This window comes from Pelobates fuscus, chromosome 3 (assembly GCF_036172605.1).
Source record: "Pelobates fuscus isolate aPelFus1 chromosome 3, aPelFus1.pri, whole genome shotgun sequence".
NCBI classification, from domain to species: domain Eukaryota; kingdom Metazoa; phylum Chordata; class Amphibia; order Anura; family Pelobatidae; genus Pelobates; species Pelobates fuscus.
The window spans coordinates 380,413,714-380,485,802 of NC_086319.1; the positions used below are offsets into that span (position 1 = coordinate 380,413,714).

The window sequence follows — 72,089 nt, forward strand, 5'->3', positions numbered from 1 at the left end:
TACAGTAACCCGGCTCCTGAGTGCCTTATTACCCTGTAACATCTTATTACAGTAACCCGGCTCCTGAGTGCCTTATTACAGTAACCCAGCTCCTGAGTGCCTTATTACCCCGTAACATCTTATTACAGTAACCCGGCTCCTGAGTGCCTTATTACCCTGTAACATCTTATTACAGTAACCCGGCTCCTGAGTGCCTTATTACCCTGTAACATCTTATTACAGTAACCCGGCTCCTGAGTGCCTTATTACCCTGTAACATCTTATTACAGTAACCCGGCTCCTGAGTGCCTTATTACCTCTGTAACATCTTATTACAGTAACCCGGCTCCTGAGTGCCTTATTACCTCTGTAACATCTTATTACAGTAACCCGGCTCCTGAGTGCCTTATTACGCTGTAACATCTTATTACAGTAACCCGGCTCCTGAGTGCCTTATTGCCCTGTAACATCTTATTACTGTAACCCGGTTCCTGAATGTCTTATTACCCTGTAACATCTTATTACAGTAACCCGGCTCCCGAGTGCCTTATTACCCTTTAACATTTTATTACAGTAACCCGGCTCCTGAGTGCCTTATTACCCTGTAACATCTTATTACAGTAACCCGGCTCCTGAGTGCCTTATTACCCTGTAACATCTAATGACAGTAACCCGGCTCCTGAGTGACTTATTAACCTGTAACATCTTATTACAGTAACCCAGCTCCTGAGTGCCTTATTACCCTGTAACAACTTATGACAGTAACCCAGCTCCTGAGTGCCTTATTACCCCTGTAACATCTTATTACAGTAACCCGGCTCCTGAGTGCCTTATTACCCTGTAACATCTTATTAGAGTAACACGGCTCCTGAGTGCCTTATTACCCTGTAACATCTTATTACAGTAACCCGGCTCCTGAGTGCCTTATTGCCCTGTAACATCTTATTACTGTAACCCGGTTCCTGAATGTCTTATTACCCTGTAACATCTTATTACAGTAACCCGGCTCCCGAGTGCCTTATTACCCTTTAACATTTTATTACAGTAACCCGGCTCCTGAGTGCCTTATTACCCTGTAACATCTTATTACAGTAACCTGGCTTCTACGTGCCTTATTACCCTGTAACATCTTATTACAGTAACCCGGCTCCTGAGTGCCTTATTACCCTGTAACATCCTATTACAGTAACCCGGCTCCTGAGTGCCTTATTACCCCGTAACATCTTATTACAGTAACCCGGCCCCTGAGTGCCTTATTACGCTGTAACATCTTATTACAGTAACCTGGCTCCTGAGTGCCTTATTACACTATAACATCTTATTACAGTAACCCAGCTCCTGAGTGCCTTATTACCCTATAACATCTTATTACAGTAACCCGGCCCCTGAGTGCATTATTACCCAGTAACATCTTATTACAGTAACCCAGCTCCTGAGTGCCTTATTACCCTGTAACATCTTATTACAGTAACCCGGCTCCTGAGTGCCTTATTACCCTGTAACATCTTATTACAGTAACCCGGCTCCTGAGCGCCTTATTACCCTGTAACATCTTATTACAGTATCCCGGTCCCTGAGTGCCTTATTACACCGTAACATCTTATTACAGTAACCCGGCGCCTGAGTGCCTTATTACCCCGTAACATCTTATTACAGTAACCCGGCTCCTGAGTGCCTTATTACCCTATAACATCTTATTACAGTAACCAATCCCTGCTTGTGTTATTGATTCAGTTTATGTGACATTGAAAAACAGCAAACACTGTCTTTGTTTTGTGTTTCTGGGAAAGCATAGAAGGGTCAGAGGAAGTGACTGTCCTCCACACACCACCCTCTCCTGAGTCTGCAGAATAGTAGTTCAGGGAGGGCAGGATATGAAGGAAGGATTCCTGGTGCAGTGAGAGGAATAATAAAAGTCCGGGAGAAGCAGATTTTGGAGGTATGATACAGTGTATTTATTATAATCCCATCCACCTCCACCCCCCCTATCTTATCTCCAGGTTAATTGCTGATGGTGAGGTAAACTGGGATATATTTTTACACTGATGTTTATTAATTATACCCTATAAGACTAGTAATGGCAGACCCCCTTATAATGCAGAGATTGACTTAGAAATATCAAAAGAGCAAAGTTAGGAGAGAAATTTAGGAACGCACATTGTGCCCGCAGATGGGGCCCCTGGCATATATATCTTGCCCGTTATGAAACATCAGACTGATTTTACATAATTTGTCTGTGGGTTAGATTTATAAACATCCCTGACACTCTACAAATTCCTTTACTTGGTTAGCAATTACTGCTTCCACTGGAAGGCTATGTCAGGTATCAACTACTCTTGTGGTAAGGCAATATTACATTACGTTACCCCGCCATCTTATAAGAATTTGGGCTCATTCTGCTTGTTGTGAAATCAGTCCTTCAAACATTCTGCGCTCATTGTTCGTAGATAAAAGAGATGGAAAATTGTAGGCAAAAGAACGAAACATTTATTTTAAAAAAAATTTAAGTCAATGTTTTATTGAGGCAAGATAGCGGTAAACAGCAGTCAAAAAGGGGTCTGAGCAAGTACTCACATGAGCAGTAATGCAGTACAAATACAACAATACAAATTTGAGCTTGACAGTATTTGAATACATGTGAAGAAACTCCTAACATCTTCTGCCTCTTTTTTATTTTAAGTAAAAGGTTAGAGAGTATTAATATGCAACACAGGCTTTTCTGCCATCTCAAAGCTAAAAACATATACAATATTTGCTAACAGGGTAAGGTAGCGCATGGTGGCTGACACTAAATAGAAATGTTGCCTATTAGGCTAGATTTACATGAGAAGGTGGCCAGTGAAGCTGGACTTTCTAGCAAACAACTACACTGCACAGGTATAAGGTGTAGTTAAAGAAAATGTAAGTCCCTGTATTAATAAAGAAATGGAGCTAGAGATGAGGGTATGAGATAGAGTGACAAATCAGCAGGTATCAAGGGAACATGCAAGGATAGCGAGTAGCTCCATGCGCGACAGCAAGTATCACCCGATGCCCCAGCTTGGGAGTGTATGGGGATAGCCGGTAGGAACAGGTCGGCAGTCGTGAAGAATAGTGACCCTCCAGCCCCAGGCCGTCACGAAGGCATGCATCACAGAACCACAGACTTGGGTTCTCATAAACAAGGCCAAGTCTCTCCCTATTGGGATCCAGCCATTGCCAAAGCTCCTATTGGACTGTCGCCGTCAGCGGTGGTGGACCTTTAGCCTCCATGGTCGACACGCCAGGGTTGTCGCCCTGCTGGCCTTCAGCCAAGGCAGGCTTAAGGTAGAAGACACGGATGCTTGTAAGGAGGTAGTGCCCGAAGGGGACCCACTCTTCTCCAGCCTCTCTACTCCGCCGTCCCTCCTGGTCTTGATTGGTTGCTACTATTATGCATGCAGCCAATTTTGCCCAGAAGTCTTCAAAATGCTCATCCAAGCGCTTTAACAGTTGCCCAATAGTGCTGTGTTGGACCTCCTCACGCTGTGTCAGATTATGTGCAGGGTTGGAAAGTGCATCTGCCATCTTAAATCTGCAGTGAACGGTACCTGTGCAGTATCAATCGCCTGAGTTCGTCAGAAGTATGAGGAGTCAGCCCGTGGGGACCGGGATAACACCCTCCTGTCTAAAGGGTGGCAAGGAGGGCAGCTTTATTTAGTTGCTGTGTCCAGCTGCTTTGTCCAGCATGAGAAAACTGACCGCATTTCCCCAGCTCTGTTGCTTGAAGGCCGTCGCAATTTGCTGCCGCGGTTCCCGGTGGCTACAAGCCTCAATTCTAGTATCACTCGATTTGTTACGGTGTCACCAGTCTGGGGAGCACCTCAGATTAATGTTTTCAGCTCTGCAACCCGGGATATCTCCGCCAAACTGCTCAGTTTTGCAGGAGCTACCCCATTGTACAGCGCTGCAGAATTTGTTGGTGCCTCAAAAATAATAACAATATTCAGTGAGATTTTTTTTTTTTCTGTTTGGTTTTATTGCTGTATATGTGTTAACAAACTACAACAAACTGCTTATTGAACAAACCTGGAGTCTTCAGATGATACCTCAGCCTCAGGATAAATGGGCAAATTGTGAGGATAAATAGTCAGGTATGTGATAGAACAGGTTGTATATACATCAGGATGAGATATTTCTAATCACGAATTACTAGAATGACAGGACAAATAGTTATTCCCATCTGTGCTGCTTGGACTATTGAGGAAGCATTAGCCTGAGCAGCAATTGGCAGCTGTGATTGGCTGAGAGTGTCAGCTGACTGCATTCAGCCTGTCACAGTGTTTCTGCAGGTATGAATGGGTACGGATACAAGGAAGTGTGTTTCTCTGCCTTAGATAGACCCAAGACAGGGGTGTCCTGATGTGGTAATTAAAGGGACAGTATAGGCTCCCAGACTACGTCAGCTCATTGAAGTGGCTTGGGTGTAGTGTCTCAGGTCCGTTAACCCTGCAATTGTAATTATTGCAGTGTTTAATAAACTACAATAATTGCCTTGGAGGGTTAACTCCACCTCTAGATGCTTTCTACCAGGCAGCCACTACAGGGACTTCCGGGTTAAGTTACTTTAGTCACCTAACTGATGCTGGACGTCCTGGCGCTGTGTATGAGGACATCCAGCGTCATGCCGTGCATGCGCATTATGTCACCCCCCGCTGGTTGGCGTCGGCAGTGGAGGAACAGAGGCGAAGCCTGAACCAGCACAAGCAGACATCGGCTCTGGAATCAGGTGACAGTATATTTTTTTAACCTCTTCTGCACCACGTTGGGGAGGCGGAACAAAGGAGGGGGACACTATAGGGAGCTATAGTGCCAGGAAAACAACTTTGTTTTCCTGACACTATGGTTTCCCTTTAAACGTAATAAATGTTTGAACGCTAAGGTTAAGGTTTTCATTGAGCTGTTGGATTTAAACCTTTTGGCCTCCACAGTTGCTGAGTCACTAAACAAACTGTTTGTGATGATCCATGAAAGGATTAATGGAGAGTCTCAGGGTCAGCTCATTGAGAAAGTTCCTCATTACTGGTATTATTAATATACAGTTATGCAACCCTTTGTATGTATATATATATATATATGTGTGTGTGTGTGTGTAGATATTGCATTGCGTGTTATATTATACATACAGTGTAATCAGTGTGTGATGTATTGTTATGAAATAATATCTCCTCAGATATTTACAATGTTTGGGGATCCTGAGCTACGGGCCAATTTTTCCTTAGAACTGGATATGAGCTGGGGCATTGTACTAAGAGCATATCGCAGCCTGACACCTGAAGGAAAAGAGGATAATGGGAACAAGGTCAGTAACTTTCATCTACGCCCCGAGTGCCTTATTACCATGTAACATCTTATTACAGTAACCCTGAGTGCCTTATTACCCTGTAACATCTTATTACAGTAACCCGGCTCCTGAGTACCTTATTACACTGTAACATCTTATTACAGTAACCCAGCTCCTGAGCGCCTTATTACCCCGTAACATCTTATTACAGTAACCCGGCTCCTGAGCGCCTTATTATCCTGTAACATCTTATTACAGTAACCCAGCTCCTGAGTACCTTATTACCCTGTAACATCTTATTACAGTAACCCGGCTCCTGAGTGCCTTATTACTCTGTAACATCTTATTACAGTAACCTGGCTCCTGAGTATCTTATTACCCCGTGTAACATCTTATTATAGTAACCCGGCTTCTGAGTGCCTTATAACCCTGTAACATCTTATTACAGTAACCCAGTTCCTGAGTGCCTTATTACCCTGTAACATCTTATTACAGTAACCCGGGTCCTGAGTGCCTTATTACCCTGTAACATCTTATTACAGTAACCCGGCTCCTGAGTGCCTTATTACCCTGTAACATCTTATTACAGTAACCCGTCTCCTGAGTGCCTTATTACCCTGTAACATCTTATTACAGTAACCCGGCTCCTGAGCGCCTTATTACCCTGTAACACAAGCAAGTCAAACTCGCGGGCGAGCCGCGAGCACATGCCTAATGTTCCAAGCAGAGTAGGCACTTGCTTTCCCCACATTGCAAGTGCCTACTCTGTTATCCTTTACCCGACCGGGGAGGAAGGGACGGTGGAAGCAGCGAGGGAACTCAGTGTTCCTGCTCCTCACTGCTCCCTCGCGTGCCCCGACTGAAGTGAAGCTGGGTGCCGGAATATGACGTCATATTCCGGCACCCGGCATCACTAAACTGCGCGCGGGAGCAGTGAGGAGCAGGAAGGACCCCAGGGAGATGCTCTAAAAAGGTAAGGAGCAATAAAGAAAAGTATGTGTGTGTAAGTGTGTGAGTGTGTGTCTGTCAGCAAGTATGTGTGTGCGTCTGTCAGCAAGTATGTGTGTGTCTGTCAGTGAGTATGTGTGTGTGTCTGTCAGTGAGTATGTGTGTGAGTCTGTCAGTCAGTCAGTGAGTGTGTGTGTGTCTGTCTGTCATTCAGTGAGTGTGTGTGTGTGTGTGTCTGTCAGCAAGTATGTGTGTGTCTGTCAGTGAGTATGTGTGTGTGTGTGTGTGTCTGTCAGTGAGTATGTGTGTGTCTGTCTGTGAGTATGTGTGTGTGTCTGTATGTCTGTGTGTGTCTGTGAGTATGTGTGTGTCTCTCTGTGAGTATGTGTGTGTGTGTGTGTCAGTGTCTGTATGTGTGTGTGTGTCTGTCAGTGAGTATGTGTGTGTGTGTGTCTGTCTGTCTGTCAGTATGTGTGTGAGTGTGTCTGTCAGTGTGTGCGTGTGTGTGTCTGTCAGTGAGTATGTGTGTGTCTTTCAGTGTGTCTGTCTGTATGTCTGTGTGTGTCTGTGAGTATGTGTGTGTCTCTCTGTGAGTATGTGTGTGTGTCAGTGTCTGTATGTGTGTGTGTGTGTGTCTGTCAGCAAATATGTGTGTCTGTCAGTGAGTATGTGTGTGTGTGTGTCTGTCTGTCAGTATGTGTGTGTGTGTATGTGTGTGTGTCAGTGTCTGTATGTGTGTGTGTGTCTGTCAGCAAATATGTGTGTCTGTCAGTGAGTATGTGTGTGTGTGTGTGTGTCAGTGTCTGTCAGCAAGCATGTGTGTGCCTGTCAGCAAGTATGTGTGTGTCTGTCAGTGAGTATGTGTGTGTATCTGTCAGTGTGTCTGTCTGTGAGTATGTGTGTGTGTCTGTCAGCAAGTATGTGTGTGTCTGTCAGGGAGTATGTGTGTCTGTCTGTCAGTGAGTATGTGTGTCTGTCTGTCAGTGTGTCTGTATGTGTGTCTGTCAGTGTGTGTGTCTGTGAGTATGTGTGTGTGTCTGTGTGTCTGTCAGTGAGTGAGTGTGTGTGTCTGTCAGTGAGTATGTGTGTCTTTCAGTGTGTCTGTCTGTATGTCTGTGTGTGTCTGTGAGTATGTGTGTGTCTCTCTGTGAGTATGTGTGTGTGTGTGTGTGTGTCAGTGTCTGTATGTGTGTGTGTGTCTGTCAGCAAATATGTGTGTCTGTCAGTGAGTATGTGTGTGTGTGTCTGTCTGTCAGTATGTGTGTGTGTGTATGTGTGTGTGTGTCAGTGTCTGTATGTGTGTGTGTGTCTGTCAGCAAATATGTGTGTCTGTCAGTGAGTGTGTGTGTGTGTGTGTCTGTCTGTCTGTGAGTATGTGTGTGTGTCTGTCTGTGAGTATGTGTGTGTGTGTCAGTGTCTGTCAGCAAGCATGTGTGTGTCTGTCAGCAAGTATGTGTGTGTCTGTCAGTGAGTATGTGTGTGTATCTGTCAGTGTGTCTGTCTGTGAGTATGTGTGTGTGTCTGTCAGCAAGTATGTGTGTGTCTGTCAGGGAGTATGTGTGTCTGTCTGTCAGTGAGTATGTGTGTCTGTCTGTCAGTGTGTCTGTATGTGTGTCTGTCAGTGTGTGTGTCTGTGAGTATGTGTGTGTGTCTGTGAGTATGTGTGTGTGTGTCTGTCAGTGAGTGAGTGTGTGTGTGTGTGTGTGTGCGGCCCACATAAACTTAAACCTTGTTTATGTGGCCCGTGACACACTTTGAGTTTGACATGCTTGCTGTAACATCTTATTACAGTAACCCGTCTCCTGAGTGCTCTATTACCCTGTGATATAATGTATAGATATAGTCCTCCTTATGTGAGCCTTATTATCATTAAAGATATGTCGCTATGTAGTTCCTGGAGGGGATCGTTACATCCATAGTGAGACTCAGACGCTCTTTCATATTTCTCTCTGTTTTGGAAACAAACCCCTCTGGTTTTTGTGTATTGTGAAAATAACAAAGTCAGCACAGAGCCTGACTCCCGGCACAGTTTGTTCCTATTACAGTGAGCTTCTCTGTAGATGTAATTATTCTCAGATTGAGAGACTGCTCATTTCTTCTGGGTAATCCTTAATATCAATAGAAGGGTCTTCCTTCCACTTGACTCTCGTCTAGACTCTATAAATCAGGGTTGTCTTCTGACTCTCTCCCGATTTCTCTTCCACCCTCTGGCCTTGCGTTCATTATAGGTTGGCCATTTCCCACCAGAACCAGCTAACCTTACAATGACCTTTCTTATACCAGCTAATTTCTCTCCTCCTTCCACTTCCATTATACATTCTCTCTATCAATCTTTTGAAGTTCACGTCACGCCTATCTCCCCGTGGAAATAATGCACACACCCTTCATGCCACTTCCCCGATCTTCTTTCGCTCCTCTTTCTTTGTTTTCCTAAGTTTTTTTACTAAAAGTTTTTTTTTTCTATGGTGGTTTACCATTTCCCTCCTCCCTACTTCCCAGGGCTCACCACCCCTCCCCTCCTCCCTCTTCCACAATCCTCCTCTCCCTCTCTGTGCTGGGTTGGTATTTAATCCCTTGATGATATCAGGCAAGGCTGAGGATTTCAAAAGAAAAGTTTCCACAACAGCTTAACAGAGAGGAAAGGGGACGTCAAGGACAACTCTTAGAAAAGGACAATAAAAGGGTCTGGTGGGAACAGCCACCGAGGGTAGTAGATGCATGTTTGCAGGGAAGTCATGACAGAGAAGATGTGATAGTGCTTTAGGTAATGAACGGAGAAAGTATCTGAGATTGAAGAAGACAATGAGTGAAACAGAGAGAAAAACTGAGATTGTGCAAGAGGGAAGCAAGAGGCAGGCTTTTTCGCAGAAGACTGGAGTTTGCAAAGAACAAGAAGGAGGCGGGAGCTGATAAGAGAGGTGTAGAATAGTTTTAGAAGATCACAGTATGCTGTAAAGTAGACTATCAATAAATGTAGCTATCAGTAACATCATCGAGAAAGTATCATAGAGAGGACGCCTGTGACCTGGGACAGGTGGAGGGAATGTCTACCTGTAAATGACTGACACCGGGACCAATGTCACCATAGAGACCAAGGATTCGTCCAAGGTTGTTAGAATGTAACTCAATTTAATCCCAGAATTTCTACCAGATTCCGGTCAATTGCTACGGGGCTTTGCATATCACAAGGTTATACGGGATTATAGTCCTTCTTAGTAGATTTACTGGATTTAAAAAACAGTGTTTCAAGACAATCTCTGGATTTATAGAAAAGTATTTCAACAATTTTTCTGGATTTATAGAACAAGATTAGCATTGGATTCTCAATCACCATTCCAAAATTATCCTTGGATTTATAGACTGCCATCCCAGGAATCACCCACTAATCACACATTAAAAGGCAATTTCAGGATCTATAGACGGCCCTATCAGGATTATCACAAAATTCAGACTGGATTACCCCAGTGCGTGGGGTAATATAACCGTTTGGCAGAGAAGAAATTCTATATGATCAAAATTTTAAAAATTTAATTTATTTAGACAGATCACTAGTGGATTATCCTGGGATTTTATCGAATGCCAGTCCAGGATTATTTCTGCAATTTTAAATGACTATTGATGGATTTCGTCTAGGATTATATCAGGAGTTATAGACTGTCAAACCGGAATTATCTCAATATTTCTAGACTGTCAATGCAGGGTTAATCAAACTATTTAAAGATTACCTTTCAAGGATTATTCCAGCAGTTTGGTGGATCCGTTGGCGGACGTTCCTGGATGAAATCAGGTTTCGCAGTCTGATAGTCTGAGATTATCCACGGATATACAGGATTATCACAGGAATTACAGACTGTTAGTGACGGATTACCACAATATTTACAAACTAGCAGTCCAGGATTCCGTTTAGAATAGATAGACTCTTCTAGGCATTTCTTATCCATTTGATCTGGTGACCCTGGATTATTCTACAACAAAAACTTCACAGTGTCACGAAGGATTATGTTTGGAACGCGGATTAGACTATTTCCTACAGCTTCAATGAGACAGTCTTTATTCTCTTTGCAATTTTTCATCTACCAATAACTCTACATTTTTTTTGGTTTATCAGTCCGTTTTTGTTCTTCGCAACTTTCTTCCTATTTAACCTACCGGTTTGTCTTCTCCTCTTCTCTCTTTCTTTCTCCACTTTCTCTCTCTCTCTTTCTCTCAAAATTCGGATTATGTTGGCAGAGCTGGTGTTACTTTGTTTTGCGTTGTGAGACGTGGTCCAGTGGGACTCTGACATACACAGACAGATGTCAGACGAGGAGCAATCCCCAGAACCCAAACCCTCTCGGGCCATGGGCAAGGAAATTACTATGGTAATCTCTGTCTCTATCTTTCTCTCCCCCTGGGAGTACGTGCATGGTAAAGAGGTATTTGTTATTATTACCTAGAACATACACATATAAGAAGATCCTGTTACATTACATGTAGAAGAAAACACAATGCAGCATCTCTGTGTAACGACTGCACTTACTGTACCTCCTTAAAATAATACAGGGTATCAATACTGCACTTACCGTACCTCCTTATAATACACAGAGTATCACTACTGCACTTACTGTACCTCCTTATAATACACAGAGTATCACTACTGCACTTACTGTACCTCCTTATAATACACAGAGTATCACTACTGCACTTACTGTACCTCCTTATAATAACACAGGGTATCAATACTGCACTTACTGTACCTCCTTATAATACACAGAGTATCAATACTGCACTTACTGTACCTCCTTATAATACACAGAGTATCAATACTGCACTTACTGTACCTCCTTATAATACACAGAGTATCAATACTGCACTTACCGTATCTCCTTAAAATAATACAGGGTTTCAATACTGCACTTACTGTACCTCCTTATAATACACAGGGTATCACTACTGCACTTACTGTATCCTCGTAGTATCAATACTGCACTTACCGTATCTCCTTAAAATAATACAGGGTTTCAATACTGCACTTACTGTACCTCCTTATAATACACAGGGTATCACTACTGCACTTACTGTACCTCCTTATAATACACAGAGTATCACTACTGCACTTACTGTACCTCCTTATAATACACAGGGTATCACTGCTGCACTTACTGTACCTCCTTATAATACACAGAGTATCAATACTGCACTTACCGTATCTCCTTAAAATAATACAGGGTTTCAATACTGCACTTACTGTACCTCCTTATAATACACAGAGTATCAATACTGCACTTACCGTATCTCATTAAAATAATACAGGGTTTCAATACTGCACATACTGTACCTCCTTATAATACACAGGGTATCACTACTGCACTTACTGTATCCTCGTAGTATCAATACTGCACTTACCGTATCTCCTTAAAATAATACAGGGTTTCAATACTGCACTTACTGTACCTCCTTATAATACACAGGGTATCACTACTGCACTTACTGTATCCTCGTAGTATCAATACTGCACTTACTGTACCTCCTTATAATACCCAGGGTATCACTACTGCACTTACTGTACCTCCTTATAATACACAGAGTATCACTACTGCACTTACTGTACCTCCTTATAATACACAGGGTATCACTGCTGCACTTACTGTACCTCCTTATAATACACAGAGTATCAATACTGCACTTACCGTATCTCCTTAAAATAATACAGGGTTTCAATACTGCACTTACTGTACCTCCTTATAATACACAGAGTATCAATACTGCACTTACCGTATCTCATTAAAATAATACAGGGTTTCAATACTGCACTTACTGTACCTCCTTACAATACACAGGGTATCACTACTGCACTTACTGTATCCTCGTAGTATCAATACTGCACTTACTGTACCTCCTTATAATACCCAGGGTATCACTACTGCACTTACTGTACCTCCTTATAATACACAGAGTATCACTACTGCACTTACTGTACCTCCTTATAATACACAGGGTATCACTGCTGCACTTACTGTACCTCCTTATAATACACAGAGTATCACTACTGCACTTACTGTACCTCCCTATAATACCCAGGGTATCACTGCTGCACTTACTGTACCTCCTTATAATACACAGAGTATCACTGCTGCACTTACTGTACCTCCTTATAATACACAGAGTATCAATACTGCACTTACCGTATCTCCTTAAAATAATACAGGGTTTCAATACTGCACTTACTGTACCTCCTTATAATACACAGAGTATCAATACTGCACTTACCGTATCTCATTAAAATAATACAGGGTTTCAATACTGCACTTACTGTACCTCCTTATAATACACAGGGTATCACTACTGCACTTACTGTATCCTCGTAGTATCAATACTGCACTTACTGTACCTCCTTATAATACCCAGGGTATCACTACTGCACTTACTGTACCTCCTTATAATACACAGAGTATCACTACTGCACTTACTGTACCTCCTTATAATACACAGGGTATCACTGCTGCACTTACTGTACCTCCTTATAATACACAGAGTATCACTACTGCACTTACTGTACCTCCTTATAATACCCAGGGTATCACTGCTGCACTTACTGTACCTCCTTATAATACACAGAGTATCACTGCTGCACTTACTGTACCTCCTTATAATACACAGAGTATCAATACTGCACTTACCGTATCTCCTTAAAATAATACAGGGTTTCAATACTGCACTTACTGTACCTCCTTATAATACACAGGGTATCACTACTGCACTTACTGTATCCTCGTAGTATCAATACTGCACTTACTGTACCTCCTTATAATACCCAGGGTATCACTACTGCACTTACTGTACCTCCTTATAATACACAGAGTATCACTACTGCACTTACTGTACCTCCTTATAATACACAGAGTATCACTACTGCACTTACTGTACCTCCTTATAATACACAGAGTATCACTGCTGCACTTACTGTACCTCCTTATAATACACAGGGTATCACTGCTGCACTTACTGTACCTCCTTATAATACACAGAGTATCACTACTGCACTTACTGTACCTCCTTATAATACCCAGGGTATCACTGCTGCACTTACTGTACCTCCTTATAATACACAGAGTATCACTGCTGCACTTACTGTACCTCCTTATAATACACAGAGTATCAATACTGCACTTACCGTATCTCCTTAAAATAATACAGGGTTTCAATACTGCACTTACTGTACCTCCTTATAATACACAGGGTATCACTACTGCACTTACTGTATCCTCGTAGTATCAATACTGCACTTACTGTACCTCCTTATAATACCCAGGGTATCACTACTGCACTTACTGTACCTCCTTATAATACACAGAGTATCACTACTGCACTTACTGTACCTCCTTATAATACACAGGGTATCACTGCTGCACTTACTGTACCTCCTTATAATACACAGAGTATCACTACTGCACTTACTGTACCTCCTTATAATACCCAGGGTATCACTGCTGCACTTACTGTACCTCCTTATAATACACAGAGTATCACTGCTGCACTTACTGTACCTCCTTATAATACACAGAGTATCAATACTGCACTTACCGTATCTCCTTAAAATAATACAGGGTTTCAATACTGCACTTACTGTACCTCCTTATAATACACAGGGTATCACTACTGCACTTACTGTATCCTCGTAGTATCAATACTGCACTTACTGTACCTCCTTATAATACCCAGGGTATCACTACTGCACTTACTGTACCTCCTTATAATACACAGAGTATCACTACTGCACTTACTGTACCTCCTTATAATACACAGAGTATCACTACTGCACTTACTGTACCTCCTTATAATACACAGAGTATCACTGCTGCACTTACTGTACCTCCTTATAATACACAGGGTATCACTGCTGCACTTACTGTACCTCCTTATAATACACAGAGTATCACTACTGCACTTACTGTACCTCCTTATAATACCCAGGGTATCACTGCTGCACTTACTGTACCTCCTTATAATACACAGAGTATCACTGCTGCACTTACTGTACCTCCTTATAATACACAGGGTATCACTACTGCACTTACTGTACCTCCTTATAATACACAGGGTATCACTGCTGCACTTACTGTACCTCCTTATAATACACAGAGTATCACTACTGCACTTACTGTACCTCCTTATAATACACAGAGTATCACTGCTGCACTTACTGTACCTCCTTATAATACACAGAGTATCACTACTGCACTTACTGTACCTCCTTATAATACACAGAGTATCACTACTGCACTTACTGTACCTCCTTATAATACACAGAGTATCACTACTGCACTTACTGTACCTCCTTATAATACACAGGGTATCACTGCTGCACTTACTGTACCTCCTTATAATACACAGAGTATCACTGCTGCACTTACTGTATCCTCGTAATATACAGTGTATAACATCTGCCCTTACTGTGTATAACCTACTGAATAGTGGTGAATTAAACATTTAAATTGCTAAATTCAGAGTAAATTACCCAAGATGTGAGCATAGCTGAGTTGTAGACCTTTTATAAGTCAACTAAATTCACTATAATTCACTCTTTGATGAATAAACCCCAACAGTGTGAAATGTCTTAAACGTTTATAACTATGTACCTTAGCCATGTCTAGTTAGATATAAAAACATGTCCTGGTTAGTATCTAACCTTCCGGGGTAAATGTTATGTTACACATGGGCTGCTTGCATAATACCTGCCTATGACCTCAGCTGAACCCTACTGATGCTTTAACATGCTTCTTGTGTACGTTATCAAATCGCTATTTATATATGAAGATCCGAGTAGGACGTCAAACATAATAAGAGATGTCGGGGGTTATAGACAAAGTGAAATAGGGGAGGTTTCAGAGATGAAAGATTTAGAGGGGATGACGGGGATTTGGGTCCAGGACAGAAGGCAAGTGTCAGGGTTCTTGGACCTAAAGATGAAGAAAGGGTGTTGGGACCTGGTCCTTGAGAAAGAGGAATGATGCATTGGGTTTTAAGATAGAGAGATGGGGTAAATTTTGCAGATAATTCGGATCTATGGATGGATGATCGTTGTTAACAAATGTTTTTTTCTAGAATTTGAGTAGGTTTTATCAAGATATGGAATAGAAGCCTGTGTGGGTTCTGGATCTATGTCGGAATGACTTTGCCAGACACGGGGGGGGGGGGGGGTGGTTGGGATCTTTTGGGGTTTTCAATGGACATATGTAGACATATGTAGAAGAGTATTTTTTGAATCCAGATCTGATAGAGGCGAGTTATGAAATTAGGGATGGAGCAGAAGAGGGTGTATATTAATCTAAGAAAGAAGGAACAGAGATTAGGTCACATTTGAAGGGAGGTAATAAAATGAGTGTTTGTGGATGGTATGATCCATGTGGAAAGTGACCCATTTGCCAGTATTAGCTGATTTGTCCCCCTCCGACCCCCTCTCCTTGTCATTCTGCAGGGGTTTATATTAAGTATCTTTAGAAATGTACCTGTGATTAGCTGGACATTTCTCCTGTAGGAACTGTTCTTGTACAGGAGTCTGCAGTGATTAATGAAAACCCCTCCAGTTTATTGCAGTTTATATTAAGGATTGAAACATTTTTGTAAGAATGTTGTGTTATAAATGTTGGTAGTTGTTTGACGTAATTGGGATGCTATTGAAGGCAGGTGTCATAATTATCTTGTAAATTAAGTTTCTAGACTTAAAGGACCACTATAGGCACCCAGACCACTTCAGCTTAATGAAGGGCTCTGAGTGCCAGGTCCATCTAGGATTAACCCTTTCTGCTGTAAACATAGCAGTTTCAGAGAAACTGCTATGTTTACCTATGGGTTAATCCAGCCTCAAGTGGCTGTCTCACTGACTCACTGGCTGTCTCACTGATTTTCACAGTGAGAAGACGCCAGCGTCCATAGGAAAGCATTGAGAATGTTTTCCTATGGACTGGCTGAATGCGCGCGCGGCTCCTGCCGCGCATGCGCATTCAGCCGATGACGTCGGAAGGAGGAGGAGAGTCCCCAGCGCCGAGGGAGCCCGGTGCTGGAAAAAAGGTACTTGATTAACCCCTTCCTCCAACTTCAGCGCCACGGGAGTGGGACCCTGAGGGTGGGGGCACGAGTATGTTTTCCTGGCACTATAGTGGTCCTTTAAGTGTCAGGATACTTTGGGTTAGAGGGCTTAGATTTGATTTTAGGGTGAGGAGTACATGCCTTTAAGATGCTATGGACTGCAAATGCCATCATTCTCAGCCAGAGTTAGTGTTAGAACCCCAATCCTTTAATGCTATACTGCCATAACTTTAATACTAAACCCCTATATCCACTGAACCCATGCTGCAGTATGTTTGAATGCGCCACTATTATATATAGTTCCTAGAATGACTGGAGCTCTTAAAACTCACTGGGAGAGCATTGTACAGCGCTGCAGAATTTGTTGGCGCTTTGTAAATAATAATGATAATGCAGCTAGACTAGGTCTAACTTTTATTAAATGCTGAAATCATTGTCCTGTATGATGTATTTGTTTTTTTAAATGTGTCCCCAGATAAAATATAAAAGTGATTTCCCCATAGTAATCTGTTTTACGGCTCCCTGAAGACGGCCTTTGGCAGGGGTGGCATGTTTTGGTAATATGAGGGCTGGTGTCAGCATTAGCAGGGAGGCCAGGATCTCATGCTGGTAGGGGGAGGGGAGCTGGTTAAACCGGACCAGTCGCTTTGCATGGAACCTGGTGGTTTAACCTTGTTGTGACTTGGCGTGTGTCCCTTGGGAGAGAGTGTGGGGACAAAAGAGCCTTCCAGCTTACTGCGTTAAATAATCTGTGTGAAATCTCTCTCTTTAGTACATAGGCTGTTTAGCGTAACACATGATTTGGATGGGTTTCTGCCCCAGGTCATGAAAAAAATACTTGTATGCATTCAGAAGACATGTTATTTGACCCTTTGTGTGCCAGAACAGTTTGACTGCCCTTCTAGTTCTTCTTTGGTTAAAATGAGTGTCAGATCTACAAAGAGACTAATATTATAAAAGGAGTTTAAAATGTGGGTTTGCTGAGAGACAGAGAGACACACACACACACAAACACAAACACAAACACACACACTACAATAAGCCAATACAGTTAAAGTGTAGTAAAAGGTGATTTAAAACCCCTTCCACCCACAGCCGGTGCAAGACTATTTTGCGCTTTAGGCAAGACCATCTACTTGTGCCCCCCTAAAAAAACAAAAATTGACAACTTTGTGTGCCTTTTTGCATGTCTCTTTCTCACCCAACATCTTTGTGTGTCTCGTTTTCCCCTTCCTTAGCCCCTCTGTGTGTCTCTTTCTCCCCCTAGCCCCTTTGTGTGTCTCTTTCTCTTTTCAGCCCCTCTGTGCATCTCTTTGTCCTCCCGAGCCCCTCTGTGTTTCTCTTTGTTGTTGTCCAAGCCGCACTGTGTCTCATTGTCCCTCTAGCATCTCTATGTGTCTCTTTATTATCCAACCCTTTTGTGCATCTCTTTCTCCCCTAGCCCCCCCAGACCTTTTCTGTGTCTCTATTCACCCCCAGCCCTTCTGTGTCTTTCTTTGTCCCCCAGCCCTTTTGTGTCTCTCTTGGCCCACCCTAGCACTTGTGTCCTTTCCCCCCAGCCCCCTGTCTTTTCTCTCCCTCACAGCCCTCTGTGTGCCTCCCCCAGCTTTCTGTGTGCCTCTTTGTTCCCCCCAGTCCTTTGTGTGCCTTCCCCCAGCACTCTGTGTGCCATTTCATGTGCCTTATTAACCTCCCCCGGCACCTCCCCTCTACCTCCTCCCCCCCCCCCCCCCACCGAGACGAGGGACACACTGAGACCAGGAACACAGTGAGACCAGGAACACAGTGAGACCAGGGACACACTGAGACCAGGAACGCAGTGAGACCAGGCACACACTGAGACCAGGAACACACTGAGACCTGAAACACACTGAGACCAGGAGCACAGTGAGACCAGGAGCACAGTGAGACCAGGAACACAGTGAGACCAGGAACACAATGAGACAATGAACGCACTGAGACCAGAAACACAGTGAGACCAGAAACACAGTGAGACCAGGAACACAGTGAGACCAGGAACACACTGAGACAATGAACGCACTGAGACAAGGAACGCACTGAGACCAGGAACGCACTGAGACCAGGAACGCACTGAGACAAGGAACGCACTAAGACCAGGAACACAATGAGACCAGGCACACACTGAGACTAGGAACACACTGAGACAAGGAACAAACTGAGACCAGGAACACAGTGAGACCAGGAACACACTAAGACCAGGAACACAGTGAGACCAGGAACACACTGAGACCAGGGACACAGTGAGACCAGGGACACACTGAGACCAGGGACACAGTGAGACCAGGCACACACTGATACCAGGAACACACTGAGACCAGGAACACACTGAGACCAGGAACACAGTGAAACCAGGCACACACTGAGAACAGGCACACACTGAGACCAGGAACACACTGAGACCAGAAACACACTGAGACCAGGAACACACTGAGACCAGAAACACAGTGAGACCAGGAACACAGTGAGACCAGGAACACAATGAGACAATGAACGCACTGAGACCAGAAACACAGTGAGACCAGGAACACAGTGAGACCAGGAACACACTGAGACAATGAACGCACTGAGACAAGGAACGCACTGAGACCAGGAACACAATGAGACCAGGCACACACTGAGACTAGGAACACACTGAGACAAGGAACACACTGAGACCAGGAACACAGTGAGACCAGGAACACACTAAGACCAGGAACACAGTGAGACCAGGAACACACTGAGACCAGGAACACAGTGAGACCAGGGACACACTGAGACCAGGGACACAGTGAGACCAGGCACACACTGATACCAGGAACAAACTGAGACCAGGGACACAGTGAGACCAGGAACACACTGAGACCAGGAACACAGTGAAACCAGGCACACACTGAGACCAGGAACACACTGAGACCAGAAACACACTGAGACCAGGAACACACTGAGACCAGAAACACAGTGAGACCAGGGGCACAGTGAGACCAGGGGCACAGTGAGACCAGGAACACACTGAGACAAGCAACACACTGAGACAAGCAACACACTGAGACCAGGAACACACTGAGATCAGGAACACACTGAGACCAGGAACACACTGAGACTAGGCACACACTGAGACCAGGAACACACTGAGACCAGGAACACACTGAGACCAGCAACACAGTGAGACCAGGAACACAATGAGACCAGGAACACAATGAGACCAGGAACGCACTGAGACCAGGAACACACTGAGACCAGGAACACAGCGAGACCAGCAACACAGTGAGACCAGGAACACAATGAGACCAGGAACACACTGAGACCAGGGACACAGTGAGACCAGGAACACAATGAGACCAGGAACGAACTGAGACCAGGAACACACTGAGACCAGCAACACAGTGAGACCAGGAACACAATGAGACCAGGAACACACTGAGACCAGGAACACACTGAGACCAGGGACACAGTGAGACCAGGAACACAGTGAGACCAGGAACACAGTGAGACCAGGAAGGAACACGCTGAGACCAGGCACACACTGAGACCAGGAACACAGCGAGACCAGCAACACAGTGAGACCAGGAACACAATGAGACCAGGAACGCACTGAGACCAGGAACACAGTGAGACCAGGAACGCACTGAGACCAGGAACACAGCGAGACCAGCAACACAGTGAGACCAGGAACACAGTGAGACCAGGCACACACTGAGACCAGGAACACAGCGAGACCAGCAACACAGTGAGACCAGGAACACAATGAGACCAGGAACGCACTGAGACCAGGAACACAGTGAGACCAGGAACACAATGAGACCAGGAACACACTGAGACCAGGAACACAGTGAGACCAGGAACGCACTGAGACCAGGAACACACTGAGACCAGGAACACACTGAGACCAGGGACACACTGAGACCAGGAACACACTGAGACCAGGAACACAATGAGACCAGGAACGCACTGAGACCAGGAACACACTGAGACCAGGAACACACTGAGACCAGGAACACACTGAGATAAGAAACACACTGAGACCCTAAGTTGTTTAAAGGCATTTTAAAACACATTGTAACAACACACTGATATGGTAAACTGTAACTTTATTTCAAAACATCAATGACACAAATTAACCCAACATTGAAAATCCAGGCAAACTACCCAGACCGACTCCTAAACAGCCAGTATAAACAAATTACGATTAACACCCCCCCCCCCCATTTATTTAAAGTAACAATGTTGTGTTACGAATACAAATCTGTATTCCTAACACTATAATGTCCCTCTGCCTCCCCCCTCCCTCGCGCCCCCCTTCCTGGTAAATAAAGGGTTAAAAGTCATTTATTTACTTACCTTATCCAAGCACCGATGTCACTTGGCTTGGGTCGAAGCTCCACCCCTCCTCCGTCCTGCGATGAGCGGGGTCCAATGCGCACGTGCAGCAAATGCTGCACACGCATTAGACCTCCCCATCGGAAAGCATTGAATCAATTCTCTGGAACTGCAATGTTTAATATTACAGCACTAGGTACAAAAGGGACAAATCACTCAGACTACTTCAATGAGCAGAGGTGGTCTGGGTGTTTACAGTGTCCCTTTAAGCGGTTAAAAACCCTTTAACTACTTACTCGATTCCAGGCCTTCCCCATGGGATCGCATGGAATCAGTGCTTTTCTATGGGGGATTTTAAGAAGCTGGATGTCCCAATGCAAAGTGTGAGGATGTCCAGCGTTGTTTCAGGGAGGTAAATTAGTAGACAACCACTAGCGGTAATCTTAGTACTGCAATGTAAGCATTACCGTTTCTCTTAAACTCCCGTGTTTTACATTGCATGGTTAAAGGGACAGGGATACTGCACCCAGACCACTTTAATGATATGAAGTGGTCTGGGTGCATTTAGTGTCCATTTAAAAAGATAAATGTAAAGCCTCCTTTTTGCCATTTAAAGACTATGACAAATTCGAATAAAAATGTGAACAGGTACCAAGGAAGCAAAGCCAATCTGAGGGGGTGAGGGGGGAACTGCACCTACTTTTGATGGTCCGTTTCGTAGCCAAAGGCTAAACTCCATTCTACAAAGTGCCTGCTTATATAAATTCTTCTGGCTGCAGTAATTATGTGCACAAAACTTGCAGTGAGGCCCTACTGGCTCAGCTCGCACAGCACAAGGCCCTAAACCCTGGCACCTCACTCACAGCTACTGAAGGAGGCAGTGGAACTATTATCCCCTCCTTCCAAACACACATAGACTTAGTGTCCCTTGTCTGGTTAATGTAACGCTTTATCACTGTCAGTTAGCTTGGCTAAGGACAATGAGAGTAGTTGGCTGGATTTTCAACAGCAACTAGGTGAATTAGAGGGCGGCCTTGCAGCATACAGCACTTCTTCTAACAATATATTTACTTATTTTCATTTACTACTTTGATGAAAAGTACACCAACATATGCCACAGCGCAGTACTAGTAACACCGGGGAACACAACTGACTGGAATCAGGTGGAGAGATTTATAGATAGGGCAGGGACTATCCAAAAGTCAAATCCGAAAGTCTTGCAAGTAGGAACATGCTTTGAGATACAGTGTCATTCATTAACTGAGATACATTGTCATTTATTAACCCTGTATGTGGAGCTCTTCACAAAGTATTGTGCTTAAACATTTCATCGGCTCTTTATGGGCTGCCTACCCATATACAAATATATATAAGAAATGTCACGAAGGGGCTATTATCACATAAAGCGCAGGCATGCAAAGGGTTAAGAAACCTGATGGAAAAGCTTCATAGAAAAATCACGTCAACACACGCAAACACACAGCACTAGTAACAGAACACCAATATATACATACAGCCATATAACACCATACTACCAGTATAACACCAATATATCCATATACACACACAAGTAAACCCAGCCCTCTTCTTTTATGACATTGCTTATTGGCACACATGCATGTATATGGAAAGAAGGAACATAAATAAAAATCATACACGTATGTAACACTGGTAACACCAAGATACTTTATTCACCCAAGACAGTACCGAAGTCACTTCGATATAAGCCCTATCTTCATAATGTGTGGCAACAAATATTCACATGTATCTTGATATAAACCTCAAGGAGTGAAATATAAATATCAGATCCACACTGAACTCAGTGATCGTACACATAGCACAAGATTGTGGTTGGCTGGCAGGATGACTGCTTGCTGTGGCTAGCTGGCTGCTGTGGCTGGCTGGCTGGCTAATGTGACTGGCTGGCTGGCTGGCTGCTGTGGCTAGCTGGCGGCTGTGGCTGGCTGACTGATGTGGCTTGCTGGCTACTGTGGCAGGGTGACTGGCTGATGTGGCTGGGTGACTGCCTGCTCTGGCTGGCTGGCTGCCTGCTGTAGCTGGCTGATATGGCTGGCTGGCTGCTGTGGCTGGCTGCTTTGGCTGGCTGATTGCCTGCTGTGGCTGGCTGGCTGATGTGGCAGGGTGACTGCCTGCTGTGGCTGGCTGCCTGCTTTCTGTGGTTGGTCGGCTGCTGTGGCAGGGTGACTGGCTGATGTGGCAGGGTGACTGCCTGCTGTGGCTGGCTGGCTGCTGTGGCAGGGTGATGTGGCTGATGTGGCTGGCTGGCTGATGTGGCAGGGTGACTGCCTACTGTGGCAGGGTGGCTGGCTGATGTGGCAGGGTGACTGCCTGCTGTGGCTGGCATGCTGCTGTGGCAGGGTGGCTGGCTGATGTGGCTGGCTGGCTGATGTAGCAGGGTGACTGCCTGCTGTGGCTGGCTGGCTGCTGTGGCTGATGTGGCAGGGTGACTGGCTGCCTGCTGTGGCTGGCTGGCTGCTCTGGCTGACTGGCTGATGTGGCAGGCTATTGTGGCAGGGTGACTGCCTGCTGTGGCTGGGTGGCTGCTGTGGCAGGGTGGCTGGTTGATGTGGCTGGCTGGCTGCTGTGGCAGGGTGGCTGGCTGCTGTGGCAGGGTGACTGCCTGCTGTGGCTGGCTGCTGTGGCAGGGTGACTGCCTGCTGTGGCTGGCTGGCTGCTGTGGGTGACTGCTGTGGCAGGGTGATTGCCTGCTGTGGCTGGCTGGCTGCTGTGGCTGGCTGATGTGGCAGGGTGACTGCTGTGGCAGGGTGACTGCCTGCTGTGGCTGGCTGCTGTGGCAGGGTGACTGCCTGCTGTGGCTGGCTGCTGTGGCAGGGTGGCTGATGTGGCAGGGTGTCTGCCTGCTGTGGCTGGCTGCTGTGGCAGGGTGGCTGATGAGGCAGGGTGACTGCTGTGGCAGGGTGACTGCCTGCTGTGGCTGGCTGCTGTGGCAGGGTGACTGCCTGCTGTGGCTGGCTGCTGTGGCAGGGTGACTGCCTGCTGTGGCTGGCTGGCTGCTGTGGGTGACTGCTGTGGCAGGGTGATTGCCTGCTGTGGCTGGCTGGCTGCTGTGGCTGGCTGATGTGGCAGGGTGACTGCTGTGGCAGAGTGACTGCCTGCTGTGGCTGGCTGCTGTGGCAGGGTGACTGCCTGCTGTGGCTGGCTGCTGTGGCAGGGTGGCTGATGAGGCAGGGTGACTGCTGTGGCAGGGTGACTGCCTGCTGTGGCTGGCTGCTGTGGCAGGGTGACTGCCTGCTGTGGCTGGCTGATGTGGCAGGGTGACTGCCTGCTGTGGCTGGCTGCTGTGGCAGGGTGACTGCCTGCTGTGGCTGGCTGCTGTGGCTGGCTGATGTGGCAGGGTGACTGCCTGCTGTGGCTGGCTGATGTGGCAGGGTGACTGCCTGCTGTGGCTGGCTGCTGTGGCAGGGTGACTGCCTGCTGTGGCTAGCTGATGTGGCTGGCAGGGTGGCTGATGTGGCTGCTCTAGCGTCGATGGCCAAATAATGTCCTTAATGTGCTTATTTGCTGCCTGCAGAGTTCTCAGTTGTATTAACTTTAAGGCAAACTTTTAGACATAATGTGACATTTACAATGATGATGGAATCATAGACTGTAATCTTATTTTCTTCCCAGAATCCATTGCAGGAATGGGGTGAGGAGATTGAAGATGGAGCCATTTATGGCGTGACACTGAGGAGAGTGAGGACAGAAACACCACCTGAAGACAACCTGGTACGAGATGGACCTCTGTATCTCAAAGTAGGAGTAACCATAACATGACATTAGGCTACTGCCTAGGGCCCAGCTGTTAAAGCTGCTCTCCTAACGATGACATATGGCTTAACATACCACCCTAAAAACCAAAAAAAACGCACATTTCCAATCACAAGCTACAATTCACTTAATGTTAACCTAGGCCAGACACTCTCTATCTGGTATTTTCACTCAGACACTCAGTAACAACAGACAGCAGATAGCGTATTCTATCCCATGAAGGTGGTTTCTGCGTAACTACTCTGAATTTACTATTATCTGCACATTTAATACACAAGGTCCGACAGGATTATTTACTAAAGTGTGAATTGTTGGGAAGTCAAAGTAAATTTTAAAATTAAGGCCAAAGTAGCCGAAACGGTAACATAGATCACTTGGAGAATGTTTCTAGTATGGCTACTGCGGCCTTAACTGAAGTGTGTAACAATACTTTATTAGTAAGAACATTTTATATCACGGCAGCATACATTTTTTTGTATGTTTCTGCTGTTAGTTAAAATTTAAATTTGACATTTTTTGTAGTTCTTTTTATCTTTCCCTCTTTCTCTCTCTCATGATAACCTATGTAGACCCCGATGTTTAATTTGACTTAATTTCCTCATTTTCTGTGTACATGTCCTAATATTCCACCCACATCTCTCCCAACATGTAACCTGTCACATTCCTGTCTTTTGTCACCATAGCCGTCTGTCATACCCTACTACTCACGATATGTCTTTCTAAGGAACGTCTTGGCTACTGTAAACAATGCCAACCGTCCCTTCTCCTTGCGATATAATACATCATTGTTATCATTGTGTTTTTCTATAACTGTATCAAATCCCACAGCCTTCGATACATTGAATAAAAGGAACTAAGCCAACATAGTTTAATTGGAAAAAACAAACCAACAGGCATATTTAATTTAAATGGCTTATTTAACATCAATAGAGAAAGGGATAGGCAATGCATGTGGTGGAGAATATGATATATAGATGACCATGTATAAATTATAAAGACACATTAAATATATAAGGTTAGGCTCCCAACCAAGGATTTAATATCCAATTTAGCTTCATCAACAATAATTACAAACTAAGCACTATATCAGTACTTTACAAGGGGTGTTGAGGAAGAACTGATACTTGTATGGATGGAAATCTTGAGATTTGATTTCTCTTCTAATGAAAGCATGGATACAACTTAAAGACTCATTCCAACTCCTGTTAACCACCTTCTCATCTTCTACGTCCTTCTTTTTCCTCCATTCTTCGTGATAACCTCACGTCTCCACTCATCCTATCTCCCTTTCTTAACAATTGTGTGACATCTTCTGAACCATCTTCTTACTCTTCTTGGTCCATGTTGAGTTCCTCCACTATTGCCTACTCTCCACCTATTTTTCCTCTTTATCCTGTGTTATTTCCCCGTAATGTCTTCCCCATATAACCCACTCCCCGTTACCCCTAGGCTGTTCCTTCTTGCCCTGGTTATGTTCATTATAAGACCTGTAAAGTTCGAAGTCTACGTGCTGGAACTCTTCAGAAGCTGGTAGAGAACCTCCTGGTAGAATATCAAGGAACTGATACTGCCTACGTACCTACCTTCCTGAGCACATATCGTTCCTTTACAACCCCCCAGAAGGTGCTGGAGCTGTTGTTGGACAGGTGAGGGAAAACGTTTTACTCTTTTGTTATTCATAGATGTTTCATTTCTCTTCCAATGAGGTCTGTCTTTATTTTGTTGTGCATACAACTGGATTTACATCCAGTATTTGCTCATCCCAGACCCCCAAATGGAGATCAAAATCCTCCTATCCCCATAACTAACTCCTCTTGCTAAAGACAATGCAACTATTCTTAGATTATCCAACCGTTTCACTTGAGGCCCTTGAATAGTGAACTTTAACTAATGGAATTAGTTTTTTTTTTTTTAAATGAAATAAAAAAGTAAACCTTTGAGCCTGATATTAAAACAAAATAAAATGAAATTGAACCATGAAATTAAAATTGTGCGTACCCCCAGCAAGAGGTAGGATTAATGAGGTGTAAATGGACTGAGGGTATTTAAATGCCCATCAGTCATATGTTTGCCACTCATCTTCATTGTTATTGCCATTTTTTTAAGGGATATAAGGTGATTTTGGGTAGATAGTCAACAGTATCTGATAACTTCTGGTGTACATTTGTTGGCCCAACTACTGGCAAGGCACCTTTATACAGATGCATTAAAATTCCTGCTATAAACAATAAATTACCTGGTGGCTGTTTACAAAGAGTTACCCTGGATGGACGGATAGATCCCACCTCAGAGCTGTCCAGATGATAAACTGAAGTTGTTTTTCTCTACAGACGCTTAGAAAAAGTGGGCAATGAAGAAACTCTTCCTCCTGGAAGCCCAGTTCCAGATGTCCTGCGTGTACAGAGGTCAGTGTGAAAATTGAGAGGTCACAGTGCTTTAACAGAATATCCACGTATTCATTGAGAATATAGCCTATTATTTCTGGAGTTATGATTATTGACAGTGGTGTATGGAAATCCCTCTGTTATCAGGTGACATACTAGCCATGGCTCCTAGGCAGGTAGGTATAGTGTTAGTGTGGGAAGATATGGGTGTGAATTAAAACTGGATCGCAGTCTGGTAATACTGGATCTGTAGGTCTATCAAATATAACGAGAGAAAGGATTGTAATGTCAGTATGTTCAGGATATTGTTTTATGCAATAATATAATTAGTAGGAGTCAACATGATTTTGTAATTAATTATGCCTCTCCTTAAAACATCCGCTAACCCAGTTTATAAATGGATTGGTAATTTTACATTCTGAGCTTTGTTTTTATGTTCAAAACGTTCCGGGCAATTACTGCTAAACTACTACTGATATCACAGGGCTAGGGATCAAACTTTCCCAGCCAGAATAATTGGCTATCCATGTATTTCCTATGTGGCTGAGTTAATAAATAGATCCCCGTAGCTAGGTTTTCATGATAATATCATATTGTATAATCAGCCATTAAGATTGCCCAGGGGCCTAAGCAGTATTCCAGATCAGGGTCCCCTCTTAGAGCCCTATGCTCTGTTTCAGTGAGTATTGTGTATATTGGGGGAGGAGGGGAGACTGCGTGTTGTGTCTTTGTGTGCAAGTGTATGTAGTGGCTGAGGATTGTGTGTGAGAGTGTGTAGTGGTTGAGCGTTGTGTGTGTAGTGGCTGAATGTTGTGTGTATGGGCGGTGGGGATACTGAGTGTTGTGTGTGTAGTGACTGAGTGTTGTGTTTAGTGGCTGAGTGTTGTGTGTAGTTGCTGAGTTTTGTGTGTAGTGGCTGAGTGTTGTGTGTGAGAGTGTGTAGTGACTGAGGGTTGTATGTGAAGTGGCTGAATGTTGTGTGTGAGTGTGTAGTGGCTGAGGGTTGTGTGTGTAGTGGCTGAGTGTTGTGTGTATGGGGGGTGGGGATACTGAGTGTTGTGTGTGTAATGACTGAGTGTTGTGTGTAGTTGCTGAGTGTTGTGTGTAGTTGCTGAGGGTTGTGTGTGTAGTGGCTAAATGTTGTGTGTGAGTGTGTAGTGGCTGAGGGTTGTGTGTAGTGGCTGAGTGTTGTGTGTAGTTGCTGAGTGTTGTGTGTGTAGTGGCTGAATGTTGTGTGTGAGTGTGTAGTGGCTGAGGGTTGTGTGTAGTGGCTGAGTGTTGTGTGTGAGTGTGTAGTTGCTGAGGGTTGTGTGTAGTGGCTGAATGTTGTGTGTGAGTGTGTAGTGGCTGAGTGTTGCGTGTAGTTGCTGAGGGTTGTGTGTGTAGTGGCTGAATGTTGTGTGTGTAGTGGCTGAGGGTTGTGTGTAGTGGCTGAGTGTTGTGTGTGTTCATTGACTTGATCATTCATTTATTTTTGTGTTGTGTTTGTCTTCATTTAATAAAAATGCATCATACAACAATAATTATTTCAAGTCCTTAGTGAGCAATCCTTGGTAATCGTCTGATCAAATCCTAATACAAGTTTCAGAATTTACGTTTGGGTTGTTTTTTTGTTTTTTTTACTCTTAAATCCTAAAATGTTTAGATAACTCCTAATTAGATGAATGCACCACAATAGAACCATTCTCTTATGCTTCATTTCAGGGTTATCCGGGGCATCCTCCAGACCTGGTTAGAGACACATCCTCAGGATTTTCTAGATACCCCTCAATGCCTACATCTCATCTCGTCCTACCTAACCCATGATAGCCGTGAGACCGCAAATCACCTTCTTCACCTGGTACAAAGTTTAGAAGAAGAAGGAAAACAAGACGTGACTCTGCAAGGTAAGATTCATTTCTTCCAGGAACCTGTGGGTAACACAGCATTCCTGTGATAACTGATTTTTCCGTAAATTTAGAATGGAAACTCTCCACGCAGCCTTCAGAACACAACAAGGAGAGCGCCGAGGCCTCAGGAAACATCCCCGAATTATTGTCCTATCCCTCCCAGGAAGTGGCCGAACAACTTACCCTGATTGATGTGGTAAGTGTGCGCATGCAATTCATGTATTTGTCATTCATTCTTATTATTTCCTACTTGATTATTTACAGGGACGCTACAGTCTCCAAAAGAACTTTAATGAAGCAGTTTTCGTGTATAGATCATGCCCCTGCAGTCTCATTAATTAGTTATCTGCCATTTAGGAGGTAAATCACTTTGTTTCTGTTTATGCAGCCCTTGCCACACCTCCCCTGGCTGTGAAACAAAATGGTTTCACTTTCAATTGCATGTTAACTTATTTTAAGTCTTTATCTCCTGCTCTGTAAATTGAACTTTATTCACACACAAGAAGCTCCTGTAGGGTCTAGCAATCTATTAACAGAGTAGGAGATAAGAAATTCTAAAGTTAAAAGAATTAGCAATAAAGGAAGTATAAACATTAGGTGACTCTTTACAGGAAGTGTTTTGGAAGGCTGTGCAGGTCACATGCAGGAAGGTGTGACTAGGGCTGTATAAACATTGTGATTTAACTCCCAAATGGCATCAAATTGAGCTGTGAAACTGCAGGGGTATTATCTATACAGCAAAACTGCTTCATTAATCCAAATTTGTTTTGGTGACTATAGCATCCCTTTAATCTACATCACACACATCATATGGATTCTGTATACTGAGAAAAACACTTTTCAGAAACTAGCTATTACATTTTCCCTGATGTCAGCAAAGACTCAAGAAAACCTGCTCTGCTTCACTGATCTTTGAGAAACGTGTTTTGGATCACTGTGTTCTTTTTTTTTAAAAAGTTAGGAGCTAGCTTTCCGGATAATGTTTGACTTGCTGCCTCATTGCTTACTCCAGGCCTCACAGTACTTTCTGGATACTTGTTGAGTTAATTGAGTAAACCAGTAACTTTGGAGAATTGCCAAAATAGAGAAATGCTTCTTGGATATTTTCCCATCTCAGCTGTTTTGCCATACATTTTGCAAACGTTTTGCAATACTCCATATTTCCAATTTTAGAGTAAAAAATCCCTACATGCATGTTAACTTGTGGTCATTCTGTAGGCATATTCTCGTAACATTGTCACCCGTGTTCTTTGTCAAACGTTTTGCGCTGTCCAAACAGTCTCGATTTTGGTGGCACAGTCCTGATTTCCTATCAAGTTCATCTGATAATATGAGTCATTCTTAAAAGCAAAGAGTTTTCTTGATAGTTTTTTACACAATTGTGGTCAACTTCCCCAGGATACGAGCTTCCTAAGTAGGGGTTTAGTAGATAAAACTCCCAAAAGTGATGTATTTAATTCTGTTTATAATACGGTCTGTATCTTAGAGGTTTTTTATTTATATATCTGCATTTTATAATATGCTGCCTATAACAAATAGCTCTGTTTAAAGACACAGTATTATTTTCACCTCAGTTTAAAAAAGTTCACATTATTTAAAATATATTTGGTGAAGAAACCACAGACGGATTACTGTTTGTATTTATCGCTCAATGAAGTCTTAATTTTGCGGTAGTCGAGTTCATTTTAAACGTCCAATATTATCTGTTAAATAATCAACCAATTTAAAGAAATCAACAGACTGCCCAGTTTACCTATTTAATAAGTAGCCACTAACTTACACTAACACTAAGAAACAGAGTGTGTTTGCCTAGAAAGTTACCAAAAAAAAAACCAATCTTTAACTGCTGATCCAAGCGGCTGTCTTTGTTCCAAATAAACAGATATAAAGCTATTTTTTTTTTCAAATCTAACTAACACTGGCGGGCTGCTTTACAGATTATCTGAAAGATGATGTGTGGATAGTAAATATAAAATTTGGGGAGGTGCAATCTTGCATCATTGGTCTACAATTCCTATCATCCCCAACCTGTAGAAATGATTTCTCAAGCTGCCATTAAGCTATATTTCCCATGACTATATTCTATCTATAGACCACCATTTTTTATCCACCCATGGGTTGGCCAGGAATCATGGGATCTGTAGTTTAAACAAAGGTTTAGGGCTGTTTTGGTTTCCTTTATATTGCTGCATTTTTCGATCCAGAGGGAAATCTTATTTTGAAGTCCCAAAGGATTGTTTTACCATTTTGTGGGAAAAATTGTGATTGTTGTCTACTATTCGATCAACAGTAAAAAAAAAAGAGATGTGTTAAACACTGACTGTCCTTTTCAGCCATTGTTATTGTGCATATTAGGAGTTCTATTAATTATATAGTGTAACTACCTGAAACCCGCTCTCGCATGTAACTTTTACTCTGTCTATTTTGCAGGACTTATTTCAGAGGCTCCAAACGTGTCACTGTCTCGGCAGTATTTGGTCACAACGTGACAAGAAGGAAAATAGACACGTGGCCCCCAGTGTTAGGGCCACTGTGGCTCAGTTTAATGCAGTGACAGCGTGTGTAACAGCATCTGTGCTAAATGATATTCAGCTCAGACCACAGCAGAGAGCGAAGGTGCTAGAGAAATGGATTGGCATAGCACAGGTGTGATATCATTATTGTTATCATTCTTTCATCACAGAGTGACACAGACTGGAGTGAGCTATGTGATATGGAGTCTGTCCCTCCCAGCACAGGGTGACACAGACAGGAGGGAGCTATGGGACATGGAGTCTGTCCATCCCAGCACAGGGTGACACAGACAGGAGGGAGCTATGGGACATGGAGTCTGTCCCTCCCAGCACAGGGTGACACAGACAGGAGGGAGCTATGGGACATGGAGTCTGTCCCTCCCAGCACAGGGTGACACAGACAGGAGGGAGCTATGGGACATGAAGTCTGTCCCTCCCAGCACAGGGTGACACAGACAGGAGGGAGCTATGGGACATGGAGTCTGTCCCTCCCAGCACAGGGTGACACAGACAGGAGGGAGCTATGGGACATGGAGTCTGTCCCTCCCAGCACAGGGTGACACAGACAGGAGGGAGCTATGGACATGGAGTCTGTCCCTCCCAGCACAGGGTGACACAGACAGGAGGGAACTATGGGACACGTAGTCCGTCTCTCCCAGCACAGAGTGACACAGACAGGAGGGAGCTATGGGACACGGAGTCTGTCCCTCCCAGCACAGGATGACACAGATAGGAGGGAGCTATGGGACATGGAGTCTGTCCCTCCCAACACAGGGTGACACAGATAGGAGAGGGCTATGGAACATGGAGTCTGTCCCTCCCAGCACAGCGTGACACAGACTGGAGGGAGCTATGGGTCATGGAGTCTGTCCCTCCCAGCACAGGGTGACACAGACAGGAGGGAACTATGGGACACGTAGTCTGTCTATCCCAGCACAGGGTGACACAGACAGGAGGGAGCTATGGGACATGGAGTCTGTCCCTCCCAGCACAGGGTGACACAGACAGGAGGGAGCTATGGGACATGGAGTCTATCCCTCCCAGCACAGGGTGACACAGACAGGAGGGAGATACATTATATGGAGTTTGTTGTTTTCCGTACAGGTACAGAATATGGATATTAGAAATTAAGTGTCATTGTCTTTCTTTTTCAGCACTGCCGGTTCCTGCGCAATTTCTCTTCTCTTAGAGCTATTTTGTCAGCTCTGCAGTCAAACTCCATCTACAGACTGAAGAGAACATGGGCGTCAGTGAGCAGGTACAGTGTGCGCATAGTTCCCTCCTCAGACACACTGCTCACCAGACCGCAAAAACCAGGCAGACAGGAGCTGCTACAAAGCTAGATTCTCATTGTCTCATATTTTTAATCTAGGGATAATCTGATGGTCTTCCACAAATTATCCGCCATTTTCTCTGATGAAAATAACCACGAAATGAGTCGGGAGATTTTAAACAAGGTAATCACTCTGCATGGTTTAAAATACATTCATATATAATAATACAGAGTATCTATACACTGATAATGAACACACTGTGCTGTACAATAATACTGAGTATCTATACACTGATAATGAACACACTGCGCTGTATAATAATACTGAGTATCTATACACTGATAATGAACATGCTGCACTGTATAATAATACTGAGTATCTATACACTGATAATGAACACACTGCACTGTATAATAATACTGAGTATTTATACACTGATAATGAACATGCTGCACTGTATAATAATACTGAGTATCTATACACTGATAATGAACACACTGTGCTGTATAATGATACTGAGTATCTATACACTGATTATGAACACACTGCGCTGTATAATAATACTGAGTATCTATACACTGATAATGAACACACTGCGCTGTATAATAATACTGAGTATCTATACACTGATAATGAATACACTGCGCTGTATAATAATACTGAGTATCTATACACTGATAATGAACACGCTGCGCTGTATAATAGTACTGAGTATCTATACACTGATAATGAACACACTGCGCTGTATAATAATACTGAGTATCTATACACTGATAATGAATACACTGTGCTGTATAATAATACTGAGTATCTATACACTGATAATGAACACACTGCACTGTATAATAATACTGAGTATCTATACACTGATAATGAACACACTGCGCTGTATAATAATACTGAGTATCTATACACTGATAATGAACACACTGCGCTGTATAATAATACTGAGTATCTATACACTGATAATGAACATGCTGCACTGTATAATAATACTGAGTATCTATACACTGATAATGAACACACTGCACTGTATAATAATACTGAGTATCTATACACTGATAATGAACACACTGTACTGTATAATAATACTGAGTATCTATACACTGATAATGAACACACTGCGCTGTATAATAATACTGAGTATCTATACACTGATAATGAACACTCTGCGCTGTATAATAATACTGAGTATCTATACACTGATAATGAACACACTGCACTGTATAATAATACTGAGTATCTATACACTGATAATGAACACACTGCGCTGTATAATAATACTGAGTATCTATACACTGATAATGAACACACTGCGCTGTATAATGATACTGAGTATCTATACACTGATAATGAACACACTGTGCTGTATAATAATACTGAGTATCTATACACTGATAATGAACACACTGCGCTGTATAATAATACTGAGTATCTATACACTGATAATGAACACACTGCGCTGTATAATAATACTGAGTATCTATACACTGATAATGAACACACTGTATAATAATACTGAGTAGCTATACACTGATAATGAACACACTGCTCTGTATAATGATACTGAGTATCTATACACTGATAATGAACACACTGCGCTGTATAATAATACTGAGTATCTATACACTGATAATGAACACACTGCGCTGTATAATAATACTGAGTAGCTATACACTGATAATGAACACACTGCGCTGTATAATAATACTGAGTATCTATACACTGATAATGAACACACTGCACTGTATAATAATTCTGAGTATATATACACTGATAATGAACACACTGTATAATAATACTGAGTAGCTATACACTGATAATGAACACACTGCTCTGTATAATGATCATGAGTATCTATACACTGATAATGAACACACTGCACTGTATAATAATACTGGGTATCTATACACTGATAATGAACACACTGCGCTGTATAATGATACTGAGTATCTATACACTGATAATGAACACACTGCGCTGTATAATAATAGTGAGTATCTATATACTGATAATGAACACACTGCACTGTATAATGATACTGAGAATCTATTCTATATACTGATAATGAACACACTGCACTGTATAATAATACTGAGTATCTATACACTGATAATGAACACACTGCGCTGTATAATAATACTGAGTATCTATACACTGATAATGAACACACTGCACTGTATAATAATACTGAGTATCTATACACTGATAATGAACACACTGCACTGTATAATAATACTGAGTATCTATACACTGATAATGAACACGCTGTGCTGTATAATAATACTGAGTATCTATACACTGTTAATGAACACGCTGCGCTGTATAATAATACTGAGTATCTATACACTGATAATGAACACTCTGCGCTGTATAATAATACTGAGTATCTATACACTGATAATGAACACACTGCGCTGTATAATAATACTGAGTATCTATACACTGATAATGAACACACTGCGCTGTATAATGATACTGAGTATCTATACACTGATAATGAACACACTGCGCTGTATAATAATACTGAGTATCTATACACTGATAATTAACACACTGCGCTGTATAATACTGAGTATCTATACACTGATAATGAACACGCTGCGCTGTATAATAATACTGAGTATCTATACACTGATAATGAACACACTGCGCTGTATCATAATCCTGAGTATCTATACACTGATAATGAACACGCAGGGCCGGTGCAAGGATTTTTGCCGCCCTAGGCAAAAGTAAAGTTTGCCGCCCCCCATCCCCCCCCCCCCCCGATATGACATCACAATGCCCCATGTTAACTAACGCAAGTGCTGCAGTGCCACCGTGTTTACATTAAAAGGCCTGCAGGGACAGGCTATAGACACCAGAACCACTACATTAAGCTGCAGTGGTTCTGGGGACTAAAGTGTCCCTTTAATGTGAGGTAAATTAGAGATTAGTGCCACGAATAATATACTAGATTGCCTACTTACAATCAGATGAGGATGGTGATGGGCTCTACCTGCAGTCTGGCTCCACTGGTCTGGTGTAGAACAGGCTCTCTGGAGGCTGTTTGTGTTCTGGGAGAACAGGAAGAAGGCTCCATTTTTTTTAAGGCCCTTTGCACAGCTCAAGGTCTGGGCCCCAGGGTCCACCTTAATGTTCCACCAATTAGTTTGTTCACAGGAGTAGGGGATGTCCTGATATGTGTGTAAGGAATGCATTGTGTGAATCTGTGTTTGTATGTGTAAGGGCTGCAATGAGTGTTTCTGTGTATGTACGGGATGCAGTGTGTGCGTCTGTAAGGGGTGCATTGAGTGTGTGTAAGGAATGCATTGTGTGTTTCTGTGTGTGTAAGAGATGCATTGTGTGTAAGGGTTGAATTGCTTGTGTGTGTGTGTCTGTGTGTAATGCATTGTGTGTTTTTCTGTGTGCAAGGGGTGCATTGTGTGTGTGTGATGGATGTCAATCTCTCCCCCCTCCCTTGTCACTCTCTTCTCCCCCTCTCCCTCCCTCGTCACTCTCTTCTCAACCCCCCTTGTCCCTCTCTTCTCCCCCCTCTTCTCCCCCCTCCTCCCTTGTCACTCTCTTCTCCCCTGCGTGTCCCTCTCTTCTCCCCCTCCCTTGTCACTCTCGTCTCCCCCGTTGTCACTCTCTTCTCCCCTCCCCACTCTCATTCCCCCTCCTAATCCCGTCAATTCCCCTCCCTGTCAATTTATCCCCCCCCCCTTTCAATTTATTCCCCCCACCCTGCCTGTCCATTTATTCCCCCCACCCTGCCTGTCCATTTATTCCCCCACCCTGCCTGTCCATTTCCCCCCCCCTCCCTGTCCATTTATCCCCCCCGTCCATTTATCCCCCCCCTCCCTGTCCATGTATTCCCTCCCCCTCCTGTCCATTTATTCCCTCCCCCTCCCTGTCCATTTATTTACCCCCTCCCTGTCCATTTATTTCCCCCCCTCCCTGTCCATTTATTTCCCCCCCCTGTCCATTTATCCCCCCCCGGTCCATTTATTCCCCCTTCCCTGTCTGTCCATTTATTCCCCCCTCCCTGTCTGTCCATTTATTCCCCCCACCCTGCCTGTCCATTTATTCCCCCCTCCCTGTCCTCCCCCCTCCCTGTCCATTTATCCCCCCCCCCTGTCCATTTATTTCCCCCCTCCCTGTCCATTTATTTCCCCCCCTCCCTGTCCATTTATCCCCCCCCTCCCTGTCCATTTATTTCTCCCCCCTCCCTGTCCATTTATTTCTCTCCCCCCCCTCCCTCTTCATTGATTTCTCCTCCTCCCCTCCCTGTCCATTGATTTCTCCCCCCCCCCCCCCTTCATTGATTTCTCCTCCTCCCCTCCCTCTCCATTTATTTCTCCTCCCCCCCCCTCTCCATTTATTTCTCCCCCCCCCCCCTCTTCATTGATTTCTCCTCCTCCCCTCCCTCTCCATGTATTTATCTCCCCCCCCCTCTCTATTTATTCCCCCCACCCTCCCCTACCTCTATAGTAGCGTGGCCGAGCTCTGTATCATGGTCCGCGGGTACAGGGAGCTTTTGTTTCCTGTACCCGGCGGACTAACAGGAAGTGAACACCAGTGTTCACTTCCTGTTAGTCCGTCCGAGTACAGGAGACAGATGCTCCCTGTACCGGCGGACTATACTGCGCTCGGTCACGCTACAGAGAGGGAGTGACAGGAGGGAGCGCTGAGCGCTTCCCTCCTGTCAGCCCCCTCCCTCTCCTCATGCTGTGCCCGGGCGGTGCGCCCTCATGGACGCACCAGCCCGGGCAAAGCTGCAGCCGCCTGAGGCTCTCTACAGAGCGCTCGGGCGGCTGCAGCATTAGGGGGGCCGGCGCTCCTGGCGGCGCCCCTTCCCAAGGGGCGCCCTAGGCGGCTGCCTAGTCCGCCTTACAGGTAGCGCCGGCCCTGTGAACACGTTGCACGGTATAAAGTAGATAATTACAATAAGCTCATAATATAATAAGTGTTTTTTTACATGCTAGTGTTAATGTGCTAATTATCTTTACAATTTCAGGATGAGATTCCACTCCGTAGAACACACAGTGCGCGCAATGAGCCACGCCCTCTCCGGCGCTCAGCATCCCAGGTCCACTCTGCGGTAAGATTAAAAAAAGAAAAAAATATTCTCCATAGTAATAATTCCCTTATTTTTAAAATTTATATATTTACTTTATTTTTACAGTTAGATCCCAGTAATTATAGGCTCATTTTATTATGTGATCTTGTTTCAAAGAGCTGTCACTTTTTCCTGATGCAGAGACCGACGCAGGGAACGGTGCCATACCTGGGGACATTCCTCACAGACCTCATCATGTTGGACACAGCGTTACCAGACTTTGTGGAGGTGAGATTGTATTATTCTCTGGGTACCCATTCCACACTCAGCCAATTGATGCCAGTTGAACACACTTTATCCATATCCCAACCAGCTTGTGCGATACTTCACCTCCATTCCAAAAATAACCGAACGCCAGTTGTGCTCAATATTACTTGTACCTATGATAATACCTGGGATGTAAATCAGCTCTGGTCTTTAATGCTTTTACACAGTATCTCACAAAAGTGAGTACACCCCTCACATTTTTGTAAATATTTTATTATATCTTTTCATGTGACAACACTGAAGAAATGACACTCTGCTGCAATGTAAAGTAGTAAGTGTACAGCCTGTATAACAGTGTAAATTTGCTGTCACCTCAAAATAACTCATCACACAGCCATTCATGTCTAAACCGTTGGCAACAAAAGTGAGTACACTTTGAGTACTTTGAGCCACTGGAACCCTCTTCCACTGCTCCACAGGGCCGCCATCAGGGAGTGACAACCATGACAGTTGTCACGGGCCGCCCGGGCCCCACATGGAGCGGCAGAATTGCCGCCGGTGCATCTCCACCGGGGCCTACACACTGATGGGCCACCCAATGGGTCCTATTATCTTCAGGGGCCCAGTCAGCACTGTAATAGCGCGACCAGGCCCCTTAAAAAAAAAAAATCAGCCACAACGCAAGTAGCCGTCACTTCCTCCCAGCTTACTCCGCGCGGGAAGGAGGATGCAACCTGAAGGCTGAGAGGAGAGGCAGAGGAGAGGCAGCCGACGCCCATCATCCCCAGCCACCCTCCTGCAATGCAAAGGTACAGAAGAGGAGGGTGGCTGAAAAATGAATTGTATGTATATGTATGCCTATGTATGTCTGCCAGTATGTGTATCATACTGCCAGTATGTGCATCACATGCCTGTATGTATGTATGCATGCATGTATGTATGTGTATGTATGTATGTATGTATGCCAGGATGTGTATGTATGTATGCCTGTATGCCTGTATGTATGTATGTATGTATGCATGACAGTATGTGTATGTATGTATGCCTGTATGTATGTATGTATGCCAGTATGTGTCTGTCAGTATGTATGTATATATCAGTATGTCTGTCAGTATGTATGTCTGCATGTATATGTGTGTGTGTGTGTGTCAGTGTGTGTATGTATGCCAGTATGTGTATGTGGATGTATATATGTATGTATGTATGCCAGTATGTGTCTGTCAGTATGTATATATCAGTATGTATGTATGTCTGCATGTGTATGTGTGTGTGTGTCAGCATGTGTGTATGTGAGTATGTATGTCAGTGTGTGTGTATGTGTGTGTGTGTATCTGTATCTCCTTATGCATGTGCGTGTGTCTCAGTATGTGTGTGTCAGTATGCCTGTATGTGTGTATGTCTGTTTCAGTATTTGTATCTGTTAGTATGTGTGTATCATTCTGTGTGTGTCTGTGTCCGTTTGTGTCTGTGTGTGTATTCCTGTGGGCGGGATTTGGAGGTGGGTCCTGTGGGCGGGCTTAAGGCGGGCCCCTGGGGGCCCAGACCTTGAGCTGTGTTAGGGGCCCCAAAATTTCTGATGGCGGCCTTGCTGCTCCATGATGACATCAGTACATGTTGGCATTCATGGTTCCCTCGATGAACTGTAGCTCCCCAGTGCCGGTAGCACTAATGCAGGCCCAGACCATGACACTCCCAGCACCATGCTTGACTGTAGGCAAGACACACTTGTGTTTGTACTCCTCACCTGGTTCTCGACAGAAACGCTTGACACCATCTGAAAGTTTATCTTGGTCTCATCGGAGTAATCCATGTTCTTAGTCTGCTTGTCTTCAGCAAACTGTTTGCAGACTTTCTTGTGCATCATCATTAGAAGAGGCTTCCTTCTGGGACAACAGCCATGCAGACAAATTTGATGCAGTGTGCGGCGTACGGTCTGAGCACTGACAGGCTGATCCCCCACCCCTTCAACCTCTGCAGCAATGCTGGCAGCACTCATACGTCTATTTCCCAAAGACAGCCTCTGGATATGACACTGAGCACGTGCACTCAACTTCTTTGGTCGACCATGGCGAGGCCTGTTCTGAGTGGAACCTGTCCTGTGAAACCGCTGTATGGTCTTGCCCACCGCCCTGCAGCTGAGTTTCAAGGTCTTGGCAATCTTCTTATAGCCTAGGCCAGGGGTCATCAACCTTTGCCACGTGTGCCATGCATGGCACTCAGTGTGCCTTTGCACGGCACTCAAGGCTGCCAGAGACAAACATGATCTGGCCTATCAGGAGTCCCAGTGGTACTTAAGATATCTGATAGTGCAAACTGAGCAGTGATTGCAGGTGATGAGGGACAATCCTTTGTTTATGCATTGCAGCACTTAGAGTCAGTTATCTCCGATCACTTCCTCCCTGCATTTGTAAATGGGTATCACCACTGGAGCAGAGTAGCCTGCAGCAGCTATCGCAGCTCCTTCCCCTGACCTGCACACATCGCACACAAACATAACATCACTGGCAATCCACATACACACACACACAATCCCACAAATAGACTCTCGCATAAAACAGCCTAAGCAGCCCCACACATACACACACCATCAAACACACTATGTGGCATATCATACACACACACACACACACACAAACAGAATTCCACAAGCAGACCCCACATTCATAGGTATCATAAACAATATCACAAACTACTCACAGACATATACAATAAAACCGCTAACATACGCACAAATACAACACTACAAAGCAACCACAGCACCCATAAATAACACAAACAAAATACGGCAACATACACACCTCAATTTTAAAAATAGGACCAGCACGCCAAGGGACTTCAAGATTTTGTTTTGGCACTGTACTACTAAAAGGTTGCCTACTCCTGGCCTAGGCCATCTTTATGTAGAGCAACAATTTTTTTTTTCAGATCCTCAGAGAGTTTTTTGCCATGAGGTGCCATGTTGAATTTCCAGTGACCAGTATGACGGAGTGAGCGATAACACCAAATTTAACACACCTGCTCCCCATTCACACCTGAGACCTTGTAACACTAACGAGTCACATGATACCGGGGAGGGAAAATGGCTAACTGGGCCCAATTTATACATTTCAACTTAGGGGTGTACTCACTTTTGTTGCCAACGGTTTAGACATTAATGGCTGTATGTTGAGTTATTTTGAGGGGACAACAAATTTGCACTGTTATACAGGCTGTATACTTACTACTTTACATTGTAGCAGAGTCCCATTTCTTCAGTGTTGTCACATGAAAATATATAATAAAATATTTACTAAATTGGTAGGGGTGTACTCCCTTATGTGAGATACTGTATGTGATCCCAGAAGGGTCTCATTTGCTGAATCTGTGTGAATACAGCTGCTACTTTTGACTATCTAATTCTAAGTCTTTGTTTAGATCCATTCCATTCCTCTGGATGTTTCATTTTGCACCCAGTGACATTAGCATATAGGGATAATAAAGTTGTATAGTGATAATAAATAAATTATGCCGTACAGTATATTGTGTAAAATATTTTTTTTCTATATTCTCTTTCTATGTACATCTAAACCTCTTGACAATTTACAGGGTGGGCTCATTAACTTCGAAAAGAGGCGTAAGGTAAGTTATCGCAGGCTACTAATAATACCTGTATGATAAACACTCACAGTGTACACAATTACAGTGATTCTAACACCATTATATCCATATATGTACATGTACTCAGCACTAGATACAGTCAAAGGTATACCTGCAAACAATCACACAAAAATACACGAACTTGCACTATTATCAGACACAGGCAGAACAATGTGCAGGAATCCAAATTCGCAAGCAACAAACTGATACACAAGCTGTCAGAAACAAACAGTTTCTACAAAGATGCACAAGCATGCACACAGTTACACATACTCACAAACACATAGAGACCCACAAACTAAGATTTTCAAGCATCCTCCTGTATCTCGCCCCATGTCTCTAGGAGCACGAGGTTCTGGCTAAGATCCAGAAGTTGCAGCTGACATGCCGACACTATGTCCTGACACGAAAGCCAGAATTTATCCAGTCATTTTACGCTCACCGACAGTTGACGGAGGACCAAAGGTGTGATGATCATTTCACTGGGAAACAATTATATTGAGAGTTTTATGGATACTCGTATTCCTGCTATAATACGGCTTCTATCATGGATATATTACCATTATAAATATACGTCTATTATTTTTGTAGAGTTATTATTATGGGGCTGTATATAATGAAATACAAAGTTAATAATTTGGTTGTAATAATGAGATTTATCTTTAACTTACTCTTATAACTTGTAATGGTACCAGCAATTTTTGGGGTGATTTCGGTTATTAACAAAACATAAATATAACTTTTTCCTTGATCTCTCTTCCAGTTACAGGATCTCTCGTACCATTGAGCCCCCTGCTGATTCCTGTCCGAATTCCCCCCGAATCCGCAGGAAACTCACAAAACGTTTCAGCTCGTAAGTACACTGTCTGCTTATTGCTTATTACTGGGGTTTATTCACAATATTGGTGGAGAATTGACAAAAATAACCAAACTAGAAAGAATATCTAAGTTGAAGAGTTTTTCGATTTTGGATATTTTGCCTATAATTTGCCACGTCCACGTTACTGAATAATCCATTATTGCATAGAGAATACATTATGCAGTGCTGTCAATCAATCCTTCCTCTTAAATGAACACTATTGTGTCAGGAATACGAACATGTATTTCCGACACTATAGTGCTGTTGCGACTGTTTTGGTCCCCCTCAGATCGCTCTGAAAAAGTGATTTTACTCAACTTCTGTCCCACGTCTCGCCGGTCTTGCCTTGGCTGGCTTCACCTCCCTTGCTAAAAATCATAAAACTTGATGATCTCAGCCAATCCAATGCTTTCCCATTAGTAAGCATAGGGACGCTATTGCGCTTGTACGGAAACATGCAGTTCTGCACCAATAAGAATCTGCTTCTCATGGATAGAGAAGTTGGGGTGTAGGTTGTTTGTCCTGAGGGAAAATAGGTTGGTTTGCTAAGAACAGTTTGGTTTGGAAGAATAGTGGTAGGTTCGAGCTCGTAGGTAGCTCCGAACCTGGTGTGTGTAGGGTTTATCTCGGTATGCCCCTACATAGAGGAAAGCTAGAAACCAATGCCCTCGGTGGCAATGGTTATGTTTCTATGTTAATTATATGTGAAAATGTGGTTTTACTTATTGTGTTGTGTCATTGTCGGGCGTAGTATTGTTAAAGGAGTTGGGGGGAAATGTTATGTAAATGTGACAATGACCTTAAATTATTTTAACTTATTTATATATATTAATAATGCTGTGATGATTTTCCCAAAAAATGGTGTCCGAGTATTTGTAATTTTTGGGGGGTTTATCACGCATATGCCGGAAAGGCGACGGACTATGCATATGTAATGTTAATGTCGTATTGCTTTTATATATCACAGTTGTTTTTGTTTGTATGTTTAGTTTTTTTCACTTGTTTATTTTTTATGTAGCTCAGCTAGACCTTGTATAAATGTATGGCTGGTTAATTATAACATTCTCTGTCTATCTTTCTCTCAGTTTGTTGCTAGGCTCTGAAGTATTTGGTCCTAAGTTAAACGGTGAGCGTGTGTCTCCTTCAGGATCCTGTAGCAGCTGTGAGATTGATGAAGGACTGATTGCTGCTCTAATCCCAGCTGAATCTGCCTCAAGCCAGGTAATTAGACCTTTCAATTCACACCTGTTAAACAGTATTACAGTATACAATAAGGCACTAGAGACCTGCTTTACGGTAATATGATAGTACAGGGATAATAGGGCACTCAGGAGCCGGGTTACTGTAATAAGATGTTACAGGGTAATAAGGCACTCAGGAGCCGGGTTACTGTGATAAGATGTTACAGGGTAATAAGGCACCCAGGGGCCGGGTTAATGTAATAAGACGTTAGAGGAGTATCGCACTCAGGAGCCGGGTTATTTTAACAAGCTATGTACTTTTTTTGTTACAGAATTTCACAGAACCTCTCACCCCACCAGCGACTCCAATCCGTGATGATTTATCGCGCCCTGTCTCTTCTCCTCGTTCTCCTGTTTCCCCATCCTGCGCGCTCCCTGTTTATAACCAGCAGATTGCTGATCTCTGTATCATTCGTGTCAGTATGGAAAACACACATGGCAACCTTTATAAGAGTATATTGGTGAGTGCTGTATGTGGTCTGCAGTCCTTCTCTATTCACATTAATATCTACAGCTTGGAATTTAGCCTCTGGGACGAGGCTCCTAGTACCTTCTATTGTTTTTTTTCTAAAATTTGTTCGATGTATTATGCTGTTTATTATCTTTATTTCAATGTATAATTCAGATTCAGAATTTATTATTACTATAAATGTTATAATAACAAAATATAGATCCTTACATAAAAAGGTAACATTTTTTGCCTCTAATCTTGCTTGTTCGCTGATTTAGCGGCAATCAGTTTATTCAGTAGTGTTCTAATAAGTGAGATTTTTAAAACCAGCAGCTTTGCTAAGCGTTGTTGGGTCGCTGCGCCCATGTGTGTTTGCAAAGCATTGTGGGTTTTTCCCCAGCTCTCCCTGAGTATTGCAGTACATTCTAATTATTTGTCTTTGTGTATTTTATAGATCCCTAACACTGTTTCATTCTCTCACACAGCTCACTAGCCAGGACAAATCCCGTGTTGTAATACAGAGAGCTCTACACAAGCACAATATAGAATCGTGTCAACCGGACGATTTCCAGATGGTACAGATATTATCCGAGGGGAAAGGTAAGGCGCTGTATGTCTATATGGAAAAGGAAAGAGGGTTTGAGCTTATTGTGGCTAACTCGGGCAATCTGGATCTGTGGGGCCCACACTGCCCAATTTAAAGAGACTGCATGCAAAAAATAAAAAAAAAAAGCTAAAAAATCTACACAAATAATCGCTGAATACCGGTGATAATTGATGGCACTGCAAATATCTGTGGACTGCATTACCCATGATGCTTCAGCAGAACTCTCTGCGAAGTCTCTCAGGCCCCAATCATCCCAATTGCATAACTCTCGGTTATTGACTTATGTGTGACCTGTCAGAAATTGTAAGTGAATTGAAAGAGGATTTTGAGTATGTGTTCCAATATAGCCAAACTGAAAACATTACTGGCTTGCAGATTTTTTTTCCAATTGCGTATGTTTGCCTAAAATGTTAAATTAACGTTGAATTCCCGACAGTTCACACGTTAAAGAATAATTGTGTGAGTTGTGGAGTAGTACATAATACCCAGTAATAACTTTTTTTACATTTTTTTATCTGCAGAACTGACCATCCCGGACTCAGCTAACGTGTACTACGCTATGAATACATCAGCAAATTTTGACTTTGTTCTCAGACGCAGAGTGAAAGAAAGCTGATTTTGGAGCCAATGCCTATCCACCATGCTGTCTCGCATTCCTTTTTTATCCAAAACTTCAAACATTCCTTTGTATTATTTAACTCTTTTCTCCCTGGGCCCTATCGATAACCCCACGCACCCCCACCGCTCTCCTCACGTACTGATTTAGAACATGCACCCCAAATAACTTTACCACTATCTGGGAGTAAGTATAACAATCAAACTTTATATAATCCAGATTTATACAAATACAAGCATCCAGGTGCCTAACAGGGCCAGTGGCTGGCAATGAGGGATTTGAAGTTCAATAAGAGACTATGTTTGTCGTATTTTAGTGTATTTATTTAGCAGACTCATTTTCAGACAGATTTTTATTGTTTTAGGGGTTAATTTAATAAACCGTAACTGCAGATCACTGAAAAGGGAATTGCAATACTTCAGCTAAAGTAGCTACTCAGGAAATATGGAGTTGGAGAATTCATTTTGCACAACAATTTTAGCTAATATTTTTTCAATGCTATCCATTCGCCAGTGATTGGTGTATACATCTCTTAAGCTATAGCTTCATGCAGTTCCTGTGACAAAATGGCAACCTAAAATCTTCCTGTGTCCTAATTGGCTTATTCACAAGCATTCCAAAATGGCGCCATGCTACATCTTGATCATTGCCACATAAGGGGAAGCACAGCCAGCACTGTCTATACTAAAATTTGTGGAGCTTCAGATTGATACAAAACATGTTGAGCAGTGTGATTAATACAGAAATGAATAGTTTGTGAGGGCAGTAGCACTGATAACAGCCAATAGTGTCACATAGCCGAGTAAAATGGACGCTTTGTATTGGATATTAAATGCCAATATAAATCACACCCGTTAGCCTGAGTTGTTCAATTAAGTTTTTAATTTACAACAATTCACTGTTTAGTGAATAAACCTTAGTAAAAAGCTCAAACTGAGTGAAAAGTATTTTTTTTTAACTAAACTAACTAACCACGAAATACATACGTACTTTATTGTAGTAAATACACAGCATGCTAGTTCAGATATAAACATTTTGTATTTGTTTTAATTTTTAAATATTTCGAATTTTAATGCAGTTGTTTCTTGCATGACAATCATATTACAAGGTCCTACAACAGCTGCTGCTAAGCGTAGCTTTTTAAACTATTAACAGCTTAGGCTGCTCCAATACAGTGCCTGGAAAGGAGACTGTCTAAGTTTGAACTTCACAGGCATTCTAAAAAAAATCTTTGTCCAGGATTTTTTTTCATTATTTCATAGTACATTAGGAGAATGTGTAAGAAAAGCCGTGAGGCATAGAGGATAGCCATGCCTTTGCATATTTATTTTTAATACAATAAAAATACTTTTTTTTGTTTGCTTTTATTTCGGTAATTGGAGCAAAACTAAAAAATAAATAAATAAGTAAAGTAAAATAGATAAATAAAATACCTAACTTAGTCTAGGAATATAAAGCCCACTATTTTCAGTTACAGAACTTTGCTGCCAAATTAAATACATTGCAGAACTTGGGCAAAAATAGTCAATTTGGAAAAATCTCCAACTCCTCTGTAGTCACGGCTTCTTACCTCCCAATATTTCAAATGTACAAATAGGGACACTTTAATTTTAGGAGTGTGAATAGTGGTGTTCCCACAGGTGGGACTGTTCTGAGAAATGTTAGGTTACTCACTAATAATTTATGCAATTAAAATGTAATTTGGAACAAGAACAATGTGCCTTATTTACACACACTGATCGGTAAACACATTTATTGTAGTTTAAAGGCACATTACTGGGAGTATTATTGCTGTGGAGCTCTGTTATACACTCAGACACATTACTGGGAGTATTATTGTTGTGGAGCTCTGTTATACACTCAGACACATTACTGGGAGTATTATTGCTGTGGAGTTCTGTTATACACTCAGACACATTACTGGGAGTATTATTGCTGTGGAGCTCTGTTATACACTCAGACACATTACTGGGAGTATTATTGCTGTGGAGCTCTGTTATACACTCAGACACATTACTGGGAGTATTATTGCTGTGGAGCTCTGTGATACACTCAGACACATTACTGGGAGTATTATTGCTGTGATGCTCTGTTACACACTCAGACACATTACTGGGAGTATTATTGCTGTGGAGCTCTGTTATACACTCAGACACATTACTGGGAGTATTATTGCTGTGGAGCTCTGTTATACACTCAGACACATTACTGGGAGTATTATTTCTGTGGAGCTCTGTGATACACTCAGACACATTACTGGGAGTATTATTGCTGTGGAGCTCTGTGATACACTCAGACACATTACTGGGAGTATTATTGCTGTGGAGCTCTGTTATACACTCAGACACATTACTGGGAGTATTATTTCTGTGGAGCTCTGTGATACACTCAGACACATTACTGGGAGTATTATTGCTGTGGAGCTCTGTTATACACTCAGACACATTACTGGGAGTATTATTGCTGTGGAGCTCTGTGATACACTCAGACACATTATTGGGAGTATTATTGCTGTGGAGCTCTGTTATACACTCAGACACATTACTGGGAGTATTATTGCTGTGGAGCTCTGTTATACACTCAGACACATTACTGGGAGCATTATTGCCGTGGAGCTGTGTTATACTCTCAGACACACTGACATTAGGATAGAAAAGAGGGACCGGGGGATTTTGGCATTAATAGGGACACTTGGGAGATATACAGCTATTTTAGTGTGAATTTTGCAATTTGCTTTTCAGTTCCCTGCAATATGAAATTTAATGAATGCATCCCTAAGTATTTTTAAAGTTTTCTTCTGTCATTGAAATAAAATTTCGAAAACCTTTAGTTTCACTTTAACCTTAAACTAGCACAAAAGTACCTTTAAAAAGTTCCTTTTAAACTTACGTATGGGTAAAAACGTGCACAATATAATTATATCCATACAACTTCTCTCTTTTCTTCAACTTATAAGTATGTTCTAACAGGTCAAAATGTTATTGCCCCAGATATAGGCACATAGTGATACCACAAATACTGTAGGAGGTGCAGACCAATGGAACAAACAATAAGCAGGGTGCCTTTTGTGCAGTACCGGGACCACCCTTCTGACACTCTAAAATAGCCAAAAAGAAAAAGAAAACAAAACACTAACAACTCCTAATAACGGTCTACTAAATCTCAAAGTGCATAGCTTGGCATACATCAATTACTAGAGAAAGCATAAAAATGTATGTCACTTACCAGGAGGTGAAGTCACTTAATGGATTTTGGGTAAAGTAGCCCTTAAACAAACACTCCCACTACCATAACAACCTCATTTGAGTTGCTTTGGAGGCAGGAGTGCTCAGGCACAGTCTTACATTCAGGAGTTAAACCATTATCGCAATGGTTTATCCCCAATGTTGGGGCTCCGGTGCCCAACTCCACTGCCTTGGCTCCCTTTCTCTCTATCGCTAATTTATGAGGAATATTTAGCTGGGGGCGAGTGATAAGCGCTGGTGCCTTTTTAGAAACAGAAGCAATGAGGGTTATGTGTAAATGTATTTCCTTTACTCTTTGCACAAGTTTTGTGTGCCACCTCCATTTTCATAGAGATAGAACGGTTATATTATGTCATGTAACCTTTATTCATTGGTGACTTTGTTCTGCCTCTTCAGTAACATGCAAAAACATTGGTCTTTCTGGCACGCTCTATTCATCCATTTTTTCCTGATGATTTTACTATTGCATTTCAATACCATAATAAGACAAATTAGTAATATCACTAGGGGGAAAAAGGCACATTTGAGATTTGAAGAATTTTTTATTCATTGTAAAAAAAAAAGTAAGACCGTGAAATGTGCTTACTTGCTAAGATAACCATAATTCCTGAGAATGGCGGTAATATTTGCTGGAAAAGAAATGTGCATTGATAGTCAAACATTTGTGAACAAAAACAAAATGGATTAGAAAAATAAAGCGATGGCAGAGGCACAGTAAGGAGTATTTTGGCAAAGGGAATAAATAGGCATACATAGAAAAAAAGGTCCTAGAACAACATAATACAATTGAGCGTAACACGATTTATACACAACGCCCAATGTTTGGCCTCCTCTATGCAATGTGTCTCTGGTTGTGCAAGCAGAACTGGATTGTGATGTCAGCTGCTAAATCTTAAAATACGTTCAAAAGCAAACAGAGCACGTGAAAAAAATTTAACAGGAAATTTACAATCTTTTACTTAATGATTTAATTTCTAGAAAAGTGACAGGTCTCATTTAATGAGAATACATAGTATTCCGTGGTTTATGGCCTCTCCGCACTAGTATTATAATCATACCTAATTAATAAGAAATACAGTATGCCGTGTAGTATTTGAGAATACCGCGTTTCTCGTGACCCTGTACATAGACTAACGTAGGATGTTTTCTCTATAAAAGGCTAGAGTAGAATTCTAGTAGTATAACTAGATCATTATTTTTGTAACAAAAGTCACACTAGACACGTGCTAGATGTTTGTGGCAGATCCACGTTTTGTGGTCACGTATCATTTCTTCATGCTGATGGTCAGCACATTAAAATTGGGGTCCAGAATGTATGTAGCAATCATGTGCTGCAAGAGGAGAAACGCTTAACTAATCAAGGCCGTTTCATTGAGATTCCTTCGAGATTAGGCTTCTTGAACTCTGTCATCCTGTGGCCATTTATTGTTTTCAAAGAATTCCGGGGGGGAGCCAACGTTCCACATAGTGCAGGGCAGAACTGTTCCTGTAGTGACCATCAGCATGAACAATGTATGTGCCTCTAGATGAATATGGTGGAACTGATAACCTTGCAAAAGACAAAACATGCCTCTGCTAATTACAGAGAAACCTGTGCCAATGATCTGTGCTAATGACAGGTCCACCCATGCTAATGACAGATCTGTGAGCCTGCGCTTATGACAGATACACCCAATCTAAAGACAGATCTATGTGCCTGTGATTATGACAGATACACCCATGCTAATGACAGATCTACGTGACTGTGATTATGGCTTAGAAATCACGACACCTTGCACTGTTAGACTAAATCTTCAATTTTGCAAACCATTTGACTACCCTTGCTCTGTCTCTTAGGTCAGGAGAAATCGAGGTGGAGAAAGTGTGAAATACTTTCACTACTTATGATATTTTATAGGATTGACCAAGGACTGAGTAAGAAATAAACGGGCAGGTTTTCATTCAACATGGTGAGCTTGGAGACATTATAACGGAAGATAAGATATATAGATATGTATAGCATTAATGTGCCCATTTTGTGCCACTACGATGGTCCAGTAACGCCACTAATTGAAATAAACACTGGGCTGTTGGTTTGTTGCTCACATTTAAGTTTAAATAAAGTTTTTTGTTGTTTTAGTAAATGTAACCCAGAGTTCTGTGCTAGACTGGTGTATGGTTTGTTAAACAGAGATAAGAAACTTTTGGCGCTAAAGTTTATGACTCCCACTATGCTTAACTGCACGTTCAGTGCGAAACGCGTCTCGAGGTATGTGGTTGAAGTGAGGGGAGGTTTTGCATTGATTAGCCATGTGGCTAAACTAACACATTGCTAGTATATCCACTTCCAATGCTTGTTTTTAATAGCTTTTTGATTTATTTTTATGTTTGATCTGTGAAAATAAATATATTTTTATTGAAATCGAACCCATGACACCTGATCTTTTTTCTGCTATCGGGACGTTAATGTGAGATTGTTCTGAACAAATTATTAGCCATTTGGGCTGTACCTGACAGCTACGGTTATACACACTGAGCGTTGCCACTACAATAATATTCAAGCTTTACACTTACCTATCTGGGTCCACTAGGAGGTGCTTCAGCTGTATCAAAGAGTCCCCGAGGAAACAAGTCCGGTGTTTGTATCCAGAGAGTATTGGTCATTGTGTGCTATCAATGGAGCCGATCTTGGGCTCTATATCCTACAAGGTCTTAGCTGTAATACTTCAATCAAACACTCCCTTTCCCCCTTGGTTTTCCAGATTATCCATAGAAATTGACATTCATACCATTTTTAAAAAAATCTTCAGGTTATAGGTCTTTATCTTTTTATGTATAATTTTTTATACAGTATCATATTGTTCTGCATTATTATTGTCATGTGTTTTATTTTTCATGTAAGGTAAGACCACACATTGAATATGCTGTGCAATTTTGGGCACCTGTTCTAAAGAAGGATATTATGGCACTAGAAAAAGTGCAGAGGCGGGCTACAAAATTAATAAAAGGAATGGAACATATCAGCTATGAAGAAAGGTTAACAAATTTAAACCTATTTAGTTTAGAAAAACGTCGCCTGAGAGGGGATATGATATCATTATACAAATATATTCGAGGCCAATACAAACCATTGTGTGGAAATCTATTCACAAACCGGACTTTACATAGGACACGAGGTCATGCGTTTAGACTAGAAGAAAGAAGATTTCGTCTAAGGCAAAGGAAAGGTTTTTTTACTGTAAGAACAATCAGGATGTGGAATTCTCTGCCTGAAGAAGTGGTTTTATCAGAGTCCATACAGATGTTCAAACAGCTACTAGATGCATACTTGCAAAAACAGAATATTCAAGGATATAATCTTTCAATGTAGGGTAATAACTGCTTGATCCAAGGATAAATCTGACTGCCATTCTGGGGTCAAGAAGGAATTTTTTTCCTAGCTTGTTGCAAAATTGGAAGTGCTTCAAACTGGTTTTTTTTTTGCCTTCTTTTGGATCAACAGCAAAAAACATATGTGAGGAAGGCTGAACTTGATGGACGCAAGTCTCTTTTCAGCTATGTAACTATGTAACTATGTACACATTTATTATATGGATATAAACTGATAAGTATACATTTGGAGCGCACCTTATTCTATATCATCACTGTATTTAAAATATATATATATATATATATATATTCCTTTCTGACTTGTGAGATGTACATATCAATTTAAAAAGTTATTGTGGGTGGCCATTTTTCTTATACAAGGTACATAGTATCTTTTGTGCTTTTATATCAAGCACACAAAATCATACGGTTTTCACTGTACTGTAAGAGGACACCAGAGAACAAACCCATTATATTGGGACAAGGAACAACGTTCAGGACTGTCCTTCGAATCTAGGACTGTGCAGGTTGAGTGTCCAGGTCGCCATGTTTATCCGGAGCACTTACCTTCTATAGAACTTGAAATGTCTGCCTAGTAATATGTGGGATTAATGTGCAATTAAAGGGACACTCCAGATCCCTAAAGTACGTTAGCTAGTTAAAAAGCTTTATGTGTCAAAAGTGTGTACTTTTCAATAGAAATGGACACTTTTAAAAAATTAACCTGGTTACATCCCCCTGGCTCTTCAAGTAGACAACAGGTTATGTTACTTCCTGGTTTGGTTAGTTCAGTGAGACTAAACTCAAGAGGCATCAATTGCTTAGGGTACCTGCCTTGCAAAGCTCATTGAGCTGTATTGGGAAGTCTGTGATTGGACAGCTACAGAAAGTCTGGGCAGGATTAGAAGGGGAGGGTTTGCAAAGGCTGCAGACAAGAGAACTGCAGGTTTTGCAAGCTGTTTTTAGATTTACCCCCAATAAAAAAATTCATAATTACATGCATGCTGGTTTTCATTGGGGCTATTTCTACCCACACATCTCCTCCCATCAGCTTATCTGTTAACAGAATTAAAATGTACATATTTTTTCCCAAGTTCTAGATGTACCCCAAATACATAGGGTACACCCCTAAATGTGGTATCCCCTGATAGCCCTGATCTGGGTGAATAGCATATTCAAAAATCACCCAGATCGGACCAGGGGTTCGGGAGTTATGGGGGTTTAAAGTTTTGACCGACCGCACAGGCAACAGTAGCCGAAAATAGTTCCATAAGTTTTAGCCTTGCGGACGGTCTCCGTTCGCGGAATAAAAGTCACAATATGTTTGTCATCCATGGCTATGTTGGTGTTCGTGTGAATCCCCATGTTTGCATTGATCTTTCTACCGAACGGCAGCTCGTTCGGTAGTTTCCGCACAAATTTATGGAAGTCTGGAGGTCTCAGCGGTGTTTGCCTAGTCGAGTGTCCGATTTTAGTTCCAGACACTCAACGGCAAAACACCGCTGTTCGGGAGATTAAGATGGCCGCCGCCACGTGTAAAACTCCTGAAATGGCGGCCACCCAGGAACTTAACAGAGCGTTCGTGAGTTTCCACTTAAGAGGTAATAAAACGAATTGGGAGGTTGATTGAAGCCACACTTTGTATCAGAGTGGTCTGGTGTTCGGTAGATTTAGTTTGTACGACGAATGCAATGGGTCAATATAGTTTTATGAGGACAATCAAACAAATGCTTCATACACTGAAGATATATATATAGCAGCAAAGTACCAAAAGCATTTTAAACACCCAGTTTTGCAGACAGCTCAATGTCCTTTGCTGCATAAGTTATATATTCCAAAGTCTCTGCAATATTATAGTATATGTCCTTGGCTGGTTCTTAAAGGGCCAGTAGTGCCATACAAAATCCCATTAAACCCAGCTATTGTTTTTAAAGTGTCCCATCTTCCCGGGACCATAATCACTGGGCAAGCAGCCCCCTCCAGGAAACCGGGGCAGACTCTTGTACAGGGGTTAGTCCGCTACACTGATTGTCACGGAAGCTCCCGTGCCACAGCCTGCTGGAGAGGCATAACAGCTAGCCTCCTGCCCACAGACTATGGGCCTGGTCACAGACTTTAAAATTATATAAAGGACCCAAACCCAACTACCACGGTTTTTCAGTTGGAGACCCGATCCGGACGCTCTGGCATCAGATGCTTTCCTACACTCATGGCCGAACACTTGACATTACGCTTTTCCTCCATTTGCTCTGATTGCCTGGACACTTCTCCACCTCTGGCGTTACCGGACTTCGCTAATTCTCATATGCCCATTTGGATGGCTCAGCCCTGGTTCCCTATGCTCATGGAAATGTCCATAGATTACCCGAGATTACTCCTGGTCTTCTCTGATCTTTTGCTGAACTCCAACAGAAACATTCATCTGCTTCTACTCCAGGGGCATCTCAGGCTATTGGCTTGGCTCCTTTCCGGGGATTCGGTCTCCTCACAGAATTTTCACGAACAACTCTGGATCTCTTGGCAGGAGCTTGGGCTCCAGGAATAACTTCACTTTTTGAACGCGGATTGGCATATCGTATGGTGGATCTTTATAGATCCGATATATCGGCAGGCCACCAAGGTAGGAACGGATTCCCAGCAGGGCAACGCCCCTTAGTGTGTCAACTGCTTCGTGGCATCAGATTTGCATGTCCACCTCGTCCTAAATATTCCTCGGTATGGGATGTGAACATCGTTCTCAGATTGTTTGATAACTGGCCTCAGAATAAAGACCTTTCACTCAAACAGATCACGGCTAAATTGGTCATGTTATTATGCTTAATTTCCTGTAAACGTGTTTCAGATGTTCGTGCACTGGACGTTACAACACGTTCCTTTACAACACGTTACAACACGTTCCAGATGGTGTTACCTTTAACATTTCTAGACGTACGAAGCCATCCATTACATCATTTTTTTTTATCCAGCCTTTCCACATAATATCAACCTATGTCCAGTGGATTGCCTCAAGGAATATGAAGACCAGATATCTTCAATACGTGACAATTCATATCCTGACTTGTTTATAACTCTTCGACATCCACATCGCCCTGTTTCCACGGTTACGTTATCTAGATGGGTTAAATGGATTATGACATCAGCTGACATTGACACTTCCACGTATGAAGCACACTCTGTTAGAGGCAGTATAGCATCAAAAGCCTTCTCGTTGGGATGCAGATTGGAAGACCTCCTACTCACTGCTGATTGGTCCTGAGAATCTACTTTTCGGGAGTTTTATTTTCGTATTTTTTTTCTTCTACGGTGGTGACACAGCTTTGAACTAGCATAATATGAGCCTCTGTGTCCTTTAATAAAATTACCAGATTTGACTAATTTCATGACGTAAAGTCATGATTTTATTAAGGACACAGAGGCGAGTATTATCCCATCCGGTAAAGGTAAGTTGCGCCCTCCATACGTCACTAATGGGCATTTAACCTCCATGACATTGTTGGTTATGTTTTGATTTACCTAATTCCTGTTAATTTAATGTTTACAATAGACATTTTGATACATAATTACTAAATTGTGGATGTATTGATGTAATTACAGTCCTGGAGCATATTTTACCACTTATTTCTCTGTTTCTTACAGCCTCATAATTGGTCCTCTATAACGATACCAGTAGTTTCATGAAAGTTTGAGCGTTTGTTTCACGGTTCCTTGAACCACGGTTCTATGGTTCAATTATTTGGAAGCAAGGATCTTCACATCTAATTCGGCCTATGGTTCTGGTCTGTTGAGATGTTCGGCGGCACATCAAGAAAGGAGTGGCTTAAGATCACATGGGACATTATGGTGCAAGGAGCATTATCATTGGATAATATGTTTATAATGTATTTAACCCTTTGGGGTACATGTTATTTTGTTTTCTTTGAATATTTCAATATCCTTTCCTTGCTGCCGAGGAAAGCATAATATGAGCCGCCATTTTCTTAATAAAATCATAACTTTAAGTCATGAAATTAGTAAAATCTGGTAATTATCTCTCAAACACAATGGCTTGTGGGAAGGAAACCCCTGTGATTTTGTATTAGAAACCCCATGCTAGGGGCACTGCATAAGAAGCCTAGTGTGGCCTAATAAAGTTCAGATTACCCAATACAACTGGTCTTGTCCACTATATTGGGGAATTTTTACAAATTTCCAGAGGGCTAATATCACTGCTGTAGCTGAATCCAGGAGCAGCGGAGGATTAGAGAAGCGGTGACTAAGGGACACTAAGAGACCCTGGAACCCGTGGTATTTCAGCCAAAATTACAGAACACTTTCATCACTTTCAAAACATGCTGACAGAATGACGTAACAGCACATACATGGCGATATGAAACATTAATTGATATTTTTGGATACCTGCCTGTCCCACTCTTTGTACATAGTGCTATATAAACATAATAAAGGGAACTGGTAACTTTATAATTTCACACAAAGGATGGTGTATCTTATTCCACTGATTGTGGCCATTTGGCTTCTTACAAGCTTATTCACAGATTTTTCCATTTAGGTAGCTTGTTACCTAAAATTTTTAATTCATTTTGAATTTATGGAAATTCACATCCTGGTGAACAAAACTTGACAGTGCTGGGGGCGGGGCCTGACAGCAGAACCAAGAGGACGCAGAAAAGAGCTGCTCCTGCTCTTCTGGACTAAATCCCCTGGTTACAAGCCTACAACATACCCTAAATCCCTCACAAGAGCACCTAACGGAAGGGCGATACCGGGGGCTACCCACCAATACTAAATATGTGGCACAACACGAAGAAACCACCGAGGTACACCTCAAGGCTTGCCAGCATGGTCGGCGCGGGGGAGACGGCGGCTCCCCTGGCGCCTCCAACAGCTACAAGCGAGAAAGTGGGCCCTTACCCCCCCCTACGGACCGGCGGGGGTCATCACAGTCCCAGGCGGACCACCCCAGAGGCTGAGGCAGCAGCCACAACAGACCCAAGCTGAAACCAATATGGCGGAGACTACAAGCGGGACACCAGGCCCCACGCGAGAGACCGACATCCTGGCGTGGCTAGACGCCACTTTTGCTGCTTCCTGGAAAAAGCTTGAGGACCGACTAAGCACTTCCAATGCTCGGGTCTCAGACCCACCTTTGGCACCATCAAGCTGCTCCCGTCCAGACTACTCACCCAGCAAAGCAACACGCGCCAAACAAACATGGCGTCGAAGAAGATGCTCTCTCCGGCGGGCGGGGGCACACACATGGCGGCGCCTGAAAACAATTACCACCCGGCACAAGACAAGGCAAGCCGCACCTATGCACGCAACTACAGAGCGTCCCGCTGCGAGAGCCGGGAAGAGCTTGCGCTCCCACACGGGAGGGACCCGCACTGTACCGGCAAGTGCGTCTGGAGAAACAGCAGTCTGTCCACACCGCAGCAAGCGACCAAGGTTGTACCTGCAACACTCAGACCTGGCGGTCGGGATGGGTGAGTCCCTAAACGGCATACAAAATCTGGGAAACACCCCTGAAGGCATAGGCTAAAGAGGACTCACTGGGACACGGGGCAGGAGGCACGGGACATACAACCTCCGGTAGTGGCATACTGTCGCCCCCTCCAAGCAGGGACTCATATTACCTCATGATAACTGAACCATTTTAAGAATTGACCCCCTGCCTCCCCAAATTGCCCGACCCTGCCGATTAACACGCAACTCCACGCTCCTGCCACCGGAGAGACCGGGGCAGCCGAAGGGGAAGGAATACCTGAATTAACATGAACTCACAACGAGGTCTAATACTGTCAATTAGCTTATCGTAATTATAATCGATGACTTTGCTTCCTAGTTTAAAGAGTTATACCTTGCTTTCTGTGAATAGTTATTTTCATCTCCTTTTCTCAAGCCTGCTGTCAGGAAGCAAAATGCACATATTGTCTCTCAGTTGATTCCCTACAGACAGATATGATGTCTTGTGGTAGGCTACCACTAGTCTGTACAGCCACCTACATGCATGCCCTACTGTCTGTCATGTAAATATCTAGCCTTGAGCAGGGATTATTATAACCTGTCACTGACAGTATGGATTGCACAGCATCAGATTTAGTATGAGCACCCTGACAGATAAGCGAGACTAGCCTGCAAAAGCCTGTATGTTATTCACTGTTTATATCGAGCTCACTAACTCAGCTAATATAACTAAACGAAATGAACATGCTATGTATATCCCTCAATAATTAAAATTTTGCCTATTAATCTTGTTTCCATGCTAACACATACCAAGCGAAGTCTTTATCGTTACTTGTCTTATGCCTGCATCTATTTTAACTCCTGTGACTTCTATTTAGACAAACACGACTAGCCTGTGTATTAATATACTTAAAAATTGTGCCACTTTCTCATGCCATGTATATGCTCCACATTGTTATCACTGTTTGCTTATGCTGTTGTGGCATCGTGAACCTCTGTATTATCTTGTGCACAGACAAAATAAAGAATAAAAAAAAAAAAACTTACAAACTGACGACACTCCTCCACGTCCATAGTCTACATGCCACTTGGCGGGCACTTTACCCAGTCTCTAGGGATTATACCTTTTACTCCAGGGTCCATGCCCAGTACTCGCATAGACATGTGCTTGGTCGACACTATAGCCCTGGATACCCTAGCGGAGGTCAATATTGCCCCGATAACTTGGTCGGACCACGCCCCCCTCATATCATCATTTACCACACTACATCCAGTCCGAGGGCGGGGTCAGTGGAGACTCAACAAGTCCCTCATAGACAATCCCGAGAGGGCCTCTGAGATCAGGAGATCCCTAACACACTACTTTGTGGACAATCACTACACAGACACAAACATCACCACGACATGGCTAGCCCATAAGGCAGTCACGAGAGGCGCACTCATACAAATGGGGGCGAAACTGAAGCACCAAATCTCTGAGAAAAGTGACTCCCTATTAAAGGATCTAAAACTGGCCGAAACACAACACAAAGCCTCACCCACTGAACCCCATAGACTAAAGGTCCACAAAATTAGGACCACATTAGAAGCACTACAAATGCAACAAGTCGAGCGGGCCATCAGAAAGATGAAAACAACCTACTACAGGCAGGGGATCCGGGCGGGTAAACTACTGGCCTATCAGCTTAAGGAAAGAATCTCCCAGGTAAAAATCCCCTATGTCAAGGATGGTCATGGAACCAAAGTTATTAACCCTAAAGCGATTGTAGATTAATTTGCTGCCTTTTACGCAAAACTATACAACCTCTCCGGGGATCCCACTCAGCACCAGCCCACTCCTCAGAACATCACCACCTTCCTAGATCGGATACACCTTCCCCAGCTCTCCACGGAACAGGCCACAGCACTGACAAATCCGATTCTACCCACCGAGATATATAGGGCAATAGGGCATTACGTGACACCCCGAGACACAAGGCCCCAGGTCCGGATGGCTACTCCACTCACTACTATAAGGTTTTTTTTTTTTAATTCTTTATTTTTGTCACAATAGCCATAACAGACGTATTCATGTTCAACATTTAAAAACATTTTCGTGGCTTATTTAAACTCAGCACGATATTATCATTTAAGGATCATGAAAGACAACATTAAGCATTGTACGAGTCAACATGTTTGGCAACACGCTTATCTACGTGTATAAGGTTGACAGACTAGTAGTTTTTGTAAGCATTTTTGAACGGTGTGGTGTGAGTGTATCGTTAAAGTAGCTTAATACTGTTCTCGTTTAGCTGTTGCGTAGTATTATGTGGTTCTTGCTTAAGCTGGGTTATTGTAGGTAAGACATGCTGTGTACAGGCTGCTTAAATGCGAAGAGATATGGGATGCTACTTTGCACGGTAGATGCAAGGGTGTCATATGCAACTGATCAGCTGGTGTATGTCTGTGCAGCATGAATATGTAGCAGGCTAGATAAACAGTTCTAGTGTCGGGCAGTCTGACTGTCTCATTGGTATATGTATAAAAATGAAAAAATGCACACAAGATTTTCAAGATTTTGAAACTCAGGCGAAACATATAAAAAATAAATTGGTGAATAAAGGTTATGATAAAAACACGATTGAAAAAGAAATTAGAATATTAAGGAATAAGGATAGAAGTGATCTACTGATTAAACGTCCAAAAAATAATCCAAATGAACATTTTAGACACTCATTCATAACGAAATACAATACAGACCATTGGAAAATTAACAGGTGCCTTAAAAAACATTGGCCCATATTACTCCAGGATCCAGTTCTTGGAAGTATCCTTCCAGACCGGCCATCTATCATCTATAAGAAGGGTCAAAACCTTAAAGATCTAGTGGCCCCCAGTTTTCCTAGAAAGGATATCCCTAAAAAGAAAATCATTTCACATACAAAGGGATCTAAGGGATGCCAAATGTGTCGGGCTTGCTCAAGAATGAACCTAGGCTTAACTCTTCAATTTACAAGTCATATTTCTGGAATTTCTTTCCCAGTGAAGTCCAGTATTGGATGCCACACGGATTTTGTGATTTATTTATTGCAGTGTCCGTGTGGCAAACAGTACGTGGGAAAAACAAAAAGACCTCTTAAAATACGCCTCATGGAACATATTAATAATATAAGGAAAGGCATAACAACTCATTCAGTGCCAGTACACTGCAATACATGCCAGGCCTTTAATTGGAGAGATTTTAAGGGTTGTGGTATAGAACATGTGCCCGCCCACTGGAGAGGAGGAAATAGGGAATTGAAATTAGCACAACGGGAGACCTATTGGATATACCAATTGGATACCTTAATACCCAAAGGTTTAAATATAGATGTTGATTTGGCCAGTTTCATGGTATAAGGGTATTTTTTTCTAAAGGTGTTCTTGGATCTAAGGGGGGATTTCCACCTTCTGCCACATAGTTTTTTTTCTCTAGATTGATATTTTACTTTTTATTTTTATTTTATTTTTAATTTTTTATCATTTTTCATTATTATTATTATTTTGATTTTTATTTATTTTTTTGTCTTTTATTATTTATTATATATTTTTTTATTTTTTGTTCTCATTTCATTTTATTTTATTTATATTTATATTTATTTATATTTATTTTTATTTTATTTAACTGTATATTATTTTTTATTATTATCACAATTTTGTTTATACCCCTTTTTTTTCCTATTTTTATTCTTATTTTTATTTATTTTTATTTTTATTTTATTTTATTTATTTGTTTATTTTTTGGTTCATTTCTAGTTCATTTTAATTTTATTTATATTTATATTTATTATTTTTTATCTAATTATTTATTTATTTAATTGTACACATATAGTATTTATATAATTTTTCTTATTATATTTTTTTTTTGAGTAGTCTATGTATATATTTATACTATAGCAATTGGCAGAAGATGAAAGTCCTATAGCTCTATTGGATGATGATGTATCTCTTTGTTATTCATAAGTTTTTATTTTTAATTTGAAAGTCTGATGACTGATTGCGATTATTTTGAGATTATTTTCAGTTATTTAACTACTCAAGTGGCTGTTCCATGCTTGGAACGCATATGCCGCATTTGGAACGCAACGCTGACGTCACGACGTACGTCGCCGTCCGCAACCGGAAGTATGCGCATGGAACGCAACCGGAAACGGACATTTGGAACGCAAACCTAGATGAACTAGACGGATGAAAAATGGCTATGTCTTTTTGCCGCGGAATTACAGAATGAGAGCCATCTGGAGGCAATATACCCTGATGGGAGAAGTGGTTCCAGGAGAGAATGCTCCAATCAACACACGGACTGGTTGTATTTAAGGGACTCTGTTGGGGGTGGGATTATGCATGCTTTGTATTTTATGTGATTGTTTAAACTGCAGAATTTTCTCTGATGAAGTCCAAGTTGTTTGGACGAAACGCGTTAGATTGCAGTTATTTTTAAAAAAATTTTTACTGATTGAATTTATCAAGGCTATTTATTGCCTTTTGAATAAAGAAAAACATTTTTTACATTTCAACTGGCATTCTTCCATTTCCTGTGAAAGACAGAGCAACCTATCCGTGGAAGGCAAATACCATTTTAGCCCATTGTGGGCTTAAAGGCGCATTACCCTACACCATCTCGTGAGTGCAATCTTTGTGGGTTAAATCCAATTATTGTTAATGTACTTCACTATGTGCTATATATTCTTTTTTTTCTAGTTATTCAGCTGTATCCCATTTTTTGTCCATATCCATGTCTCATTGGTATGCCAATCATAACGAGAAAAACAAAGGAGCATGGCTAACGGGCAGGTATGCAATAAGAACTCACTGTGTATATAAGTATCAGCGGCAAGTTAACAGGCTGGGTTACGCTAAGTTTTGCCTCTAGTCTAGCATGCGAAGAGGATTAACTAATTGAGGCCTTCTACACGAGGAGGCTTGTGGGCTATGAGCCGATCTGAGAACACATATGTATTTAACTTAAAGAAAAACATAGTAAAAAGCTAACGAAAAGAAAATAAATAAGTAAATTTAAACATGAGCTGAGTCACATAGCCCAAAGAGTAGTCGGGTGAGGTACTCCTCATATTTTGTGCTTCGGCAACTTGGTGTCAGACAATTCCCCTTCGTAGGCACTTTACCCAATGCCCTGACTGGGCACAGCTTGTGAATTGCCGTTAGATCTATCAGGCTGGGCTCCGCAGCAGCCCCTGTGGGGATTACCCTTCCGTTCTGGGCACCTGTCACAGCTCATAGTCCATGGAGTAGGGTAGTGTTCATAGGTGGTGGCACGTTGAGAGCGAGGTAGGTTCTCCCTCCACCCCCGGGCCGGTAAAAAGGCCGGCATCTTCGGTCCACGGACCCGGTAACCCTTCTGGATCGAATTCCTCCTGGGGTAGGAGTTGCTGGGGTCCCGATGGTTTGCCGCCGTCCTCGGTGGTGGGCCCTCCTTCTGTGTGGACGATGCCTTTGGGTCGCGCCCTTGGTGGCCCTCGGCCCAGGTAGGCCTGTAGTGGGGGATTTGGGCAGTTGTGCATTAGCTAGGCCCATGGGTGTCCTCTCCGCTCTCCGACTCTCACCTCCTTTACCAGACACCCACGATTGGGGTGACAACTGTGCTTGGCGGTGCTCTAGGGCTTCCCAGAACCGCTTAAAATGCTCGTCGAGCCTTTGTAGGAAGTGGTCTATGGAGCTTTGAGGGTTTGTTGCAGTGTCTATGCGTGATTTCTCTTGAGGGTTCACAGTCTCCGACATTTTTTAACAGGCTGCTGTAGCTGGATCGTCGCTTGTGGTTGCCGGGATGTCCCCCACGGGCGGGGGGGAGGTAAAGTATTCCGGGGAGACCTCCAGCCGAGAAGACTGCCGCGGCTAAGGGATCGGCCGCCTCCCTTGTGTTTCGCCGGTCGAGCCCTCTGTAGGCCTCGGGTCGATCTCCGGTGCGGAATTGTCGCTTGCGGTTGGAACTCCTGTCGCTTGTTGCCACTTAGGAAACTCCCTTTTTCTGGGGCAGTTGTGCAGGCGATTTTTAGGGCTTTTTCCGTTAATTACAGCTGTATTTGGGCATTTTGCGTCGGAGCCCATGTAGTTTGCGACCGCTCGGCATGGCTGCCAGGCTCCGCCCCCTCTACTATAAGGTTTTTGAGGACCTACTACTCCCCCATCTCACGGCACTATTCAACCACATTTTAGACACGGGGAAAATACCCCCGGAAATGTTAGAAGCCGCAATTGTCACGCTTCCCAAAGCAGGCAAATCCACAGACTCATTCGCAAACTACCGCCCGATTTCGCTTCTAAATGCCGACACCAAGTTATTCGCCAAGGTCTATGTCAACTTGTCTCACCTGAGCAGTCGGGCTTTGTTCCCGGATGCCAGGTAGAGGACAACACCAGACGAGCCCTGGACATAATGGAACTCATGAACTCGGACAGCTCACAGGGTCTTATGATAGCACTAGATGCGGAGAAGGCCTTCGACAGGCTCCACTGGGGCTATATGTCGGAGGTCCTCCGCAGGCTTAACTTCCCACCCAAATTCTTGACTGGACTTCAATCCCTGTACTCTTCCCCTCAAGCTACAGTCATGAGTTCCGGATTCATCTCTAGACGCTTTGCTCTGACGAACGGCACACGGCAGGGTTGCCCACTTTCGCCCCTCATTTTTATCCTTGCACTAGAGCCCCTAATCTGCAAAATCAAGGCAGACCCTAACATTGCGGGCATCCCCTCCCCAACTGGCTAACAAAAACTAGCAGTGTTTGCAGATGACATTCTCCTCTTTCTCACCAACCCCTCAGACTCCCTCACAACTCTATTACACCTATTACAAGACTACGGCCGGGTCTCTTACTATAAGAACAATGTGGCAAAGACCCAGGTGTTGTCCATGAACCTGCCCAGATCCCAACTTGAGTCTCTAAAAACACTTTACCCCTTCCAATGGAGGAAAGACACCCTCTCCTATTTAGGCACACAATTAACGCCCTCAAAACACAAGCTCATAAAGCATAATCATGGGAAACTAATGGTGGACATAGAGAGGCGGTTGGAGAGCTGGGGCAACAAAAACACATCTTGGCTAGCCCTACCGATTAGCCTTCCTAAGTACACCCTCCGGGCATTCCAAAGCCTCCTTAATGCGCACATATGGAAAAGAAAACCACCAAGGGTATCTCTAGCGAACATCAGCATGATCATGGGAGGGGGTGGAGTAGGAGTACCCCACATAACTAAATATTACCTAGCGAAAAATCTTTCCCAGATGGCACACCTTCTGACCTCCTCAGACTACCCAATGTGGTATCACCTGGAGAGCGCGTTCAGCGCACCTCTCTCCCTCAGTGACCTACTGTGGATCCCCGCCAAGGCCCAACCCCGCCATCCCAAAACCCTCACGACAACAAGAGGGTCACTTCAGTTGTGGCTAAGATGGGCCCCAAAACTGACCAGCGGGAACATAGAGTCCCTCGCCCCACTGACCAGCCCCAGCGCCGCACTCACGACCTCCCCCTGCAAGAATGGATAGAAAAAGGGGTGACCAGAATATCACACCTCCTGGGAATTGAGGGGTTATTACTATTCCCCGACCTCCAGAGGAAATACCTTCTCCCTAACAGCAAAATCTTTACATATCTCCGTATAAAGCATATAGTAGAAGACGTCAAAAAAATAAACCACACTCACGCAGCCCCACAATCAATTTGACATGCTATGCCTGGGCCAAAAAAAAAACACTATCCTATGTTACCACCGCCTGCTAGACTTAGACAGACCGACAAAACAATCCTATATGTTACAATGGGAAAGAGAGCTGAATGGTACGTTTGAGCCGCACAGGTGGGTGGGGGCCATGGCACTAGTGAAAAGGGCTACACATTGTATAGACCATGTAGAAGCAGCCTACAATATGTGGCTAAGGTGGTACTATACGCCCCAAAGGTTGGCCCAAATATACCCGGGCACCCAGGCAACGTGCTGGCGATGCAACCAACAGGAAGGCACTCTAAGCCACATATTCTGGTACTGCCCTGCACTCAGCCAATACTGGCAACAAATCCAAGACCTGATAAAATCCAAAGTAGGGAAAACCCTGCCACCTACCCCTGAGCATTACCTGCTCCAAATGCTACCGCACGGTATTACGGCTCACGAAGCATCACTAATCACCCACATCACACTAGCTGCAAAGCAATGCATAGCCGCCCTATGGAAATCCACCCTAGCACCAGATATACAGTCGGTGACTGCCAAAGTGAGCCTCACTCAACAGTATGAGAAAATGTCACACACGATCAGCGGTACACTACTGAAATATAACCGCACTTGGTCCAAATGGTAGGATGGTGGTGACACCGAGGTGACGGAAGCCAACCTCTGAAGTATGTGCAATGTAGAGCATCTCAAATCCTCCCCCCCCCCCCCCCCATTCCTAGATTACTTTCCTCTTCCACCTCCTACTACACACACACTCTCAAAAAACTAGGGCCAAGCTACGTTGGCAAGCCTTAAAAAACCTGAGAGGATTGGTAGTGGACATCACAACGTGTGTATCAGCGTAGAGGCTAACTGGCAGACAAACACCTGCCTGCTCCGAGGTCCTAGAGAATAAAGGTTCAGAGCTCAATCCCGGCACTTACCATGCACACCCGGGAGCCCTCTTCCACAATTTCCCTACACACACGCATTACTCCCTACACTACCTGGCGCTGGGCTCTAACATCTCTACCACCTCCCATAGCAGTTACAAAATGAATAGCCTATGGTAGCAACGTGTACACGACACCCTGAAGAACTGTTTGAACGCCTATGTGAATGGTTATTAGTTACTCTTCAAAATCTGTTACTGTACCTACTCTCTTATGGCTACAACGTACTGTATGTTACTGTGTGATACTATGATGTTAAACCCCTAATAAAAATTATATATTAAAAAAAACACACAAAAAAACAACTTGACAGTGCTGGACTTTGTAATTACTAAGTGGATATTCACAAGCATTTAATAACATGTTTTGTGTGTTTACAATGACTCTAACTTATCTGACTGATCACCAATTCAGTATTATTGGTTTAAGTTCACTGCTGATCAAACAAGTCAAATATATTAAAAGATCAGTAAAATAGCCAGGATATGAAATTCAAACAAATTATTGAAATAAATACATTTGTCTTGATCTCTTATATTTAAATTGGTTATACAATATGTTTATATGATCTTATACACTGAAAAGACACAACATTAAAACCACCTGCCTCATTTCATGTAAGGTCCCCTCATGCTGCCAAAACAACTCTGATGCATAGAGGCATGGACTCCACAAGACCTCTGAATGTGTCCCCTGGTATCTGGCACCAAGACATTAGCAGCAGACCCTTTAACCCCTTAAGGACACATGACATCTGTGACATGTCATGATTCCATTTTATTCCAGAAGTTTGGTCCTTAAGGGGTTAAGCCCTGGAAAATGTGGAAGTGGTTCCACCATGGGCACTCTGACCGTTCTGCAGCTAAGCAAACCCATATGCAGCAAACTGTGACACTTCTGACACCTTCTATAATGATCAGCATTAAGTTTTCCAGCAAATTTTTCGGACCAGACCGGCGAGCCTTCACTTCCCACGTGCATCAAAGAGCTTTGGGCGCCCATGACCATATTACTAGTTCACCTGCTGTCCTTGCTTGCACCACTTTAGTAGGCACTGCATCCCGGGGACACCCCACAAGCCGTTTTTTGAGATGCTCTGACCCAGTCGTCTAGCCATCACTATTTGCCCTTTCCTTGTCAAAGTCACTCAGATCTTTTTGCTTGCCCATTTTTCCTGCTCCCAACACATGACTGTTCCTAATGTGCAATTTTCTAGGTAAAGTTTAATTGCTGCCCAATATATCCCACACTTGACAGGTTGCCATTGTAACGATATAATCAAATGTTATTCACTTAACCTGTTAGTGTTTTTAATGTTGTGGCTGATCAATGTGCTTACTGTCATCTAGTGTGACAATAAAGCTGGGCAAAATATTATGACATCATAAGGTGTTCTAACCAGTCTTAGTTCCCACTGGCCACCAACTTTTGTTTATTATAGATGTGATGTCACATAGCTGGTTATGATGTGCTCTGCAGGTCATTAACCAGGAACTCTCAGGATGGGGAGGCTGCCATTGGTTCTGGCATTCACTATTATCCTAATATGCCACTTTCTAGGTAAATTTAAATTTTCACGATATCAATTAACCAAGTATTGCTGTGCAGGGCAGTGTGTCATTAGTCTATGTGTAGATAGACAGTTTCCCTATTTAGGAAAAAAGTCAATATTGTGAGCCCAAGCCCCTCGGCCCCTCGGCCCCTCGGCCCCTCATTTCAATCCTAATGCCATCTTTGGTTGGAAATTGAATATATTTGGTGTGTCCGAGTGTATAAAAAAGCTTCAAAGCAGAAAAATTACAATAATTTGCCACTAAATTACAATAAATGTGCTTAGAAATCAGTTTGTAGAAATAAGATACTGTGGCCTTGTTCTAAATGACATTTTCAGTTATATCAATGTGTCATAATGTTATTTAAATTGTGCCTGAATTGACCCCTCGCCTCCAGCAACTCCCCTTAATATAAAGCTGTCAATCTGACCATTTAAAATGGTGGATGTTATGGACTTATACCAAGTGATAAGAATACATGACGGGGAGATAAATAAATGTCACATATATAGAATGAATCGTATTTCTTTTAATCTTATTATTATTTATTTTTATTCTTTTTATTTTGCTATATAAAGTTATTGTAGATTAAAATTGAGACTTAGGCAAACACTGGATAAGGTTAATTGGAGTTATATCAATATATATTCAAAAACCTGAACCGATTTCTGTGTTTTTCTTTGTCAGCTTGTTAAGGAGTTGATATGTCTGAGAGTCAGGCAGCAGAACCTTAACAGTGTCAGGATAATTCACTAAATTCAAACATTTGGCTCATTAAATTAAAGTAATTAAAACTTGAGCTAAAATAGGCTCCAGTTGAATTGGAGATCTTTATCCAAAGCAGCCATTTTAGCACATATGTCTCCATTCAGATCTAAGTTGCTAAAATGTGTAGTTTTGCAAATTACCCTCTGTGCATGTCTAACAAAATTGGGAAGTATGAGATCAGGACAGGTATGGGAGGGGGGGGTGGGGGGGTGTCGGCAGGCCCTGACAGGGGCTCTATTGCCACAAAACTCTTAGTGGTGGTTTTGGGGATACAGAGCCCCAAATAAGTGTATTTTTATTCTCTGTGCTCCTCCATGCTGGTCTGCATGTTGAATCTCAGCCAGGAGCATAAGTAGCACATTAGCGCTGAGACTCAACAAGGAGACTAGGAGGGAGAACTTCATAGAGGGGATACCGCACAGATTCGGTGCCTGGCCTGGATAAACGGGCTGCAGGACACTTTCCAACCCCGACAACCAGGTATGGAATATTTTTAAAATATTTTTAAAATATTTTTTATAGTGTACTTGTGTGGTGTGTATTTGTGTGTATGCCTGTGTCTATGTACGCCTGTGTGTAATAATAGGATATGTAATACTGAACCTCGTCACAGGATTTTTGAGGGGCCTGCTGGCCAGCCTCTTATCTCAGGACTATTGCCCATGTGTTAGACTTTGGTTCAGGACTATGGAAAGGCTTTGTGCATGCCTTTTCCCTTGTCTGGTTCGGTATATAAGATTTACCGAACGGATTATAATTATGCTGCTCGTATGCCGAACCAACAAAGAGTTGGACCACCTGGAAGTGGAGTGTGTGACTTGTTAACCCTATTGACCTTGTTAACAAGCTCTAACCGCAACATTCTAAACGGTCGGCTGGTGGCCGCCGTTCGTATCGATGAACATGTGGCAACGGCCATCTTCAGCCGCGAACACATACGTCAAGTTCATAGAACTATAATCGGACACCCGCCAGCACGAATACTGCTGGGACTTCCATCTCTTTGTACACTCAGCTGGATTCACTTGAGAAGAGCGACGTTCGGTGGAAACACACTCCCGAACAAGAGACACAGACTAAGTGTACATACGAATTGGTTGCATTCGTATTTCTGATGTATCGTAAACTCCCGAAAGAGACCGACTGCACAGTCTGATTTCATGGAACTCTTTTAGGGGAAAGGGCCTCATCTGCGGTTGGTCAAATTATGACCTCCATGGAAATCCCGAACCCCTGAGCTGCTCTGGATGATTTTTGGATATGTTAGTCCCCCAGATCAGGGCTTTCAGGGGATGTGACTTTTATGGGGTTTCCATGTGTTTTGGGGGTACTTTCGGGAGGTTGTTAAAATGTATATTTTCTGTGCCTGGAGATAATTGAGTTTACTACAGTTCCTGACCCAATTATCTCTCAGGCACTGGGGAGGTATTATCCTGTTTTGTGTGGGAGTGTCCTGGACCTGAGAGCCAATGTAATTACAGTGTGTTGAAAAAGGAAAGGTAATAGGCGCTCGCTATAGTGATCAGGCAGCAGTATACAGAACAAGGATTCCCCAACCTTGTGAGTGAATAGCAGAAAGAGAGAGGGCGTATACCGCGCCTATTAGTTCAAATGTAAAATATACAAAAAATACATACATATGTTCTTGGATATTCCAATTAATCGTGACCTCAAAAAGAGATTAAGATAAAAAAATAATAGCGCAATACAGCAAATTTTATCTTAAAAATAGATAGTTAGTAACTATGTACAGTCCACTCACATGGAAATGAGCTATGACAGAGCTCTACTGTGAAGCGCTTGGACGGTACAATCCCCGTCTTTGGATTAGTAGTAGTTGCCACAGATGTTTTCAAGGTGCCATATGCGTAGTTGGTATAAAAGAAAAGATAGCAGCAATATGGTGAAGTAAGTCCAAATGGTATAGTAGATAATAAATAGTATTGTACTTACACTTTCCAGAGCATGTAACCTGCTCTAGTGTAAACAGCTTAGGTGGTATGATCCCCACCATGGATATACAGGATACCAGGAAATGAAGATTGTAAGTCTAAAAAGTAACTTAAAAGTATACTTTAATATAAACAAACTAAACAATGAATTATAAAATATAAATATAAAATATAGTCCCACTTTACGCGTTTCGCCTGATAGGCTTCTTCAGAAGTGTGGTGTGATGTTCAGAAAGTCCATTTATATATCTTCATTGATGAGTAGATGATTTCCTGGTGAGATGACTTCCGGGTTTCGGCTTGGTGCTGACACGCATGCGTCATACCGGAAATGACACGGCATCCGCGTCACACCGGAAGTGACGCGATGCTCTAATTCAGGCCGGGAATGGCCGCGGCATTTCCGTAGGGGGAGGGGGGAGTGTGATATTATGGCGCTTTTGGGACGCACGCATTACCAGGGAGTGGTGTGCGTAGCGTTCCAGACGTCGCTCACCCCAAAATCCAATCTAAAAGGAGTATGGGCTATTGTAATGGGAATATGGCGTGGCGGCCATATTTGATAAGGGCAATAGTCCGTGGGAAAATAAAAAAACATAATAACACAGTGTTAGATGATAGTTGTGATACAAGCAATGTATACAGGGAAGGTGAACTGCATAACAACAATATAATATTGTTACTTTTTAGACTTACAATAGACTTACAATCTTCATTTCCTGGTATCCTGTATATCCTTGGTGGGGATCATACCACCTAAGCTGTTTACACTAGAGCAGGTTACATGCTCTGGAAAGTGTAAGTACAATACTATTTATTATCTACTATACCATTTGGACTTACTTCACCATATTGCTGCTATCTTTTCTTTTATACCAACTACGCATATGGCACCTTGAAAACATCTGTGGCAACTACTACTAATCCAAAGACGGGGATTGTACCGTCCAAGCGCTTCACAGTAGAGCTCTGTCATAGCTCATTTCCATGTGAGTGGACTGTACATAGTTACTAACTATCTATTTTTAAGATAAAATTTGCTGTATTGCGCTATTATTTTTTTATCTTAATTTCTTTTTGAGGTCACGATTAATTGGAATATCCAAGAACATATGTATGTATTTTTTGTATATTTTACATTTGAACTAATAGGCGCGGTATACGCCCTCTCTCTTTCTGCTAATTACAGTGTGTACTTTGTCACAGTCCCCTCTCAAGTCCAGTGGGGAATGCCCCTGGAATATGTTTGAGTAAACCCCTTGCAGGGGAACCTGCATATAAGGCCAATTGTGGCTGCCATTAAACAAGTTCCTCTTCACCCTTAACATAGAGCCTCATCTCATGTGTGGAGGGGACAGCTATATTCACTCTATGGATTGTTATAATCACTATACTCCCTTGGCACCAGTGGTCCGTCACAGCGTGTGTCTATATCTGCCTGTATGTGCCTGTCTGTGTCTACCTATATCTATGTGTGAAAATATGTGCCTGTCTGTGTATGTCTGTGTACATCTGTACATGTATGTCTGTGTACGTGTATGTCTGGTTGTGCCAGTGTCTGCCTGTGCCTGTATGTACTTGTTTCTGTCTGCTTGGGTCTGTGTGTGCACCTCTGTCTATATGTGCCCTGCGTCTTTATGTATGCATCTGTGAATTTGTGTGTTTTAACATGTGTGTCTTTATGTACGTATCTGTGTGAATATGTTGAGAGACATATATTGCAGTTCTTGAAGGGTGGCATTTGAGAAAGACCTAGGTGTGGGATTTTGAGTAGGGTTTACCAAATTTGTTTTAGACTCAAACCCCTGGTATATGAGCATAGCAACACCACTGATTAATATTTATCCATTATCACTATACAGACCATGCAAACTGCAAGTCAGGACAGAAAAAAAAGAAGCAACACAAGCCTCAAACGCACACTACAG

General features: G+C 42.8%; 1 protein-coding gene across 2 annotated transcripts; it reads left to right on the forward strand.

Annotated features, from left to right (window-relative positions):
- The first annotated feature begins 1,640 nt into the window (after positions 1 to 1,640).
- Positions 1,641 to 45,990, forward strand: RGL3 (ral guanine nucleotide dissociation stimulator like 3). Of its 2 annotated transcripts, XM_063449545.1 has the most exons (19): positions 1,641 to 1,918; positions 5,171 to 5,299; positions 24,266 to 24,364; positions 25,856 to 26,052; positions 26,737 to 26,811; positions 28,495 to 28,676; positions 28,751 to 28,875; positions 31,110 to 31,325; positions 32,347 to 32,450; positions 32,565 to 32,649; positions 37,469 to 37,552; positions 37,712 to 37,798; positions 41,363 to 41,395; positions 41,757 to 41,878; positions 42,177 to 42,266; positions 43,358 to 43,493; positions 43,786 to 43,974; positions 44,450 to 44,564; positions 45,093 to 45,990. In XM_063449545.1, exons 2-19 carry the CDS (start codon positions 5,180 to 5,182, stop codon positions 45,185 to 45,187), a joined length of 2,154 nt encoding a protein of 717 aa, XP_063305615.1. In that variant the 5' UTR covers positions 1,641 to 1,918; positions 5,171 to 5,179; the 3' UTR covers positions 45,188 to 45,990. The 2 variants fall into 2 exon arrangements, with proteins under 2 accessions (XP_063305615.1, XP_063305617.1); XM_063449547.1 differs by lacking the exons at positions 1,641 to 1,918; positions 5,171 to 5,299 and adding an exon at positions 8,754 to 10,590.
- Positions 45,991 to 72,089: the final 26,099 nt, after the last annotated feature.

What these genes read in the sequence shown, in the direction of transcription:
- RGL3 (XM_063449545.1), top strand. Translation starts at nt 5,180, where the DNA reads ATGTTTGGGGATCCTGAGCTACGGGCCAATTTTTCCTTAGAACTGGAT. An exon ending in CGTTACCAGACTTTGTGGAG is followed by an intron (nt 37,799 to 41,362) that starts GTGAGATTGTAT and finishes GACAATTTACAG; the next exon opens with GGTGGGCTCATTAACTTCGA. An exon ending in ACTTCGAAAAGAGGCGTAAG is followed by an intron (nt 41,396 to 41,756) that starts GTAAGTTATCGC and finishes CCATGTCTCTAG; the next exon opens with GAGCACGAGGTTCTGGCTAA.